Raw genomic sequence first — 71114 nt, 5'->3', positions numbered from 1 at the left:
GATCCCAGGATGAGCAGCTCCAGCACAAAGCATCCTTCTAGATCTTCTGGGGCCTAATTTTAAGAAGGCTTTGTGATATTTTTAGCAAAGTTCCCAGTGGACTTTCCCCACAGGGTGAACAATTCCCCCAAGTTTCATGGAATTGAAATTGAAGTTGAACCCTTGTGGGGTTCTCTCCTCAATTTCTTGCCTCAGCAGTGACTTCTCTGTGACATGAGTTGCATGGATGTGAGTCATGGCGTGGAGATCTGGCCAGTCTAAATAAACCAGTCTATTCCCTGCTCCCAGCAGCCTTGCTGGGGCCTGCCCTTGGATAATGAGCTGGGGAGGACTTGGGATATGTCTTGTTGAAACAAAACATCTGTTTATGTGGAGCTGCTAGTGGAAGGATAAAATGTGGCAGAATAATTTAAAATAGCCACAAATGCCCTGGGCAAGTGGCTCTTGGTGCAGCAAATATGCTGTATCTCACTCAACATCTCCCTCATTTGCTAAGAAAACAGCATTTTGTGTCTCAGAAAATGGCATTGTCCTGGCAGTACCATGATGGATGAGCACACAGAGTCAGCTTTGCTGAGGAAATGTATTTTGGGTGAAACTTGGCTATCAGAGAGGGCTCCCACCGAGTCCTTCCACTTTAATTAGGCTCTGAATTGAGACTGCAGGGTGTAATTTGTCTGGGGAGGAGAGAAGCCACTTTCTCTTTCCCAATACCATGTTGTGTAATAGCTGCATTTTTTACTCCTGACTCGGGGCTGTGAGTGGTGCCAAGCAGAGGAGGAATTTTGATGCTCTGATAAGATGTTTACATCAGCCTAAACATCGCTGGCGCTTTTGACATATTAAGTAATCCCTGGTCATCACCAGGCAGGAGATGCTGCTGGGCAAAGTCTTGGCTGTCAAAGTGTTGTAGTCCCAGTTTGTTGCTGGGTTCAAACCCTGTGAGCAGCACAGGCAGAAGTTTTACTGGGTTGTTTTGCTGAGCAAGGTGTGTGTGAGTTGGTTCCTGCCCTGGGGCAGCGAGGGCAGGGTTAATGCTTTGGGAATATGCAGAGAACCTTCCAGAATGAGGTTTTCCCTGAGGAATTTCTTCCAGAGGGATTTCTAGGTGCAAAGAGTTCATGGGAGAGGAGATGCAGAGTAAGGAGGAGGGGATGCAGGGCTTGTCCACCAGCACAAGGTGTAAAGCATCACATACAGGCAAGGCAGCACTGAGTCCATCAGCCCCTTCATAAATGAGGCTGATTCTTTCTTTTCAAACAAAACCAATTGCCCTGTAGCAGAGTTTTTACCCAGGCTCTGCCTGCCCATCTCTTCCCCCACAGAACCACATCCTGACCCTGATGTCCATGGCAGCTCGCATCTACAAGCATCCCAGCCTGAGGAACTCCATCAGCCTGGTGGTGGTGAAGGTGCTGGTGGTGGAGGAGGCAGCAGCAGGGCCCGAGGTGTCTGACAATGGGGGGCTCACCCTGCGCAACTTCTGCAGCTGGCAGCAAAGGTTCAACCCCCCGAGCGACCGGCACCCCGAGCACTACGACACCGCCATCCTCCTCACCAGACAGGTCAGCAGCCCAGGGCAGAAGGGAGAGGGCTCAGGGCATCCCTGGAGGGGGAGAAGGGGGTTGATTGTGGAGGTGGGTGCCCCACTGTGCAAAGAATGCAGCAAAGCAGTTTGGGGGGTGTCATTTGGGTTGCAGCCCTGTGGCAGGACAAGCTGACTGGTACTGAACATTAATCCAGTTATAAATAAGGAATCCAGCCCAGGGACATAAACCAGGCTCTGGGCTGACTGACAGAGGTCTCAATCAATAACAACTCTCCTAAAATACAAGCATTTGACTGGTTCAGAGTCTAGGGGGGTGTAGAGATTAGACCAATGGATGTTTAGAGCCAGGAGCTTTGAATTGCCTGTAAGAGCAAGCCCAAACAATGGCCAATGAACAACCAAAGTCTGTCATGTGTTGCACCTCAGACATGTGAACATCACATCATATCACAGACCTGTGACAGTGTTCACAGGGATCTGAGGATGAGGGAAGAGATGAGGATCTGACTCCATGTTTCAGAAGGTTTGATTTATTATTTTATGATATATATTATATTAAAATATACTAAAAGAATAGAAGAAAGGATTTCATCAGAAGGCTAGCTAAGAATAAAAAAAGAAAGAATGATAACAAAGGCTTGTGGCTCGGCTCTCTGTCTGAGCCAGCTGACTGTGATTGGCCATTAATTAGAAACAACCACATGAGACCAATCACAGATGCACCTGTTGCATTCCACAGCAGCAGATAACCATTGTTTACATTTTGTTCCTGAGGCCTGCCAGCTTCTCAGGAGGCAAAATCCTAAGGAAAGGATTTTTCATAAAAGATGTCTGTGACACAGACCAGCAGTGGGTTGCTCACAGAGATGTTGAATGTGGGGCTCCCCTCCCCCTGCTGACCTCTCCCCCTGCCTGGCACTCACAGGATTTCTGTGGCCACCAAAGCTGTGACACGCTGGGCGTGGCGGACATCGGCACCATGTGCGACCGCAACAAGAGCTGCTCCGTGATTGAGGACGAGGGCCTGCAGGCAGCCTACACCCTGGCTCATGAACTGGGTAACACTGCCTCCCTTCCCAGGGGGAGGTCTGCTTCTTCCACTCCTGCTGCTGGGAGGGGTCGTGGCACTGCCCAGCACCAGCATCTCCTGGCTGGGGATCGCCCACCGAGCCTTGGGGAGCTTCTGACACTGATAAAAGCTGTGTTGCACCAGGAGAAACACTAAGTGCCCAAATTGGTGTCAATTGGTGCATCTCTTCACTGGAAGGGTTGTTGAGCATTGGAAGGGGCTGCCCAGGGAGGTGGTGGAGTCCCCATCCCTGGAGTTGTTCAAGAAATGCCTGGAGCTGGCACTCAGTGCTCTGGGCTTGGTGAAAAGGTGGGGATCAGTCACAGGTTTGACTCGAGGGTCCTGGAGGTCTTTTCCAACCCCAGTGATTCTATGATTTCGCTGTTGTGATGAGCTCAGGCATGGGATCAAGCACGTCTCTGCCTTGGTTTGCCATTTCTGCACTGAGTAATTTTTGCCCAGAGAAGCTGAGGCTGCCCCATCCCTGGGAACATTCAAGGTCAGGTTGGACAGGGCATGGAGAAACCTGGTCTAGTGGAAGGTGTCCCTGTCCATGACAGGGACTGGAGCCTTAATTCCCTCCCATCCCAAACCATTCTGAGTTTATAAAAATTTGGGCTGCTTTGCCCTGCACACCTGTACCACCAAGACAGACCAAGCAGGTTTTTATTCCTTCTGATTTATGGAAGCAAGTAGCTTTGGCAGACACAGGAGCTGCTTGATACTTACAGATGGTGCCCCACACCATCTGCTGAGGAGCAGGGACTGGGCTGGGGAGCTCAGCTGTGCCATCCCTGTGCTCCCCAGGCCACGTGCTCAGCATGCCCCACGACGACTCCAAGAACTGCGAGCGGCTCTTCGGGCCCCTGGGCGAGCACCACGTGATGGCCCCGCTCTTCATCCACCTCAACAAGAGCCAGCCCTGGTCCCCCTGCAGTGCCATGTACCTCACTGAGTTCCTGGATGGAGGCCATGGTAAGGCTCCAGTCTGTTGTATTTGTGGGGTTCCCAGGTGAAGGGAGGAATGATGAATCTGACTCCATGTTCTTAGAAGGCTAATCTATTATTTTATGATACTAGATAATATTAAAGAATAAATATTAAAGAACTTCTACACCATACAGGGGTAGCTTCTGGCACTATACTATACTTTTACACTATACTAAAGAATACAGAAAGGATACTTACAGAAGGCCAAAAGATAATAATGAAAATACAATAATGAAATAATATTATTATTATTAATAATAATAATACAGGGGTAGCTTCTAGCACTATACTATACTTTTACATTATACTAAAGAATACAGAAAGGATACTTACAGAAGGCTGAAAGATAATGAAAACTTGTGGCTCCTTCCAGAGCTTTGACACAGCTTGGCCATAATTGGTCAATGAGTGAAAACAACTCACACCAGAATCCAATGAAACAATCTCCAAACACATTCCAAAGCAGCAAAACACAGGAGAAGCAAATGAGATAATATTGTTTTCCTTTTTCTCTAAGGCTTCTCAGCTTCCCAGGAGAAGAATCCTGGGCAAAGAGATTTTTCCAGAAAATATGACAGTGACACCAGTCAGCTGCAGTGTCTCTCCAAACAGCCTTTTCTTAGCTCAGGCTCTTTCAATAACAACTCTCCTAAAATACAAGTCTGTGACTAGTTCAGAGTCTAGGGGGTGTAGAGATTAGACCAAAGGCTGTTTAGAGCTGGGAGCTTTGAATTGCCTGTAAGAGCAAGCCCCAAATAATAAACCCGGCTGTTTGGCTGATGAACAGCCAAGGTCTGTCCTATGTTATGTCTCAGACACGTGAACATCACAGAGCTGGGGGGGTGTGGGGTGAAGGGAGAGTCAAACCAGGCCATGGGGAGAGGTGTGGGGTGCCCAGTCAGTGGCACCAAGGCCTGGGAGCTCCATCTCCAGCCTAACTGTGAGCCTTGCCCAGGTGACTGCCTGCTGGATGCCCCGGCCGAGCCCGTGTCCCTGCCTGCCGAGCTGCCCGGCCAGAGAGCCCTGTACAGCCTGGACCAGCAATGCCAGCAGATCTTCGGCAAGGACTTCCAGCACTGCCCCAACACCACGGAGGAGGACATTTGTGCCCAGCTGTGGTGCAGGACGGGCAGTGGGGAGCCCCTCTGCCACACCAAGAATGGCAGCTTGCCGTGGGCTGATGGAACGCCCTGCAAAGCCGAGGGGCTGTGCTGGGACGGGCGCTGTGTGCAGCAGGATGCCCTGAAACCCCAGGTAAGGGCACACAGGGAATGGTGGTGTCCAGCAGCAGGATGCCCTGAAACCCCAGGTAAGGTGCACCAAGAAATGGTGGTGTCCAGCAGCAGGATGCCCTGAAACCCCAGGTAAGGAGACACCAGGGAATGGTGGTGTCCAGCAGCAGGATGCCCTGAAACCCCAGGTAAGGGCACACAGGGAATGGTGGTGTCCAGCAGCAGGAATGCCCTGAAACCCCAGGTAAGGGCACACAGGGAATGGTGGTGTCCAGCAGCAGGATGCCCTGAAACCCCAGGTAAGGAGACACCAGGGAATGGTGGTGTCCAGCAGCAGGATGCCCTGAAACCCCAGGTAAGGGCACACAGGGAATGGTGGTGTCCAGCAGCAGGATGCCCTGAAACCCCAGGTAAGGTGCACCAAGGAATGGTGGTGTCCAGGTCCACTCCTGGCACCCACCAAATCCTCCCTCTCACTCCCCTCCACAGCTGGGCAGGGAAGGTTCATGAGTTGAGGTAAATTACTCAGCAATCACCATCACAGGCAAAACAGGCTCAAGTTAGAGATGTTAATTGAATTTATTAGTAGCAAAATCATCACAATGACCTTAAAAGCACTTTTCCCCCACACCTCCCTCCTTCCCAGTTCTCCCTTCTGTCTCCAGTGGTGCAGGGAGGCAAGGAATGGGGTTTGTGGTCAGCTCATCATGGGTTGTTCTTGCTGCTGCTCAGGGAGAGGAGTCAGAGTCCTTCCCCTGCTCCAGTGTGGGGTCCCTCCCATGGGAGACAATTCTCCTTTAATTTCTCCATGAGTCCTTCCCATGGGCACGTTCTCCACAAACTGCTGCAATATGGGTCACTCTTCCACAGGGTCAATCCTCCAGGACAGGCTGCTCCACTGTGGGTCTTCCATGGGCTCCCAAGTCCTTCCAGCATGGGTTCCTCTCTCCACAGGTCCTGCACCAGCTCAGGTTTCCCACAGGGTCACAGCCTCTTTCAGGCCTCCCCGTGCTCTGGCCTGGGTTCCTCCATGGGCTGCAGGGGGATCTCTGCACCCCCATGCCCTCCATGGGCTGCAGGGGCAAAGCTGCCTTACCATGGTCTTCCCCACAGAATTTTGGGGAAATCTGAGCTCCAGTACCTGGAGGAATCCTTGCCTTTCCTCCTGCACTGCCCTGGGTGTCTGCAGAGCTGTTCCTCTTACATTCTCACTCCTCTCTTCTCTGCCTAATAACATTTTTTTCTTCTTCTTAAATACATTATCCCCAAGGTCAAGACCACATCTGCTGGGCTCAGCATTGGCCAGTGGTGGGTCCATCCTGGAGCTGGTGTTGGCTCTGCTGGACACAGCAGGAGCTTCTGGCAGCTGCTCACAGAAGCCACCCCTGGATCCCCCTCCACAAAGCCAGTACAGCTGGGCTGGGGCTTGACCCTTTGGGATTTCCAAATCTCTGACCCCACCCCTGCTGTCTCTTTGGTTTTGGATTGGGCTGATTTATTTCTGAATGTTTCTCCTTTGTTAATATTTATTACTGGCAAGTCCAGCTCATAGACAAAAGTCTGCTACTGAGCCGTGGGCTGGTCTGAACCAAAACAAGCAGTGTGGATCTGCAATTAAATCATGACTTTTTGCCCTGCTGGGGAAATTAGCAGCAGTTTCAGAGTCAGTCAGCAAAGAACTCAAAGCCCAGCTAAACTTGAAGCATGTGAACAGACTGGTGGAAGTCAGTACTAACTTTGTGTGAATGCCAAAGTGCTTTTCTGGATCAGGGCTGGGGGAGATTGCAGCATTACTCCAGCCCTGAGCTCACCCTGGGAGGGAGCAGCTGGGCATGGGCAGGCTCAGGGCTGGGCTCAGCAGCTTCTTCTGTATTGGAATAATACCAATATAGCCAGATAGGACATGCCTGGGCTTTTCTGGCCCTTGCTGCTTGACCAAGAGGTGGCAACTGTGGTGATTTCACCTCAGAGACACCTTTGGCCGGCTGGGTGTGTGGTGTTTCACCCCACAGACACTTTTAGCTATCTGGATGTTGCAGCTGGGCACATGGAGACAAGTCCAGGCCTGCAGGAGCTCAGGTTTGCCTTGGCAGAGAAGCTTTAAGGTGATGGTGAAGGAAAACGAGTCAGTTCTGAAGGAGGGTGTGACCATTTTCACAGGGGTCTGAGGATGAGGGAGGAGACGAGGATCTGACTCCATGTTTCAGAATGCTTGATTTGTTATTTTATGATATATATTATATTAAAATATACTAAAAGAATAGAAGAAAGGATTTTATCAGAAGGCTAGCTAAGAATAAAAGAAGAATGGAATGATAACAAAGGATTGTGTCTTGGACAGAGAGTCTGAGCCAGCTCACTGTGATTGGCCATTAATTACAAACAACCACATGAGACCAAACCCAGATGCACCCGTTGCATTCCACAGCAGCAGATAACCATTGTTTACATTTTGTTCCTGAGGCCTGCCAGCTTCTCAGGAGGAAAAATCTTAAAGGATTTTTCATAAAATGTGTCTGTGACAGATGGTTTCGATCCAGAGCTTTATTCTGGCCCACAGGCCTCTGAATCCAGCAGCTCCTCCAACAGAACTCCCTGAGCCCGTGGTTGCTGTTCCTTTGAACCCTGGGGAGAGGGGCAGGGAAGGGGTAGGGAGCCACCAACCAGGTACATGGGAGGAAGTCTCAAGGGACAAATGGACCTGGATGGCCCAATATCCTTCAGGGTAGAGGGCATCTTTTGAATTCTGCCAATCACTTGACGCCCTTCTGACAGACAGTGCTGGGAGGAGTCAGGGTGGGGAAAGGAGAGGTGACTGACACACCTGGGAGGGAATCTGCAGGGAGGAAACTGAGGTACCTGAGGCAAACCCTGCCATCTCACCCCAACCCCGGTGCCCCTTGCAGGCGGCGCTGGACGGCGGCTGGGGCCCCTGGAGCGCGTGGGGCGCGTGCTCGCGGAGCTGCGGCGGGGGGATCCAGTTCTCGCACCGCCACTGCGACAGCCCCCGGCCCCGGCACGGCGGCAGCTACTGCCAGGGCCAGAGAGCCAAGTACCAGTCCTGCCACACCCAGGAGTGCCCGCCCGATGGTAAGGATGGCAGTGCCTCAGTGCCCGCTCAGCTCCCACCTCTGCTGCTCCAGAGCGCGCTACAGGGATTGCTCTGCTCGCCCTTGGATATTCATTTCTGGGGGAGCAACAGCTTCCTGCTGGGGGCTGTGACCTGCTGTGAATGATGGAAGGAGTGTGGGATCCCTTCTTCATGACATTCCTCCTTCATGACATTCCTCCTCACTGCATGCTCTCCCTGTCCTTAGCTCACTCCCACATCTCTGTGATGGCCAGGACAGGAGTTCCTGCCAGCTTCCCATGGATTTTGGGCCGTGTTTCACCTTTCCTTTCAGGGAAAAGCTTTCGGGAGCAGCAGTGCGAGAAGTACAACAGCTACAACTTCACTGACCTGGAAGGGAATCACTTGGAGTGGGTTCCCAAGTACGCCGGAGTGTCCCCCCGAGACAGATGCAAACTCTTCTGCCGAGCCCGAGGGAGGAGCGAATTCAAAGTCTTTGAGGCCAAAGTAAGATTCCTGGAGATGGGAATGTCCAAAGTAAGATTCCTGGTGATGGGAATCACCAAAGTAGAATTCCTGGAGATGGGAATATGTACAGATTCCTGGTGATGGGAATCACCAAAGATTCCTGGAGATGGGAATCACCAAAGTAAGGTTCTTGGAGATGGGAATCTCTGTAGTAAGATTCCTTTAGATGGGAATCTCCGTAGTAAGATTCCTGGAGATGGAAGTCTCCAAAGATAGGTTCATGGTGATGGGAATCACCAAAGATTCCTTGAGATGGGAACCTCCAAAGATTCCTTTAGACGGGAATCACCAAAGTGAGATTCCTGGAGATGGGAATCACCAAAGATAGATTCCTGGTGATGAGAATCACCCAAGTAAGATTGCTGGAGATGGGAATTTCCAAAGTAAGACTTCTTGTGATGGGAATCTCCAGAGATCGATTCCTGGTGATGTAATCACCAAAGTTAAGATTCCGGGTGATGGGAATCTCCAAAGTGAGATTCCTGGAGATGGGAGTCTCCAAAGAAAGATTCCTGGAGATGGAATCACCAAAGTAAGATTCCTGTAGATGGGAATCACTCCTGTTCCCCATGTCAGAGCTCATGCCTGGTTCCTCCTGTGCATCCCCTTTCCCAGGTGATAGATGGCACGCTGTGTGGCCCAGAGACCCTCTCCATCTGTGTGCATGGGCAGTGCATCAAGGCTGGCTGTGACCACGTCATTGGCTCCTCCAAGAAGCTGGACAAGTGCGGGGTGTGCGGTGGCAATGGCTCCACGTGCAGGAAAATATCTGGCTCGCTCAACAGATCCAGGTGAGGCACCAGGGAGAGGGTTTTGCAGGGATGGGCTGGAACACCAGCATCCTCTCTCATCCCCCTTTTACTATCACCAAAGTTGTAGGCTTGGAATATATTAGGATTCAAGCCAGCATCCTCAGCTGGCTGGCATTGCAAGAGCCTGGGCTCCTCCCCAGACTCCTGGACTTAAACTCAGTTTATTTTGGGGCAGAATTATGCAAGCCAAGTAGAGCTTATTTCCTAAAATAATAACTGATGTGACAGGCTTGGTGCACCACTGCAAATAAATCTGCCCCAACGAGTTTACAAAACACATTTCACACCAGAGCACTGAGCTGATTGTGATATAAATGTTCAATAACCTTTTCCTGGGCTTGGGGGTGACTTTGAATGCTTGGACAAAGGCACTGGGGCAGTCACTTCCCTCACCCAACAGATTTGGGAATTCTGCTTTGCCAGAGAGCAGAATTTAAGGCTTTTGTTGGAAAACCATAACAAAAGCCCAACCATCCAGTTCCATGCAGTGAGGTGACTCACACAGTCAAATTAGATTTCCTAAATGGTTTCCTTCCAGGGAACAGCTGAAACGGGGCTTCCACTCTCCTATGAGTTGTTTGTGGTTGACTAAATGGAGATGAGCACAGGAGCTACAGCCAAGAAGAGATCCCATTAAGATCAGGGTGAGGGAGGCCAGGGTGACGGAGAGCAGAGTTTGACTCAAAGGCTTTTTTCCAAAATACTCTGAACCTAATTACTGACTGCAGCATCCACCATGGGGATCCGTGGAAAATGATCCTGTGCTGGCCCCACAGTGTGAGTCACAGTGCTGAGGGTTCAATGAAACCTTCCACGTGCTGTCCTGGGAGCCCTGGTGCTCCAGGGATGGGCTTTGGCTGGCTCTGCAGGAAAATATTTCCCTGGCATGGGAATGTCCTCTGTATCCTGCAATGGGATTACTTCTGCATTGTAGTGGTGACTGCAAAACCCTTCAAAAAGTGAACTGAGAGTGCAGAGACTCCCTCCTCTTCTGTTGTTCTACATCTATAGCTGTATCTGTACCTACATCTATATTAACTCTATATTATCTCTGTCAATAGGTGATGTCATCCTTCAGCATAACCAGTGACAGGCTTTCAACCCCAAACACTTCACCATTTCCAAATATAGGGAGCAAGGGGAATTTCCTACCTAGGCTGGTAATCACAGAGCTGTTCATTTGATTGCATCACTCATTTTCATACGAAACTCAGAGAAACCTTCCAGCTCAGCTCACATCTAGAACATCTGCAATATTTCTAACTCTTGAGTGCTCAGGGTTACACAGGGATGGCTTCAGAGCCAGGATCCCGAGTGTTGGGGAAGATGAAACAGGAAAGCCTTACAAATATGATTGTCTGGCAAAAGATTTTGAGAATATAGAAACTATAAGTGAGATTGAAATGAAAGCAAGCTTTGAGATCCCTCAGTTACTGAACAACTGGAAAACAATGGTGTGGCTGGCTGAAGGTAATCCCCTTTTGATGGAACAACACCCTCTGCTTGCAGACAGGCCCAAGGGTCAGAGCAGACCCTACAGCTTGGCAGAAGGGGCCCAAAGAGGAGTTTTTAGGGTTTAAAATGTGACACAGGGTGGTAATGTAATGATTCTTATAGGCTGTATGTAAATGCTGTAGGATTTGTATCTTGTACTAGATTGGTGGGTGAGAATTAGAATATTCAACACAGAAGATTTATGGTATTGTAACAGGAACCTCGCTCTCTTACGCTCTTGCTCTCTTGCCCTTTTACTCTCTCACCCTCTCTCCCCCTCTCTTCTCTCAGCCTGCTCTGAGCTGTGGCTGCAGCTCCCAGCAGGGCCCTGCACCCAGGCCCTTTGCAATAAACCACAAGTTCCCAGCCCTGGCTTCAGAGATCTCTCATCTCCGTTCATCCCGACCATCCTACCCCCCTGATGCTCCTACACCTGAGTGCTGCTCCTTACATGAGTGCGTTTTTAGTAAATCTTGCAGGATAACCGTGTCCCTTTGCCCCGTGCAGGTACGGCTACAATGACATTGTCACCATCCCCGCCGGAGCCACCAACATCGACATCAAACAGCGCAGCCACCGGGGGCTCCGGCACGACGGGAATTACCTGGCCCTGAAGACCCTTGAGGGCAAGTACCTGCTCAATGGAGACTTTGCCATCTCAGCCATGGAGCAGGACATCCTCATTAAGGGCACCATCCTCAAGTACAGCGGCTCCATGACCACTCTGGAGAGGCTGCAGAGCTTCCGACAGCTCCCCGAGCCCCTGACCGTGCAGCTGCTGACCATTGCCAGCGAGGTCTTCCCACCCAAAGTCAAGTACACCTTCTTCATCCCCAAGGACGTCCCTTTCAGCAAGCAGAAGGGCAAAGAGAAGAAGTCAGTCAATGTCATCCGGCCGATGCTGACCTCCCAGTGGGTGCTGGGGGACTGGTCCGAGTGCTCCAAGACGTGTGGCTCCGGCTGGCAGCGGCGCACGGTGGACTGCCGGGACGTGGAGGGTCAAACCTCCTCTGCCTGCAACAGATCGCTCAAGCCTGAGGACATCAAGCCCTGTGGAGACGTGCCCTGCCCTCTGTGGCGCCTGGGTCCCTGGTCCCCCTGCTCCCAGACGTGCGGCGAGGGCGTGCGGACGCGCAGCGCCTCCTGCATTGACTACGCGGGGAAAATCACCGCCCCCGAGAAATGCAGCTCGCCGGGACCGCCCCCGGCCACCAGCGCCTGCCTGCTGCGGCAGTGCTGAGCCACGGCGGGCTGCAGGAGCCCAGGGTGCCGCACAGCACTGGGGCAGCACAGCCAGGGTGCCATGGACTGGGGCAGGACAGCCAGGGTGCCACCATACTGGGGCAGGACAGCCAGGGTGCCACACAGCACTGGGGCAGGACAGCCAGGGTGCCACCACACCAGGGCAGGACAGCCAGGGTGCCATGGGCAAACACAGCACTGGGACAGGACAGCCAGAGTGCCACGGGCTCCTCCACACTGGGGTAGGACAGCCAGGGTGCCACGGGCTCCACCAAACCAGGGTAGCACAGCCAGGGTGCCATGGGCTCACTCTCCAGTGTTTCATCCCCACCACATTGATGTCTACCTCAGAGGGGAGAATAACGGCAGCAAAACAGGGAGGAATCACTTCTTTTCCTTTTTTTCTTCCTTTCTGGCTGGCTGCTCGCAGGGAAGTTGTAACTTAAAGGGAAAAATAAGCAGATCTGTAGGGTGTTTCCAAAGAGCTGATGTGGTTGCAGGTTGCTTTTGTAAAGTTTGCTGGGGTTTGGCACTGGAGAAAATGGGGAGCCTGGTTTTGCTGTCACCCCATCCCAGCTGCAGGTCAGGGAGGTCCAGGGTGGATGTCTTTGCTGATAAAACTGGGATCTCTTCACAAAAGGCATGGAATGGGTCGCCTTCCCCTCCCTGCAGCAGTGTGAGTGTCCTTGAGCATGAGGAGTGTTTTATCAGCTGTGGGTTTCACTTGGGAGATAAATAGCTTTTGTGAATGGGAGAAGGAGTAAGCTGAGAGCCAGATCCTGGCGTGAATCAGGCAGGAGGACAGGTGAGAGGTGGTTTCTGCTGGATTTATAATCTACAAGGTGACAAACCTCTTTCTCCAAACACTCCCAGCATCTGTGGTGATTCCTAGAGCTGTTACCCCACACCTCTGTTTCCCCAGCTGTAAAACCAAGGCTTAATTACACCTGATCTGTCTTACAGGGTCACTGTGAGGATTAATTAATTCCTAATTCTGCAGGGCTCTGACTCTGAGATGCCTGTTGTGATGCCCTCTGGAGCAGGCACTCTGGTGTGCCAGCATTTCCTTTCCCATCCTTGTCCTTCAGTCCCCTGTGGGCCCATTTTTTCAGCTCTGCTGTAATTTTGGAGATAATTCACCAGCCTGGTGTGCAGCAGGGATGAGCCCAGGATCTGCAGATGGTGCCAGAGGTGACCGGTGCTGCTCTTCACCTCTGCTTTCCTGGGATATTTGAGAATGCTCAGATCTGGTGCCAGCTCCAGCCTTGAGCAGTTCTCGGTGCAGGACCAAGCCTGGCAAGGCTGGAGCTGCTCTTTCCCAGTGGGGAGCAGCCCCAGCCCTCTCCCCAGCCCAGCTGCTGCCTGGCCCCAGCACAGATGGCTGTTCAGACCCTGAACTTTGCCCTTTCCAAAGCAATCCCTGGCCATGTGCTGGCAGCAGCCTCTGCCTGGGGAGCAGGGATGGAATTTGGAAAGATTTTGCTGTTGCTGGATGAGCAATTCAGTATCTCCAGGCTCCTCTCATACCCTTCCTTGGCTTCCTTTTTGGCAGCAAAATGTTGAATTTCCAGTGGGATCTGCCTTTTTCTCATAGGAAGGGGAGGAGGGCTGGAATTCTTGATGTTTCAGATTCCCCATTCACATTTATGGAGCAAATCCTTTTCCTTGTCCCTTTTGCCTGAGCGAGCCAAGCTCGTGTGAGACCCTGTCTGGCTGTCCAGACAGGTTTGGAATGGGATGGTGGGATCAGCTGCTCCTCTGCTGACAGAAACCTCAATATTCATCTGAAAACATGAAATATTCCTGTTTTATCTGCCATACATGATTTCTATCAAAACCACTACAGCCCAGGATTGAGGGTATTGAGTGCTTGGTTCCTTTGTTTCTATTAGGAAAGGAAAAAAAAACCTGAAGGCCAGCTGCAGCTGTTTGTGCTGTGGTACAGACCTACCTTTGGGCAATGTTCTACATCTGCTAATTAATCTCCAGGAATTTAAGTTCTAACAAATAGCTGGATGCTAAAGTCATGTAGCCTTGCAGGGTTATTTTCTTTTTTCCCCTCTGAGTCTGCAAGGGATTTAAACTCAAAGCCAGCATGTGTTTCCTCTCCAGTGTCAGCACCAGCTTTTAGGATGGGTCAGGAACATCAGTCTGAGGCAGTGCCAAGGAAAATGTCTGTATTTATCACCCAGGATAATGTGTGCATGACAAGGGGTTTTTCCAGGCTTTTATAATCACTGTGTGGCTGCTTTGCTGGATGTAAAAACTCCTTTTTTAGGGCAAATCCTGCTGCTTTTCCAGCAAGAGGGAAGGTGGGGATCCCCCAGGAGGGGGGACCAGAGGCAGTGATGCTCTGTTGAGGTGTGGGTGATGCTAAGTGGAATTCCTGCCCCAGATTTCTGTAAAAACAAGTAGCCTTTACTCTGATTTAAGTCAAAGAGGTTTTATATATTAGGCTATATATATATGTATATATATATATGTTTCCCTTCAGTGAAGGATTGTAGCAATGTACTGAGCCTCTTGTGTTAGGTATTTATTACAAATTTCTGTTTGGTTTTGTACAGTAGCTGGAAAGGAGAAAAAAAAAGAAAGAAAAAAGAGATTTAAAAGACTGTGTTTTAACATGCTGCTCCCACATCCCCTCTCTGGAAGCTGCAGGGAGCTCAGAGAAGGGATGTCTGCTCATTGTTTATCCACTCTGGTATCTGACTGGTGTTTCCCTCCTCCCTGGTGTACCCACCAAGCTGTGTAAGCATAACAAAACCCAACCAAAATTAAGCTTTGGAATTCATCTTAAGGAGAGGGGGGAAAATACAATTTTCTGATTTTTAGCCTATTGTTTGTATTTGTTTTTAATTTTGGAAACAGTCTGTTTGTGGCTCTGCCTTTACCCCTCAATAAAGGACTTCCTGCCTTTTATCTCTTTGCATTTGTCTTTATTTCCACTTTTCTCAGGACTGTTATTATCTCCATCCCAGAGAGATTTCAAATCTCTCTTTTCCGTATCTTATTGATAATAAATGGTTCATTCAGTTTTAAGATGCTGAACCAAAATATGAGAGAATAGACAAAACCCATGGAGCCAGAATTATTCTGCAGAAATTTGGAAGCAATTCCATTGTGCAGATGCCTTATGAGCATCTACCTCTTTTCTATACATACACAGTATATCCTTCTGTATATATTATATACTTACATTATTATAGATAATATATTATAATATTATATATTATATATTATAGTATATAATATATAATATATTATACTATATTATAGACAGTATACTATATTATACTATAGTATATAATATATATTATAGATATAATAATAATAATAATAATAATAATAATAATAATAATAATAATAATAATAATAATAATGTAGAGCCATAACATATGAACCATAAATCATATCTATAATATACATAAACCATTATAGAACCATATAATATATTGTGTATATGATGTATATATACATCATATATATTATGTAGGCGTAATATATATTATACACAGAACTCTAACTGTATTATATATATCTATATATACATAATCTACTAGATATACACATGTATATAAATACATAGAATTCTGTGATATATATATTAATATATTCTATATATATTTTCTACTCAGAATCTTATTAATCCATTATAATATATTTATTATATATATATAATGTTACATTATACATTATATTATATATATTATATATAATATATACACATATATACATAAAATATACATATATACTGTCATCAAATTTTATAACTATATTACAGTATGTAATAGATAATTATAATTAATTATATTCTAGGATATATATATATATATATATATATATATATATATACACATGATGGGTATATATTATACATAAGAAATATATATTGTATACACACAGTATAGACATAATACATTCACATTATATAGATAGATAGATAGATACAGAATATAAATCTGTTCATACATATAGATAATTCTGCTCTCTACTAGGACAGACAGCCTAAACAGGACTTAACCAGAGGGGAAATATTGATATAGATATAGATTAGATATAGATTAGATATAGATAGATAGATAGATAGATATAGATATAGATATATAGATATAGATATAGATATAGATATAGATATAGATATAGATATAGATATAGATATAGATAGATATAGATTTCTGCTCTTTACTAGGACAGACAGCCTGAACAGGACTTAACCAGAGGGGATTCTGACTCCTTCACTTTACTGTGGGATAACCAGAGGCAGTGGAATTTGCTGCTCTCTGGATGTGTAGCTCTCCAAAACACTGGAGGGCTACATTTAGTTTATGCCAATGGGAATTTTGGAGCCACCTCGTTAGAATATACCTGGGTTCATTGCAGGGGAATCTTGGATATCTGCCAGATGTGCTGGGTGAAGGCCCACCCTGATATCTGCTTTATTTTCTATATATTTATTATTATATTATATTATATTATATTATATTATATTATATTATATTACATTACATTACATTACATTACATTACGTTACATTACGTTACACTATTATAATATAGTATATTATAGTATTGTAGTTTTGTAGTATAGTATATTTATATCATATCATATTATATTGTATATTATATTTATATTATATTCACAGTTACTATTATTTCTATTATAACCATTACATTATGCCATTATTATAATATGCAATACATATACATTATACATTATTACAATATATTATACATTAGATAATATATATTATGCATATATACAATATATAATATATAATATATAATATATAATATATAATATATTATATATTATATATTATATATTATATATTATACATAATTTTACATTATTAAAATATACAATATATATACTGAATTTTACATATATATGTGTGTATATATATCTATATATTACATATAGATATGTGTGACTTCCATTCCAGGTGACTTCCCTGGCACAGGGACAGGCCCTGCCTTGCAGCTCATTAAGGTGACAGCCTGCCCTGGCTTTTCCCCACCTTTTTACTTCCTTGTTTTGTAGCCATCGCTGGGTTTGAGTTGAATAATTTAAACAATGCAAAGGCTTTGGGATATTGGATAATATCCCAAGGCTTTGTGATATTACCAGTAGGGGAAAAGTCCTTAATTAAGGATATCAGTGTTACCATCATAATTTAGCTTTAAAAAAATTAGTGGGATAAGGAAATGAACTGTGGGGTAAGAAGTAAACCTCGGGGAACATTTCTTACACTGCATCCATGATGGTACCATACAGACAATGGGAACCACCAGGCACAGATGGGTCTCTGCAGTCCCACCAGGGGAAATCTTTGGGGTCAACCCTTGGCTGAACCTCCCCAGCCTGTGCTGCCCATAATGCTGCTCCTCCATCAGGGTAATTATGTTTTATGGGCATATTTCCTCTTGAAATGCACTTGTAGAGGCTGTAGGATGGCACAGGCTTCCCCCAGGCATGAACATTTCCAGCTCTGTGTTGAAATGGTGCTTTGCTCCTTGATCCCAAGAGCTTCTCCATCCAAGGACTGGGCTCTCCTGATCTCCAGCCCCAGCCATTGCTGGAGAGCTGCTCCCCCTTATCCTTGTGCTAAAACTTCTTTATTTCAATGATTTTCCTCTCTCCTGGGTCCATCCCTCCCTCCCCATGTGTCTGTGGACAGCAGTCAGACCCATTCCAGCCTTGCTTTGCTAAACTCTGCAAGGCTCACCTCATAAAACACCCTCCTCAGCCCTGGGCTGAATTTATCATCCCTGGACAGAAGGATCACAGTGTCCCAGCAAGGTCACACCAGCACCTGCTGCTCCAGCCACAAATCCATCCTTATTCCTGATGGAATCATCCTTCCTGCCCTGTCCTAGAGCCATAACATCCATTTTCTGCCCCTATCCTCTGCTCAACTCATCCATCTTGGTCCTACAACCCCTCTGCTCTGTTAGATCCCTCTTTCCCCACACAAACACCTGATAAATCCATTCTCAGGTGCCCAAGAACTCTGTGGTTCCTTGGCAATGGCATTTCTGAGGGGCTGTTGCAATTCAGAGCTTTTTAGAAAGGTTTCCCTCCTAAATTCCTGCTTCAGCCTCCTCTCCTGACAATTAGGATGCTTTAACCCTCAGCACCACACTCACTGAGGGAAAGAAAAAGCAACTCCAGGTCTGGGGAGGACATAGACTCTCAAGCAACTCTGTGGTTCCTTGGCAATGACATTTCTGAGGGGCTGTTGCAATTCAGAGCTTTTTAGAAAGGTTTCCCTCCTAAATTCTTGCTTCAGCCTCCTCTCCAGCCAATTAGGATGCTTTAACCCTCAGCACTACATTCACTGAGGAAAAGGAAAAGCAATTCCAGGTCTGGGGAGGGCATAAACCCCAAATCCTCCCCATATCAGGAGAAAATTGGGAGTTTCCAAAGAGAGAAGTCAGCAGGGTGGAGTTAAAGCAGATTAACAGCCCTGGAGACCACAACAGGCAGGAGGATGGAGAGGAAACAGCTCCTGCACCCTGATGGTAAATTCAGGAGCAGGCAACAAGTCCCTGAGTGTGGGAGCAAAGCTGTTTTCCCTCAGGAGCTGCTGGGTCAGGGAGATGAGAGCAAGGCTGTGCAGGGAAGGTGGCACTTGCTGTGGTTGTTAATGAGGAATCCTGCCAGGAGCAGGCTGCTGGCGCTGCAGAGTCTGCTCCAAGAGCTGCTGAAGCACAGGAAAACACATCCCACAGGCTGCAAAACCAGGGTGAAGCAGCTTCCAGCCAGAAATGGCACCTTCTGGGTGCTTGGATGAGGTAAGCAAGGGAGAGATTCAAGGATTAAAGAAAGGGGCAGATCCCAGGGATGGATGGGAGGTACACCTGGGTGTTTACTGAACGTATGGGAAAACAGAAATTCTGTTTAGATGGATAAAGGAGGCTTTAAGGGCATGGCACAACCTCCAGGCACTCTCCTCATGCTGCAGACAGGAATTTTATTGAAAGCTGTTTTACACCCATCAAATTCCAGGAGGTTCAGCCCAGGAACTCCTGAGATCCCTCTATGTCCCTATAAGAGAGCAGAAGATGCACAGAGCAGTTTTATCATAATTTCACTCAGGGTTTATGTTGGTGTTGCTCCATCTACATCCACAATTCAATCCCAGAATATTGTAAAATGCATGCAAGAGCAAATCCCATCACTGGGCAAATACCAGGAATCAGGATTTGGCATTTCTCAGCCTCTCACTGGGAAGCTGCAACTCAATGGAAAAGGCAGTGTTGGGACACCAGGACATCCCTCTGGCTGCCCTGGATGGCTCCAGCCCCTACCAGGGGGCTCAGAGACCTTGGCACAGAGCCCAAGCCCCCTGTGCCTTTGATTTTGACCCATGGAAAAAATTACCAACCTTATATGAGGATCTGCAAGCCATGAAAGTTTAAGTAGAATGATAGTTAGTTTGTCACAAGGTGAAAAGTGGAATTTTGGGGTTTTTAGAATGAGGGCTTGAGGTGCCAAGATGGAGGAATTTGGGCATGCCTTGTCTTTCTTCTTTCTTCTTCTTAGCCTCCATCTTCTGCTGAGATGACATTTTTAGATTGGTTTAGAGTAGAAGTTCACTGTCTAACATAGGTGATAGGTATTGGGAAATTATTGTAAATAAAGTACATGTAGTTTTTAGTATAAAAAGATAACACCAGTGTGCCTCAGACTGACTTGCTGAACGGACCTCAGCAGGCCAGGGAAAGAATGTTAAAAATAACAGAAAATAAACAACCTTGAAAACCAGAACAGAAGAATCCTGACTCCTTCTTTGCTTGCTGGGCTGGGAAAAGAGATTCTCTGCCACATCTTGGGGTCAGCCATGACCACAGAGACCCCTGAGAACTCATATTAATAAAGGACAACCCGGTCACTGAGGAAATTAATCAACACAGCTCCTCCTCTGGTTTTTCTCCTCCCTGGTCCTGGGAATCACTGGAGGACCTCTGCAGGTATCCAGGGCTGATAAAATGTTGTTAATAAGGGAGAAGAAGCTGAGGGTTGAGGCAGGCTGGTTTTTCAACCAAGTCAGTTCATCTTGCATACACAGCACTAGAAACTGAAAGCAAACAAATTTCATAGTGCTTTTATAAAAGCTATCAATAAAAGGATTGAAACAGTTCTCTTCCTACCTATGTCACTTTTACCAGATTTTAACACGGAAAAAAAGGAGAGAAACTTTTATAAATATGGTGTTCTGAAACCTGGTACTGTCTCTGAAAAATTATTTGGTTTATTTTCCAGTAGGATCCTCAGATCCCCAACTTTATGTGCAACATGTAGGAAAGGTTTCATTAATAAAACTTACCAGTTGGATGCTATTAGTGTCTATTCTTAGCTTCCTGCACACAGGAATGACTAGTTAATTACTGAATTAATTCTTTCAAAAGACAGCCAAGGCAGTTCTTTATTTTAGAATTTTATGGCTTATTTCCAGGTCACATGGAGCAGGTTTAAAGACTGTTGGTTTTGACAGTGAGGACACAGACCATGCCTTATTTTACCTTTACTTATTTTTAATTTTGCTTAATTTTACTAAATTTTACTTCAATTTTACTTAATTTTAATTAACAAATTTGTGCAGTTTAGACCCATTTTCCCTCCTGTGCAAAGCCCATCACCTGCTCAGAGCAAGTTTCAAGCTGGATAAAGCACGTGTGACAACCCACAGCACTGAGAGGCTCTGCTGGGCTCACCTGACTCTTTATTCATGAAATTGTTACAAATCGGCATTTTAAGGCAATTTTAAAGTTGCAACAACACATCTAGGGAAGTCAGCAAGAAAAGATAGATCAGATTCTGCATCTGCAGGAACCAGCACTGGCTCTCAGTTGACTAAAATCACTCATTCTGCAATTTCACCATCAAAAAGCCCCTGATGGAGAATTTTCAGAGCTTTTTGAAGCTAAGGGATGGCAGCCTGAGGTTTTTTCCATAATCCTCTGTGATTCAGGAGTTACCACGGGTAGCCAGCAGCAGATTTCCTTGAAAGTTATGTCTCATTAAAGTGCAAACAGCACCTGCAGACACGTAATGAGCTGAAATTGGTGAATTTTACTCCTGCTTTACACAGGGGTAGATTGCAAGGGGAGGCTGCATGTGTCAGGGTTGCAAGAGATCCCTGGGAACACAAAACTAGTAAGGGGAAGTGAAATGAGAATTAGCAGAGCCCAAAGCTCTGCTCTGGATCTCCCATCAGCTGTGTAAGGAAGCATCTAAAAGGATCTGAAAGGATCCCTGAGTTTTCACAACAGCACAAGGGGAGTTTGGCCCCTTTTCTTTTTGCTGATGGAGCTGCGTGGCTTTTCCAGGCACAGGTTTTAAATTTTTTACTGCTGATTAACACTTTTGGACTGTGGCCTTCAATCTGTTTCCTGCTTCAGTTTACTGAGAGCTCATCACCAAAAACAAATCCAAAGCAACAAAAAACCATGCCATAAAACAATCCACAGAGGAAGGGGTTGTGTCCATCCTGTTTTAAAGCTGTGTTTACTCGAATTAGTGCAGATTTGGACCAAATTATGTGTGGATTAATTAGAGACTCATTAAAGGTGATTGGCTGCAAACTGGTGGGATGTTTGTGAGGTTTTGGGAGCTGGGTACCTCATGTTTGGGGAGGGCAGAATGCCCTGACATTCCATAGATGGAGGATGCAGGAGCAGAGCATCTCAGTGCCTGGGGGAGGCACAGCTGGAGCATCCCAGTGCCCTGGTGTTGGGGAAGATGAAACAGGAAAGCCATATCAATATGATTGTCTGGCAAAAGATTTTGAGAATATGGAAACTATAAGCAAGATTGAAATGAAAGCAAGCTTTGAGATCCCTCAGTTACTGAACAACTGGAAAACAATGGTGTGGCTGGCTGAAGGTAATCCCCTTTTGATGGAACAACACCCTCTGCTTGCAGACAGGCCCAAGGGTCAGAGCAGACCCTACAGCTTGGCAGAAGGGGCCCAAAGAGGAGTTTATAGGGTTTAAAATGTAACACAGTGTGGTAATGTAATGATTCTTATAGGCTGTATGTAAATGCTGTGGGATTTGTATCTTGTACTAGATTGGTTAGTGAGAATCAGAATATTCAACACAGAAGAAGATTTATGGTATTGTAATGGGAACCTCGCTCTCTTACCCTTTTATGCTCTTACCTTTTTACTCTCTCACTCTCTCCCCCTCTCTTCTCCCAGCCCTGCTCAGAGCTGTGGCTGCAGCTCCCAGCAGGGCCCTGCACCCAGGCCCTTTGCAATAAACCCCAAGTTCCAGCCCTGGCTGCAGAGATCTCTCATGTCTGTTCTACACCCCGGGGGATTCACAGCCGGATCATCCCAGTGCCCCGGGGCAGCCCGTGCTGGGGGATGGTGTGAAAACCACGTTTACTCTCTTGCGAAAGTGTAAAATGTTTAATAAAGGATATCAGCAGACAAGGACTATAGTGTAAAGGTTATTACAGCCGAGTGCATCTTGGCACTCACCTAACACTGCACTATCATTTTCGGGGGTATTCTTTAAATATTTTTTTCTTTACATCAGCCTGTTGCATATTCATAGATTCTTATGCATAGTAAACTTTTTTTTCTCAAGCTATTTTACATATTCTAAGAACTGTTTAGCATAGCTCCTCCTTGGGTTCGCCTTTTTAGGACATGTGTATTCCTTGGCTGTGGTTTTAGTCCTTTTTTTATTACTTCTAGTTTTGGGTCTTGGTCCACACTGCATTCAGACGGAGAGTGTTGGTAGATCTGTAGTAGGTGTTTTATCTTATGTTCATTGAGTGTGATCCCATCCCAGCAGGCATTTTAACACAAGCAGCTATTTCACTACTGTCTAAGCTTAATTAACAACAGAAATAAAAATGCTATCTTTACAACAAAGTTAATTTAACACCACACACATACAGAATCCATTTTAATCTTTGTGAAAAGCCAATACTATACTGTGTATCTGTAACAGGGGGATGTGCAGCCAGGGGCATACACTCCCTAGTGCCTGCTGGCTGCATGTCCTGTGCCCCTCATTCTCCCCGTGCCCCAGTGCCCTGATGGCACAAGGGGGGATCACTGGAGCCCCGTTCTCTGCCCGGCTCCTGACACACCAGCACTCCATCCTCTCTCTGCTGGGGCACTCCAGGCCCTGTTCAGCCTCTGCACTCACACCTTGTTACCCCATCGGGAGGCACTGGGGCCCCGTTCTTCCTGTGCTGGGGGACACCAGAACCCAATTGGGGCACAGCAGGGCCCTGATGGGTGCAGTAGGACCCCACGGGGCTTCACTAGAACCCCATTTCTCCCTGTTGTGGTATAGCAGAATGCCATTTCCCCTGTTGGGATACAGCAGGATCCCATTTGTCCCCGTTGGGGTTCACTAGAACCCCATTTCCCCGTGCTGGGTGCAGCAGGATCCTGTTTTCCCCCGCTGGGGTTCACTAGTTTCCTGTTTCTCCCCGTTGCAGTGCACCAGAACCATGTTTCCCCCCACTGGCATACAGCAGGATCACAATGGGGTTCACCAGGACCCCATTTCTTCTCGCTGGGATACAGCAGGACTCCATTTGTCCCCACTGGGAACCCCATTTCCTCAAGCTGGGTGCATCAGCACCCCATTTCCTCCTGCTGGGATGGAGCAAGACCCCACTGGCATTCACTAACATCTGTTTCCACTCATTGGGATGCAGCAGGACCCCGCTGGGGTTCACAACGGCCCCATTTCCCCACGTTGGGGTTCACTAGGACCCTGTTTCTCCCCACTGCAGTGCAGCAGAACCCCGTTTCCTCCCGCTGGGTGCAGCGGGACCCTGCTGGGGCTCACTAGGCCCCCGTTTCCCCGCGATGGGTGCACCAGGACCCCATTTCTCCCCGCTGGGATGCAGGAAAACCCCATTTCCCTGCTCTGGGGTTCACAAGGACCCCATTTCCCCCCGTTGGATGCAGCAGGACCCCGCCGGGGTTCACCAGGACCCCGTTTCTCCACGTTGCGGTGCAGCAAACACCCCGCTTCTCCTGGAGCCGGGGTCCCCCAGAGCCCCGATTCCCGGGGCTGGGGTTCCCCGTTTCCCCTTTTCCCGGTGCTCTCTCTCCTCACTGGAGTTCCCTGTTCCCCATTACCCGTTTCCCGTTCCTCTCTCTCTCCCCGCTGTTTCCCCGCTTCCCATTCCCCGTTCCCTGTTCCCGTTCTCTCTCTCCTTTCTGGGTTTCCCCGTTCCCGTTTCTCTCTCTCTCCGTTTCCCCGTTCCCCCGCTGTTTCCCCCTCTCTCCCCGTTTCCCGTTCTCTCTCTCTCCGGGCGGGGTGCCGGGTTCCCCCTTTCCGTGTCTCTCTCTCCCCGTTCCCTGTTGTTTCCCCGTTCCCCGTTTCTCTCTCTCTCTCTCCCCGCTGCTTCGCCGCTCCCCGTTTCTAGTTCCCGTTCTCTCTCCCCGCGGGGTGCCGGGTTCCCATATTCCCGCAGTTTCCCCGTTATTTCCCCGTCATTTCCCCGTTTCTCTCTCTCTCTCCCCGGGGGTGCCGGGTTCCCGTTTTCCCGCAGTTTCCCCGTCATTTCCCCGTTTCTCTCTCTCTCTCCGGGCGGGGTGCCGGGTTCCCATATTCCCGCCGTTTCCCCGTTATTTCCCCGTTATTTCCCCGTTTCTCTCTCTCTCCCCGCGGGGTGCCGGCTCTGCCGTTGCCGCCGCCGGGCTCTCAGTGCGCAGGCGCGGTGCCCCGCCCCCGCCGCCGCTCGCGGTGCATTGTGGGACACAAACAAAGTGCCCGGGCGGCGCGCGCGGGAGCTCGGACGGAGGCGCGCGCGCTGCCCCCTCCCCCCCGCGCCCCCCCCTTCCCCCGCGTGCACGCGCAGCGCGCGCGCCCCTCACGCCCCCTCGCGCGGGGGGGTCGCGCGCCCCCCGCTCTTTCCCCCCCCCCCAGCCCCCCCCCCCTCCCCCGGGTTTCCCGCGCGCCGCCTGAGGGGGAGGCGGCGGCCTCCGCCCCCCCCCACCCCCCCGACACCATCCCGGTCATCCCGCTCGTCCCGCCGCCTCCCGGCCCCGCCGTCATGGCCCCCAGATAGCGGCCCGGCCTCACCGACCGCCCGCAGGTAACCGGGGAGCGCGGCCGGGCCTGGAGCGGGAGGGGGCCGGTCGGTGGCGCGGCGGCCGCTGGTGCCCCTGGGGGGCGGGGGGCGGGAGGGATCCGGCTCCGGCCCCTCTCCCTCCCTTTCGGACCCGGCCCGGCCCGTCCCTTCCCCCGTGTTTGCCGTGCGTGCCCCGGGGCTGCGCTCGCCCCCCGGGGGATCCCATTGCGCGGTGCACCGCCGCGGTGTCCCCCTCCCGCGGGGCCGTGTCAGCCCCGCGCCTCGCCGAGGGTTCCCGGCCGGGGGTGTCTCCTGAGGGTGTCACCTTTCTCCGGGGGTGTCCCTGTCCCTTGTGCCGGTGCTTGGGGGTGCCACCTCCCCCTGGGGTGCCCCGCGTTCCGTTGTTCGGGGTGTCCTGTGCCTCGTGTCCCGGGGTTCGGGGTTCTCTCCCCTCCAGGGGTGTCCCTGGCCCCGGAGCTGCGGGTGCGCACGGGAGCCTGCACTTCCGAGGGCTGTGGGGGGAACTTGTGTTGTTTCCTGCATCCCAACGGGATACCTGCTGCCTCCAGTGCCGGCTCGTGGGAGGAAATAGAGGGATTCCCACTAGCCGTGAGAAAGAGCTGCTGTCCCTCTGTTGTTGTTTGTTTTTTCCCTACAACAGCCCCTTCTGCACATTCCTCAGGGTCCATCTGCCAGGGTCTGCTCTGCTGCCTGTGTGTCCCCGCACCGTGAGGGTGGCACAGTGCTCATCTGCCAGGAACTGCTTCGTGTTTTTCTGCTCTCCTTCCATCTCTCCAGAGTCATTTTCCTATATAAACACAATCAGCAGATTCTGGGAGGGTATCATGTGTTTCTTGCTTGCCAAAAGCCTGTTGTCTCCTGTAACACACCCAGGGTGCCTCCCAAACTCTGCTGTACCTGTTTCCATGGGGTCCAGCACAGCCTGGTAAATCCCACACCTCAGGGGGCTGCAGAAGCTGCTGAGGTTTTCCCCACCCACAAACACACATCCTCCTCCAGAGCCCGAGGGATGAGTCCTGCAGCCCATCTCGTGCTGTGCAGCCTGCTGTGCCCACTGCAGGGCTGTGTGTCCCCTCCTCCACACTCACCACTGATTTCCTGCCAAGGGCCTGCATCCTGTCCTGGCTGTGTGTGCACCCCCAGGGCAGGTGCAGGGTTTGCTGCAGGATTCCTCATGCATGTGGAGGTTTCCACCCTGAGTCCTTTCACACCTTGGGTGTTCCCACAGATTCCTGTGCTTGCTCCCATCACCTCCTGCACATGGCATAGAGGTCAGCCCTGTTCCCATCTCTGCTCTCTTCTTGGCTGCCTGTTACATCTTCCATGGCTGAAACTTCTCCCTTTTCCTTCCTGGGCCCTGCTGATCCTGCAGTGGGAGACTCAGCTTAAGCCTACCTTGGTTTTTGCTTTGACTTTGGGGTTTCCTTTGCTGAGCAAAATCAAGTAGTGTGTGTTCTTCCGAGGTATCAGCACATCCCATCACTCTAAAATACCATCACTTTCTCTTTTTCTGGTCACATAAATAATTTTATATATTCCAGTGGCTGAAGAGTTTCCATGTAAGCAGGAAAGTGACTTTTGACAAGGCCATGGAGTGACAGGATAAGGGGGAATGGCTTCAAATGACAGAGGGTGGGATGGATGTGATATTGGGAGGGTGAAGGAGGTGAGGCCCTGGCACAGGGTGCCCAGAGCAGCTGTGGCTGCCCCATCCCTGGGACCATTCTGGGCCAGGTTGGGCGGGGCTTGGAGCAGCCTGGGACACTGGAAGGTGTCCCCTGTGCTAGTGGAAGGTGTCCCTGCCCATGGCAGGGGAGTTGGATGTGCTCTTTAAGGTCCCTTCCAACCCAAACCATTTTGTGATGTTTCTAGAATCATTGCTGTCCTCTGGGTTTGCCATACCCCTGTGGGGAGTTTCTCAGTCACACCTTTGCCCCTGCTTTATTTCTGTGCTTCTGCCTCATAGGAAGCTTTTCCTTTCCCTTTTTAAAATGTTTATTTCATTTATTCTTGGGGTGTACCCACCAGGTATCCTCATGGCAGCTCTTCCTGAGGTAGAGGTCACTCAGTTGAGCTGGTCCCTGGCTCTGAGCTGGACGTTTCCACAGATGAGGCGGTGGTTGTTTGTCACATGTGGCACTGCTCTGTGGGCCCGGCAGGGTGCTGCTGAGTGGGAATGAGTCCTGTGCAGGCAGGGCACGGAGCAGCACCCAGGAGTCTCAGGGATTGGGATTTCAATGGGTTTTCTCCTGCCCTGGAGTCTCCTGCTGCAGCCTGATGTGTGCACGTGGTGCAGATGCCAGGTGTGATCAGCCTGGAGACCTTGCCTGGCTCTCAGTGCAGCTCTTTGAGGAGGTGTGGCTGAGCCTGGCAGCTCCCACAGCTCTCCAGTGTAAATGCCTCCATTGATGTCCAGCTGTTTACTCCAGGAGCCAGTTACAATGCTCTAAGTGCCTCTCCCTTGGGACTACTCCTATTCAAACAGCTGCTTTTAATCCAGAGCTGGAATTGGTGCTGACACTCCAGACAGTCTCTTTGCATGGGAAGGGAATTTCCAGCCCCACTTCAGTCTCCCAGGTGGATGGTGCGTGGATGCTGAGGGAGGAAAACCTCCTGCTTGGGAGCTTTTGTTTACAGGGTGAGGGAATTCCTGCCCCTCTGACTGTGAGGTTTGAGGGGAAACACTGTCCTTACATATTCCTTCTACAGTATCTAAGAGTAGTCAGAGGGTGAAACTGAATCCTTGCCATGTTTGTTGCAACAGGAGGTTAATCATAAACTCTGGCACTTTCCAAAGGGGTGCTTTCATTGTGAGGTGTTGGTGGAGAGTTGTGCTGCTCAGAGGATCTACAGCAAAACGGCTTCCCCTGGCTGAGTCTGAGCAACCCCCCAGATGTTGGGTTTGGTTGGGTTTGGTTGTACCCCACGACCTGCTGGAAGGAGATTTTGTGTCTTTGTGGCCTTTCTGTGCATGGATGTGTGGTGCTTGTGTGGCCAGCAGCAAGCCTTGGCTCCTTCACACCTGTGTGGGGTATTTCACATCAGTGTTTCACTGGCCTCACCCATTCCATCTGCTAAACTTGAGCTTTGAGAACATCTGAGTGTGTTCCTAGGAGAACATCTGGTGATATATGTAGCTTCACTCCTTTTAGGGGTTGTTTAAAGAAAAAGAAAAGAAAATCAACCTGTGAGAAAGCAAATCAAGCTGTGAGAAAGCAGTGGTGCTTTTGCTGGCATGTGACGAGGAAGGAGATGTCCCCTGACGTAGAAGGGATTGTCTGTTGACATTCTTCTCCCTCTCCCAGTTAGAAGTAGGTTATCCCTGCTCAAATTATGCAACTGTGCAGACAGCCAGACTTCAGGAATTCCAAATACTTCAATGTGTCAAGTGCTGACTTGGAAATGAAATGCCACGGTTGCAGAGCGTGTTCACAGTCTGGCGCTTGCAATCCGACATCGAGCTTGGAACCGCGTGTGGCTGAGAAGGGGCAGCAACTTAATTGCTTGTTTCTTCCAAAAGTGTCGTGGGAGCCAAACTGGGTGGGAGAGCTGCCTCTACCTGTGACACTGTTTCCATATGGAAGCAGAAAAAAACCTCCTGAAAACATTGATTTATGTAACAAATTGAAATGCTTCGTTCTCTGGCCGTGGTGTTGCAGTTTTCAGCATCCAGATCTAATTAAAGAGTTGTGTGCTTATTGCTAAGTAAACACAGGAGTCCATCACTGTCCTTGCCTTGCAGGGCAAATTGATTCTCCTAATGGTTTCACTGGATGAAAGCAGGTGTCTGGGACTGCTTTGTGCAAGGTGCTGAAATGAAATGGTGGTGGTAGGAAATGAGCTGCAAGCCTGATGAAATGGGGTGACAGGAAATGGAAACGCTCAGCATTTCATTCAATTCTTACATTCCATTTAATCAAGTGAAGGAAGTGACTTAAACTGTGCTTTATTTGTAAATAACGTGTTCTTAATGCCTTCCACTTCAGAGCTGGGGAAATCATCATTTCACAGGAGCACATTGAGCAGAGCGTGTGAACAATGGGATAATAAGTGCTGCAGAAAGTGTGTTGGGCTCAGCATGTGGTCTGTGACAGTGGCCAGCAGGAAATCATTAGGGGAGAGTGGAGCAGCAGCCCCAGGCAGCTCAGGCATCAGCCCCAGCTCGGGTTTGAGGTGGTCTGAGCCTGCTGGACCTGTCCTGGAGGGCATTGCTGAAACATTTCCAACAGTTTGTACCTGCAGCTTCCACAGAATACCCTGTGATGAATCCCTCAACCTGTACAAAAATAATACCTGGCTTCTGGGGAGTTTTCTTGCTTCTTTTTAAACTAATCTCATTGAATCCCTCATACTTTTTGTATTTTTTTTTGCATCAGCACCTCATTTGTAATTTTACAAGTCTCAGTTTTCTCTCTTTGGGTTCTTTTCCTTTCCCAAGCTGCATTGTCCCATTCTGTTTAGTACAGAGGCAGCTCTTCATCACTTGGGGTTTTTCCCTTTGAGCTCTGCTGTTGTTTTGAGGTGATTTGGCCACAATTTGTTTGCTTGCTTTACCCAAGAAGCCTGAATAAAGAGAGATGTGCTGTCTAATAAAGGGATACTTTGTAGCTCCTCTGTGATAATATTATAAACATTTACTATGTGTAATGTTTTACATTCCAAGTGCAAATGAGCACAGTAATCAGAGTGAGAGATATTGTAGTGGAAATACAGATACTGAGGAAGATCTGAGTTTATAAATACAGTACAGATGGCCCTTGATAAGGCATTTTGTATTTGGATATTACCAAGAGAGCAGTATGGAAAAAACTACACTTGTGGTGGATTCTTGCCAGAGTTGAGTTGGAAGGCACTGGAAGCATGAAGATGCCATGTCCTGTGGAGAACTAAGTCTCAGAAATGACTTTTGGGATATCTGGTGGGCTAAGGGACACATTGCTCCTTTATTAGGGACAGATATTGACAGTGTTGAAGCTCTGTGGTTCCTGCAGTTTTCTTTCAATGTCTTGTTTTGGTTTTTTTTTAAGTAGATAAATACCCCTGGTTTGAAATGCCTACTGTGAGAAGTTTCTGTAAAATGTTGTGAAGATGCTGGAGGTTTAACAAAAACCCCACAAAACCCTCCTTATGCCCAGCACAAACTGGGGATATGGTTCTGCCAGGCCAGCTTTGGCCATACAGGGGCAGACTGCTCCAGCCTGTGGAGTTGCTGCTCACCTGATAAGGTGCTTTGTGGATAAATACAAGCACTTGTAGCTTTTGGAGCCAAGAAGAACTCCTTTGAGGCATTTATCTGCATAAATGAGTCATTAGGAAAATAAAGGTACAGGTAGTGCTGAAAGGGTGATGACACAACCACATTCCTGCCTTGCTTGAACTTGTTGAGGATTCTTTTGTAGCTGCTTCCCTTGGAAGGTGCTGCTGTTGTTGATGTGTCTGTGACACCCTGGCTGCTGGCACTGTCCCTGCTGGCTGGGTCAGCAGTGCCTGTTCCCTCCTTGGATCTCTCAGCATCTGAGATTTTGCCTTGATCTCTCCCCTCTGCTCTTTGTTGAGCTCTTTCCTCAGTGTTGCTTCCAGCACTGGGGGTGTTTATGGGGCTGCTGTGCTTCAGGGAGAGTTCAGCTATGCATTGCCTTTCAGAAAAAATATCATTTATTAGAGTTAATGTGGATTTCATGAGGGTGTAATGCTTCCTGCAATAAAAGTGAGAGAGAAAAGCTGTCATTTTGTGTAATAAACCTGAATATTTCAAACAACCAGTCAGCTGACAGGTAAGCTTTGTGCTCAACTAGTAAAAACTAGCACTTAGCCAAATTTGGTTGTGACAAAGCTTCTGTTTGTGCTGTGCCCTCCAAGTCTCTTATTTCTGTCAAATAAGAAATAAGAAAGAGAAATAAGGGAGTGATTTCCAGGGATAGGGGGGAGCACGTGGTTTGGGGGATAGTTGAAAGGAGGCACTCTGCACTTTGGCTGCTTTTCTCATTTTGCCTTGGAGGAAAAGAAAAAAATAATATGTGGGGACCAACAGATGGGAGAGTTTTGTTATTTTTGGGTTTTTTGTCTTTTTGACTCTTTCAGGGAGTAGTGCTACCAAAACAATCTTGAGCCATGCTGCTTTGCTGTGCCATTTTTCCTGAGATTTCTTCCACATGCCATCAGCAGGAAGGGCTTGGAAATTCTTGTTTTTGTGACTAATTTGAGAGGTTTTTGTGACTAATTTGAGTAGTTTTCTTCATGGATGTTTTTCCTGACTTCTTGTTGATATGCTTGCAGAGCTTCTGAAAGTGAAGGCTCAAATGCTGTGGGTAGCCATGGTAAAAGAAAAAATAGATTTCTGGAATTAGTTTAAATTAGCAGGTTGCTGCAGTTGCTGCCACGTGCAAATGAAAGTAATATATGGACATTTTTTGGCAATTTGCAGTGCTTAGAAAATTTAATATTCAGTTGGGGGTTTTTGCACTGTTGTTAAAGAGCAAGGACTATAAAACTGCAGCTTTGCTTTTTATTGCACAGAGTGGGAAATGGTCATCTTACAGCTTCTCTACACTAAGAAATTTGGGGAAAACTTCACCTGAATTGGCATGGAGCAAAAGGATAAAAAAGTTCCTGAGATCCCATAAAAATTATGCATGAGCAGTGCCACGGAAGCGTGGTTAAATGTGAATGTGTGCCTTAGGGCTGTAACACATCAGCCCATTCACTGGGAGCTGAGTTCATTCTGAGGCACTTCCCTGCATAAGGACATGATGAGAACTCAGTTCACTTGTTGCTTTTATTCTACCAAAAAAAACCCCAAAAAACAAAAAAATGGAGATTTGTTTCACATGTTGATAGCACATTTAGTAGTTTGATCATGTGTTTTTTGGGGAATTGGTGAAAACCAAAAGTATGGGGTGGTGAATCTGCTGTGAGATATCCCAGAACACTCTGTGTAGTGAAGTTCACACATTAATTTTTATTATGAGAATGAAGGTAATTCAGTGTGGAACAAGACTTTTCACAGCTCCTGCTCATATTGTTAAACAAGCCTCAGTTTTAAGGGCTGTCAGAAAATTGCTTTTATTTTACACACACAGAAAAGTGCTGTAAGGAATGCTAACGTGAGATTCCTTCAGTGCAGAGCTGAAGCACCAGAGGCTGGGGAAGGTGGCATTTATCTGGTTTGCTTGTTCAACCATGTGAAAGCTATATTAGGCACATCAACTTTGTGCACTACACTGCAGCTTCAAAAAAGCAACAAGTTAAATCTGGGCCCTTTGAAGTAGTGAATAGTAACATTCTGTTCTCCAGAAGTGATGACTTCAAATGATCACGCCAAAACTCCAAAAGCTGTCATGGCTGAGGAAAACAAGACAATTCTCCCCAGATAAATCTTATTTCAGTGTATCACTGTTGCATGAGAACTGGGTTTTGTTGGAGCCAGCAAACTTCAGTTATGCAGAAAGGCAGAGAGGCTTAAAAAAGGACAAAGATCTTCTTTCTCTATCTGGAAATGATCTCAGAAAACATCTTAGTGTTGCAGAAAAATGTGTCTGTGGCATCAGATCAGTTCCAGCAGCAGGCACTACTGTCCTGCCCTGATTATTGTAATCTGTGCTTTTAATTAGATGCTGAGATTAGGAGCTGTTGTGCTGCTCAGTGCCCTCAATGTGTTCCCTGTCACTTCTGCCCCAGTGTCCTGGTGGAGGAAGATGCTCTTAAGATCTAAGCACACTTTACTTTGTAGACACATTAAGGGACAGCTGCACAAAGAAAAATACACCAAAACTCCTTCTTGAGACTCTTTCAGGAGGTTAAAATAGATATTGGCAAATAGCTGGCAAGAAATCAGGCACTGCAGCAGTTCTGTGTGCCTTTTACTGAGCTGTTCATTTCATGGAACAGTATGGAGATCTTACTCCAAAGTCACTTTTAACTCATTAGCTTCCAGTTCACAGCTCCCTAATGTATCATGCCAAAAATTAAATTAGTTCTGTTGGATTTCCCATGAATTTCATTCTGTTCCTGGGATTCCAGTTCTCAATCTTTTGGTTTTGTGTGTTGTGCTGATGATACACCTTAACCTTTTGATCAGCATTTCCTGAGCCAGTGTCTTGGGGATCTGTGCTGAAATGAGTTTTTGGGGCACTCCATAGGTGAATTCTTCGGTCTGTTCTCCAAGTACATGAATTATACATACATAGGGGTTGATTAGGGACAAGAATAAATCCAGAAGTGTCACTTTCATGAGGAAATGACAAGCCAGAGCTGCATGAGAATCTGCTGCAAGTATGTAGCTCTTTACCTTCAGTTTGTCTGTTCATCTGTGTGTTTGCACTAACAGTTCTGTTTGTCATGTTAGTCAAACATTTAATGAAGTTCTCATCATAGCTGGTGTTTCCTCTTTCTCTGAAAAATACATTTTCAATTCAGCTTGAGACACTTTAACTTCAGTAAACACAGGTGGTATCCCAATTTCTGTTTGTTTTCTTGTTCTTCATTCTTTTTTTCTTCAGTTTGTTTTCATTTGGCTGGATTTGTTCACTTGTATACAAACACCTGCAATCGTGTATCTTTGAGAGATGAAAACATCTCTATATTTTTTTAATAATCAGCCCTTGTACACTAAATATTTGAGAGATGAAATTAGCATAGTGCTAATGTTGCCAAGCTTATTTGCAGGTGTGCACCACAAAATGAGACATTTTTTGAAGAGTCCTGCCTCTCCTGCTGCCCTGACACCTTTTCCCTGGGAATTAAAGTGTCACTATTTAATCACAGCACTGGCTGATGGAAACACTTTTAGACTGGCTTCTAATGAAAGGAGTGGTAACATGTTTTGCACACCTACAACATGACATTTCATCTGCAGGTTTTATCTGTGCCAGCAGTTGTAGCTATGCTTTAATCTTGCAGCATTAATCCAGCACACTCAGTGCCTGATTCCAGAGCCCCAGGTCGGCTCTCAGGGATTCCCAAGCGTTTGCATGACAAACTCTTGCCAGCTCCCAGCTTTTCCCATCACTCAGGGGGCTCTGTGCTCAGCCATGGCCATTTTCAGAGCTGGGCAGATAAATTTCCATTGCCCTGAAGCCAACAGGAGCATTTAGCAGTTGAAACTTCACTGTGGACAACTTAACTTGCAGCCCTGTGACATTTCTGTGACAGTTCCTAATGTCCCCATTTATCTGTGTATTGGTTTGCACTCAGGACTCATGGCAGCTCTAAGTCCATCAGCTGCAGAGACACAACTCTCATTTGCTGAGACATAACTGATGTGCAATTCCTGCCATAAAAATTAAAAAGAGAGAATTGAAGTGGAATTGAACTCTCCTGCCAGAGAGACAGCAGAAAATCTTGCAGGCCCCGTGCTGTAGGCCATACATAAGGGTTGATTAGGGACAAGAATAAATCCAGAAGTGTCACTTTCATGAGGAAATGACAAGCCAGAGCTGCATGAGAATCTGCTGCAAGTGTGTGGCTGCTGGTGGAGTTAATGAATGTGGCCTTGGAATCTGTAATTATTACAGTCAGGCAGATGAGTGCTTATTTCTGCCAGATGGGAGAGCTCCACTCTGAGTTGCAGGACAAGCCTGGGGGTTTCAAACAGATTCACTCTGCAGAAACACTCTGGGAGCTGCATCAGCCCAGATAGGTAAGTTCTGTTCTTGTTCTGTTCCATCACTGGGAAGTTTCTGGAGGTTTGTGGATCACTCTGACCAGCAGCTTTGGCTTGGTTTGGATTCTCACATCCCCATCCTGAGCTGTGTGCTGGGCTCTGCTCTGCAGGTTGCAATTCTGCTCCTATCAGCCCACACAGGCTCTCTGTAATTTCTCCTCTCACACTGTCAGAGCACAACTGCTGAATTTTTACAGCCAACTGCTTCATTCCCATGCAAATGACTGGTCAGGAAAACAAACAAAAATCCCTGAGACACCTTGTGCTTCACCTTCAATGTAGAAACAGCAACTCCTGAAAAATAGTGATGCTTTAACTAATGCTTTTCAGCTTTTTCTTTGCTGTGACCTCACAGTACAGGAACAGCTCTGTGATATGTTTGTGTTGGTTTTAATATTCTAAAATAAAAGTAGCAGACACATATCTCTTTTCATCACAGTAGATGTTTTGGGTTTTTTTTTAATTTTTACTCAGGCAGTCTGGTGACATGAGGAAGACTTTGGCCATCTCACTTTGGAAGCTATAAACCTTTTCTTGGAGTTTTATAGTTTTGAGTGAGGACAGCTGGGATATTTGGAATTAAGCAAATATTTCTGATTTGCTCTTGGTCCATATTGCTTTAACAGCAGCCACTGTGCTTAATATCCATGGTGTAAAAATAAAAAAAATCTGCAAAATCACAGAGGAACAGGAAGTGCACACAGAGGAACAGGAAGTGCACCTTACACAAGGTGTTGGTTGTCCATCTTTTGGCAAGGGAAGTTAAAATCAAGTGCCAGGAGGGTGTAGAAGTGGATTGCAAGGATGGTGCAGTGTCTGACCATACCTCACCCCTTGCTGCTGGTAAGAATTAAAACAGAATGTCAAAGTAGGAGGATTGTTTGCTGTCTCTTTTATAGGAGTATGCAAGAAGTTAATTAGATCAACTTTTTTCAAGAAGCTAGCAGTGATTAAGGCATTGTTGCCAAAAGCAGAGGCTGGTTCTGAGTGATAAATTGCAGGGGTGAGAAGTGCCTGGGAGCCTTGGCACCTCCAGCAGGAGGGGTGTCAGCTCCTGGACCCAACACTCAGCTAAAGTTCCACTCATACAAACCAGCCTAAGATAATCTGTGCTCTTCTGCTTGGGGAGAGTCTGTTGGTGCTGTTCCCTTAAAATGTGTATGTAAATGTTTTCTAATTTTATCCTTTCAGAAGTGTGCTGTTTGCAGCTGACATCCCATCTCCACTTTACAATAAAACCATTTTGTAGAGCAAATTGATGGGTTTGGCACCCCACTACTTGTCTCAATGCCTTCACCAGCCCTGAGAATTAAAATGCACCTACTAGATTTGCATCATGCAAATGCATTTTTCCATGATCTGAGTCAGTTTTTTCCTATCCCCATGAAAGATTAATGTTTTTGATAGCAGTGACGGTGTGAGTCAGAGCTGGAGCTGTGAGCTGGGGCTCTGCCATGACTGCACACATCTGCTTTCTCCTTGTGCCATGGTACAGTCTAAGCTTTTGTTTTCTGTTATTGCAGGGTTTAATTTGGGGGAAACTGCAGAGATCTGTTAGGAGTACGAAAAACATGTATTTTATGGACACCCTGCCTTTTTCCTGAGTAATTATTTTGGAAGAGGAGCCGTTGGATTCTTTTCAGCTGTTTGCAGATAAACACTGTTCCTGGTCTGTTGGATGACTTAGAATAAAGAAATATTCTGTGCTTTTTGCCCTGAAGAGGTTTACCTTGGTTGCTACCAAAAATGGTGGTGGGCCCTGTCACAGCTCAGCATTTCCAGATGTGCAAATCTTCTCAGCAATTCTTTGTGAAGAGCTGCAACCTTGCTGTGTTGACTTTGTAAACCTCAGCTCTTGGAGCACTCAGGAGAAACTTACCTAAATGTTTACAAATCCATTTAAAATTGGGGAATGAGAGTAGCTTATGGAAGAGATAAACATTCAGAGCCTCTGATAATTGTGTAGGTGATTTACATTGACCTGGATCAGTTTGAACCATGGCTGCTTCCTCACAATGTTTTAGTCTCCTTCCATGGAGCTGGTTCTGGAGTGCTGCCTGCCACTCTTCAGCAGCAGCTTCTGCTGGGCTGTACCTAAAATGTAGGAAGATCTAAATTCTAGAATTTGGAAAGTCTCATTGCAAGTTTTCCAGAGGAAGAGGTGACTGCTTATGAACCAATTTACCACCCTTGGAAATTAAAAAAAAAAAAAAAAGAAAAATTAAGTGTCAAACAAAGGAAGAGGCTGGGGGTGAGTACAGAGCACCCAACAAATGCTCTCTGTGAGCAGCACTAATGGTCATGAAGTCAGTGGCCTCAACAGCTCTGGCACATGAACTTGGCAATAGTGGTTTGCCAAATCCCCAATCTTTACAGAATGTGTGGTCTTGTGAAGTGCAGTGGTTTTGGAGTACATTGGGAAAGCACAACACACTCTTGAGATGCCTTCTGCTGTGAAGGGGAGTATTAGCTGCTCACAATAAATAAGGGTTGTAGTATTTCAGCTTTTAGGTGAAATTGCTCTTCCATTCCAGCTCCCAAGTGGAGCTCTCTGAGTTCCTTACCTGTCATCAGCCACTCTTGGTGGGCAGACAGATCCTCCCAGGGAGGTGAGTGTTCAGTGTGCAGCTGGAGCCCTGGCCAAGAACAAAACACCCCGAAACTCCTTAAAACAGAAAGTGCCTGAGCATTGTCCAAAACTGGGAGGAGAGGGACACAGGGGCAGTGTCCTGGGATATTTCAGTGACATAGGGACAGTCAGAGTCTGAGAGAGCAAGGACTGAGCCAGGCCCAGCACTGAGTGCTCCCTGAGTTGTTTGCAGGCTGTGCCATCACCTCACCCAGCACAGGCTGGAGCTTGGCATCTCTCAGGTTGAGCACAAGGGGTTTATGCAGCAGCTCCTGAACACTGGCTCCTTTGTGCACTCACAGTTAGCAGTCTGCTGTCCTGGAGGAAATTGAACTTCTCAAGCCCAGAATACTTCCCAGAATGGGTCATTTCCCTGGTCCACTCATCCACTGCAGCCAAAGGTTACAGGTTTGCATTCCAGGGATTCCAGAGCTCCAGAGTGAAGGCTCCACACTGATGTCATTTTGAGCACAGAAATCTCTGTTTGCCTCTTTTACATGAATTCTCTCAGGTTTGGCAGTGCTGGCTTGAGGTCAAACTAGGTTCACTAACCTGAGTTAAAATATAATTTAAAATAAAGTTTAAAAAGTGCTGTTGATTGATTTGAAACTAGGATGGTGTGGGAGCTCTGGCCTGCAGTTTTGTGAAGTGAACCAGGACAAGATTTATAATGGAGATAGCACCTTTTATTAGGCCAGCTGCTGTTGGGGAAACAGATGTGGGTTTGGATGGAGATAGAAACAGAAATAGCAGACTTGTAGTTCATTCTAATTGAAGCAGTTGTTCTGACTCAATTATGAACTTAATTATACTTAATTATACTAACCAGTTAATTTGAGGGAGTGAGGGGTGCTGGTACCTGTGTACTGCAGTGAGATGACAGAGATAAAATGCTCCAGGTCTCATGTTTATCCCTGTGGAAGATTTGTCTGTGTCTGGACTGCTGCTGATGGAATGCTGCTCTAACCACTGCCCAAGGAGTGATCAGTATTAAAAATAAATAATGTAAAAAAACAACCAAAGATCTGATTTACACCATGGGCTCACATCACAGTTTGATGAATGTATCTGAGGGCTTGGTGAGCACCAGGGTGGGAATTTCTGATTTGTTTTGAGGAGCTAATTGCTATAAAGTGATATAAAGTGTGTTGGTTTCAGTGTTCAGAAAAAGCTGCTGTTTTCATGCTGTGAATTGCCACGGATCAGGATAGGGAGGTTAAAGGTAGGGTGGTGGTTTTGTGGTGCTAAAAATTACTTTTGCTTTGAAATGATGTGACTAAGTGAGAAACTGAATGCAGACAGCTCCCTGAGTTTGCTTCACTGACTTCTAAAATATTTTTGTCAATACCATGTTTCAAACCCAATGACATTAGGCAGCAGGTGAATAAGGAGCTAAATTTTGTGCACATGGAAGTAAATAGGTCACATAAACAATATTTTTGAATTCCAATATAGTTTCTTTTTCATTCAGAGTTTCATTACATTATAACATTACACTAACAGTGTACAGTTTCATCTTTGCTGTTTCTAAGCTCGGAAATTTGACACCTGCTGAATCCCAGAGCAGTGGATGTGCTGTGGTAGCTGTTGCTAAAACTTGCATTTCAGTAGCCTTGAAAAGTGAGAATGAGCTGAGTTACTCCAAACTACTTAAAGGTCAGGTCTTCATTTGTGCCCCTAGGTGTTAAAAAAAAAAACCCAACTAATTTTCAAATGAATTGTACAAATCCTTTGGTACAGTAGCACTTCCCTTCAGACTGCTTTTGGCTAACAGTGGATAAAATTGTCCTTGCTCTGGGAGCCCTGAAGTGCTCACATTTGAATTCTCACCTTGTTCGGGGATGAATGCTGTGATGGTGATTCCTCACATGTTTCCAGGGCAGAAATGCATGCTGGAAAAACCATTCTCTCCAACTGTAAATGTCTGTGTCAAAGTTAAATATGGACTGAAGTGTCCCACTGTGAATATTTTTAAAACCTGTGAAAGTGCCTTGAATTTCTCTGTGTTTCTGTGGAGGCTGGAAATGTGTTGTGGGCCAGGGTGTGAGTGTGTGCCTGGGGAATGGGAGGAGGAGCCCCACTCTCTGTGATACCATCCCTGCTCCCTGCCTGGAGAATGGTTTGTGGCTCCAAAATTAACAGCTTTTCCAGCTCCAGCCCACTGAGCACTTAGCTGAGGTGTGCACCTTGCTGTCCCCACCCCAGCACTCCCAAGGGCGTGGGTATATTTAGTTCTTGGATGTGGCACCCAAGAGCTGCTGTCAGGGACTCACACTGGCAAATCAGACCTGCCAAAGTGCTATTTTCAAATGGTGATAATACACAGATGATGGACTTGGGCTGAAGCTGTGATGTTGCAGCCCTTTACCCTCTCAGGTCACTGGGAATTGAGTGCAGCTATAAAAGTGCCTTGTGCCACTGAAAGACTGGAAAACCTGGATAAAAAACATTGGGTGACCTGGCTGTGCTTTAGCACGCTCATCTTTTCATGTGGAAAATGCTTTCATACTGTTTAAATTACCTTCTAAAAATATTTGATGTTTTTACTACATCATTAACTGTAAGGAACTGATATTTTTTCCCCCTCCTCAGCCTGGCCCTTTGGATTTTTCTGAAAATAGCATTTGTGCATGCTCCTTGTTCACACTGAGGCCTGGGTGGGAGCCACTTGTTTGAGTGGAGGTGTCAGAGCAGTGAGGGTGAAAGTCATTTTCCAGAAATGATTTAACAGAGCAATATCCCACAGTCGCGGCAGGAACACTGCTCCTGTAATAAATTTAAATCAATTTATTGCACATCACTGACTTCCGCTATTTTATTTTCAATTCTGTAACCAGATCAAGGTCAAGGAAGCAAAAAGATGAAAGGAGAAGGTGAAAGGAAGCCAGGAGAGGGGAGAAGGCAGCAGGACAGGAATGGTTTAGAGCAGGGCAGCAGAACTGAGCTCTCACTTTGGGGCTGGAGGGCTGAGCATTCCCTGTTTAGAAGCACAGAGAGGAAAATGGCTTTGTCTTTTGGGCCTGTAGGAGCTGGGAGGGTTGCTCTGAGATCTTTCTCCTTGTTTATAACAATATATTGGTACTATTTCTAAATACCAAATTATTCCATGGCTAGTCCTTGTGAATGTGTTGTTCTTGTACTTCTGAACAGAAGTACATGTGAACTTGTGATGTGCCAAGGAACAGCTGCAGCAAGCAGCATTTCAGAAGGAAGGGGATCCAAAGGCCATTTCTAAATATGCTGTTACAAGATTTTGCTGTAGTGTGTTGGTCTGAGATCAATGAAATATGTTTTTCATTTGATTCATGCTGGAGAACAAAGAGTCTGGATATTCAGATGCCTCTTGAGGTCGATCTGTTTTCTTTCAGTGAAGGGAATGTTTTGCTTGTGCTTAACTTGTTCCTCTGCACCAGTGTGAAATTTCATTTTAAACCCAAATGGCCCTTAGAGTTTCCACCAGACTTTATATATATTATCAGGTGTTAGTTAATCTGTTCTCTTGAACAGTTAGGGTTCCTCTGTCTGCAAGAGTTTGAGTATCAAAAGTGAAAACCCAGGAACAAGAAGCAGCCAAATGCCAATGTCTGTAGAACCAGGTGGGCTGTGACAGCTGCTGTTTCCATGTGTCACATTTGGGGTAAGTTGTTCCACACTTGCAGTTGCTCTGTGCAGCTCCACGTGAGCCATTTGCAAGCATGGAATGTTTTTTTTGTGTGGAAGGGAAAGAAGGATGATGTGCAGAAGCTGGCTGACTCCAGGAATGAATCAAGCACAATAATGCTGTTGATGTTTAACCAGTGAGATAATTCTGTCTCATGTTAATTGTATCAGCCATGTGCAGCACAGAAAAGCTTCCATGGAGGCTTGGAAGGGGCTTAAGCAGGTGAAAAACTGTGGTTTATGTTCCCTTCACAGTGAAATGTTCCTGAAATTCTTGGGGAAATCCAGGGGTCAAACATTCTCATCCAGACATTGCACTAAACACATGCATTTGCTCCCACATGGAGAGATCTGGTCCCAAGAAGGCAGGTTTGTGTTTTTCAAGAGAAAGAAGTTGCCCTCCTTGTTTTATTTATCACATACATAAAATCAGTTTATGTCTATTTGATGTAAACTTAAACTTTCCTTTGAGGTTTATATTGCATTGTGTTTATGAAGGAATTTTCAATAACCTCTGAGCCTAGTTTAAAGCTATTAAAAGCAGCTTTAGGTAATCAATACCTGCACTACAGCAGGAAATCAGAGCTATTGGCAACTGTTGTTTTATGTTTATTTGTTTGAACTCTGGCCTCTGAAAATTCATGCTGTAGTTTCTCTCAAGCTTTTCTGGTATTAAATACCTTCACTGGGAGATTTGCTTACTCCTGCACCCTTGTTGTTAACTCAGCCTGACTTTTCTGTTTAAAAGAAACCTTCAATAGTCTGTCAGTTTAACAACTATGAACAGTGGTTTTCTGGGCCCAGAAAATAAAAATACAGGTTTCTACACAGTTTTTAAAATGCTTTGGTTTTGGTATTACACAAACATTTTTTTGAACTGTGTTGGGAATTTGGGTTTGAGTGGGCATAACAGGGGTGTGGAGAGAGAGGGAGAGGGAGAGATACCCCTATAGGCATAGGGAGATATAGATACATAGATGTATGGAAGATGGTAGGGATAGATTGCAAATAATTTAATCTGTGATTATGAAAATTACAAGTAATTGCATTTCTGTGGCGTTAGTCCCTTGCACAGTCTGGATCCTAGAGGATTCAGATGAATTTTCTTCGTACAAAGTCTTACAATCATGAATGCACTTGGCTTTTGCTTTCAGAGATGGAAATGACAGTTTTCCTCTTTATTTCAGGATACCTTTGATCTGTCATATGTGGGAAGAACGCTAAGAGAGCCATCTAAAAATGGGTGTTAAAACATTCACTCATAACTCCCCTGCTCACAGTCAGGAGATGCTGGGGAAGCTCAACATGCTCCGCAACGACGGCCACTTCTGCGACATCACCATCCGCGTGCAGGACAAGATCTTCAGGGCACACAAGGTGGTTCTGGCAGCCTGCAGCGACTTCTTCCGCTCCAAACTCGTTGGCCAAGCGGAGGACGAGGGCAAGAGCGTGTTGGACCTGCACCACGTGACGGTGACGGGCTTCATCCCCCTGCTGGAGTACGCGTACACGGCCACGCTGTCCATCAACACCGAGAACATCATCGACGTGCTGGCCGCCGCCAGCTACATGCAGATGTTCAGCGTGGCCAGCACCTGCTCGGAGTTCATGAAATCCAGCATTTTGTGGAACACACCCAACAGCCAGCAGGAGAAGGTGCTGGATGCAGGACAGGAGAGCGGTGCTAACTGCAATTTCACCTCCCGGGACGGCAGCCTGTCGCCGGTGTCCTCCGAGTGCAGCGTGGTGGAAAGAACCATCCCCGTGTGCCGGGAGTCGCGGAGGAAGCGCAAAAGCTACATCGTCATGTCTCCTGAGAGCCCCCTCAAGTGCAACACACAAACCAGCTCCCCCCAAGTGCTCAATCCTTCCACTTCCTACCCAGAGTCCAGAAATCAGCCCGTGGACTCGTCCCTAGCCTTTCCCTGGACTTTTCCTTTTGGAATTGATCGAAGGCTTCAGTCAGAAAAGGTGAAGCAGGCGGAGAACTCTAGGACTTTGGAAATGCCTGGGCCCTCCGAGTCCAGCAGGAGGATGGCAGATTATGTGACTTGTGAGAGCACCAAGGGCAGCTCTCCCCTGGTGATCGAGGAGGACGTGCGAGTCAAGGTGGAAAGGCTCAGTGACGAGGAGGTTCACGAGGAGGTGTCACAGCCTGTGAGCGCATCCCAGAGCTCCCTGAGCGACCAGCAGACGGTCCCAGGGAGTGAGCAAGTGCAGGAGGATCTCCTGATCAGCCCTCAGTCTTCATCTATAGGTATGGCCATTTCTGCAGTTACACATCCCAACTGGCACCTGAGCACTGGGGATTTCATTGGAGAAAATCCGCCTTGTGGGTTTTCATGCTTTACTTTTGTGAAACTCCCCTTTTTCCCCCTGATTTTTTAAATATTGCACGTAAACTTGGAGTTCTTAAAATAACTCTGCAGGAGGCAGCCCTCAGTCTTCACCTATAGGTATGGCCATTTGTGCAGTTCCATATCCCGCCTGGCACACGAGCACTGGAGATTTCATTGGAGGAAATCTACCTCATGGGTGTTCATGCTTTACTTTGGTGAAACTCCCCTTTTTCCCCCTGATTTTTGAAATATTACACCTAATCTTGGAGTTTTTAAATAACTTTGCAGGAGGCAGCCCTCAGTCTTCACCTATAGGCATGACCATTTCTGCAGTTACATATCCCACCTATGTAGGATTTCTGCAGTTACATACCCCACTTGGCATCTGAGCACTGGGGATTTCATTGGAGGAAATCTGCCTTGTGGGTTTTCATGCTTTACTCTTGTGAAAGTCCCTTTTTTCCCCTCCTGATTTTTGAAATATTGCACATAAACTTGGAGTTCTTTAAATAACTTTGCAGCAGGCAGCCCTCAGTCTTCACCTATAGATATAGCCATTTCTGCAGTTACATATCCTACCTGAGCATGGGGATTTCATTGGAGGAAATCTGCCTTGTGGATTTTCATGCTTTGGTGAAACTCCCTTTTTTCCCCTTGATTTTTGAAATGTTACACATAAACTTGAAGTTCTTTGCAGCAGGCAGCCCTCAGTCTTCACCTATAGGCATGACCATTTCTGCAGTTACATATCCCACCTATGTAGGATTTCTGCAGTTACATATCCCACCTGGATATTTCATTGGAGGAAATCTGCCCTTGTGGGTGTTCATGCTACTCCCTTTTTTCCTCCTGATTTCTGAAATATTACACATAAACTTAGAGTTCTTTAAATAATTTTGCAGAAGGCAGCCCTTAGTCTTCATCTACAGGTATGGCCATTTCTGCAGTTACATATCCCACCTATGCAGGATTTCTGCAGTTCCATATCCCACCTGGCATCTGAGCACTGGGGATTTCATTGGAGGAAATCTACCTTGTGGGTGTTCATGCTACTCCCTTTTTTCCTCCTGATTTCTGAAATATTACACATAAACTTGGAGTTCTTTAAATAATTTTGCAGAAGGCTGCCCTTAGTCTTCATCTACAGGTATGGCCATTTCTGCAGTTCCATATCCCACCTGGCATCTGAGCACTGGGGATTTCATTGGAGGAAATCTACCTTGTGGGTGTTCATACTACTCCCTTTTTTCCCCCTAATTTTTGAATTATTACACATAAACTTGGAGTTTTTAAATAACTTTGCAGCAGGCAGCCCTCAGTCTTCACCTATAGATATAGCCATTTCTGCAGTTACATATCCTACCTGAGCATGGGGATTTCATTGGAGGAAATCTGCCTTGTGGATTTTCATGCTTTGGTGAAACTCCCTTTTTTCCCCTTGATTTTTGAAACATTACACATAAACTTGGAGTTCTTTAACTGACTTTGCAGAAGGCAGCTGAGAATGGTGAGCCTGTGGTAGCCCTTTTTATTCAGCAGAGGTTGATAACTCCTTTTTACCTCTAGTTGCCTGACTGGGGAAACTTAATTCTGCTTTCCTTAGTGCCAAAAGGCACAATCTCAGCTGAGCTGCAGCATCAGATTTGCAAAGCTTCTGCCTGCAGCCACAAAGGGTTAGAATAGTGCTTTGCATCAGACATCAAATCTCATATAATCGTGACAGAGAGCCTTTGTAAGAGGATTTGCAAAATAAGTGGTGAAACACTGTCATCTTAATGCCCCAGACAAAAATAAAACCACACAGTCATAATATTGAGAATCTTTCCATTTCTGTGGGATTTGATTCTCAAGTTGCTTCTTCAAATGCTGCTTGGTTGCTGAGAGAAATCTTTTTTTCCATGAAAGACAATTTGAAACCAGTTTTGGGATCTTATAGCAGGCTGTTCTTTATTAAGAGCTAATACTTAAAGGTTACTGGTACAATCCCTTTTTTCCTCTGCACAGAATGCATTGAATGGCTTTTAGTAAATCAGAAGCTAGAGCTTTTGCAATATTTCTAATTTAATTATCAAAATTTTGCCCAAGTCAGCTCTTTCACTCTCAAGTGGCTTGAGCTGTGCTCAGCAGAGTTTGTTTACTGAAAGATTTTTAATAACTCCTGTTCTGTTTGAAGGCTGGAAGAATGGCAAATGCACTGCTCTGCTTCATTCAAATAATGTGTATGTGAAAGGCTGCCCCCATTAAGGAATTAAATAAACTACAGCACAGTAAAGATTTGTAGCCTTGTAATCTGCATTATTTGTTTGCTTTGGTCAGTGCAACACTGTGACATCCCTGGAGAAAGTGAGATCAGGCTGACCCTGCAGAACTGCAACACACACTCAATGCCAAACTATTCATAAAAAGAAATGAAAATATTTCCCATCTATGCCATCCTGTGCCGTTGGATTGTTCTCCACTTGTTGATATTTTAGATTGTAATGCTTTTTCCAAATGAAAATGTTTTCTTTGTTGGAGACAAGGATGTTTGCCTTTGCTGAGGAACAGACTTAATGTCTTCTAGTTTAACTCTCATCCTTTAAATGTAGTTTGCCAAAATATTGCACAAATTAAAAACTAAAAGAAACTATTTGTTTGCTGGGGAGTGACCAGAAATAGAGGTCCTTGTTCAAAAGCAGGTTTTGTTTGATTCAGTTTTAACTCATTGCAGTCAGAACTGAAAGACTTTGCCAGGGCCTTGTGATAAGAGATGCAAATTATTTCATCAAAGTAATTATATCATCACAGACAAATAGAACAAGAAACAGTAATGATTAGGGAATGTTAAAAATAGCATATCAAGTGTATATATCATAAATATATAAATGAAAATCACACCAAGGCAGCTTAAAGAACAAACTGGGTGTAAACTCCAGGCCCCAGATGAGCAGTTTTGTGTGCATGGGGTAGAAAATCTCAGGCTTTAGTGATTATAATTTTTAAACTTAATAAATATCTGTCATTGCTGTTAGTACAGCATGTCCTGCCTTAAAACAGCTGCAGAGAGAAGAAAAATGTGCCAGGGCAAAATCTTTAAAGTACAAATCTGCTCTTTGTCTTTTAATGTGTTTGAATTAATATTTAGTGGTTTTGGCATAATAACCATTCTCAGAAGGGTTTTTATTCATGTTTTGCTATAAAGGGAAACAGTTTTCTTGCTTTTTAGCCCAGTTGTGATACAGCACACTTTGTAGCTAGAAAGCAGTTTTTACCTCCCAAAAATGCATTACTTTATGCAGTAATGTAAGAATAGTAAATGGAGGCAGCAAGATATGTTAAAGTACAGCTTTTTCTCCCCTGAATGTATTTTCCACATATAATTGCATATATTTATCTCAGTGTTTTATAGTGCATTTACAAAAGCATTCTTGCCTCTCTCTGATATTGCAAAAAGCTCTTATTCACTCTTTGGGAAATTTAAGAATTGTTCATTTGCAATTTATTATATTTGGAAGGAGACATGGAGCAGGGACTTGGTAAATAAATCATTATGGTTACAAAACAGCTGTGTCTGAGAAGACACTCTCATAACTCATTAGCACTTTTGGCATTTGAGAGGTGGAGGCATGAAATTCAACCTAAGAGCAGTTGGGCTTATTTTTAGTGGACTGTCACTTAAGTATTTCATGAGAAAGAAGGATAAATCAAACTGGGATTAACTTTTGTACTTTATAGATGGCTTAGCTGATGAATTTCCCAAGTATAGTTTGTCACTTCTTAACAAAATCAAATAATTTTATTTTACTAATTGGGAAGCTGCCAGGGATGCAATTTTCCTCTTGTCACTGGCCCCATAACATGGCATCACATTAAGACAAGAATCTCTCACTTCAGGAAAGATCTCTCATTCTTTTTGACAGAATTGCACATTTTCTGGTTCACCTTCCCCATCTTTGTTCCTTCTCTTTGGTTTTCCATTTTCTCTGACACTTGCCAGCGTACACCTAATTCTATTGATTTTCCTGGTGAGCTTTAGTATCCCCAAATTCAGGTTGCTCCTCTCTTAGAAAGCAGAATTATTTCACCCCAGCAGCCAGAGCAGAATTTGGCACTGTCCTGCACTTTGCTTGTCCTTGAGATGGAGATGTAGGGGGAGAAATCTCCTTCCTTCCTCATGTCCCATGGATTTAGTGGGGACATCCAGGGGCTGCTTGACCAAACTCTGGAGCTGATAAGAGATGAGCAGCAGCACCATCAGTGAATGAAGGTGTGGATTTGCTCTAGTGCTGCATTTCTCTGACATTTGCCAGTGTACACCTAATTCTATTGATTTTCCTGGCGAGCTTTAGGGTCCCCAAATTCAGGTTGCTCCTCTTTTAGAAAGCAGAATTATTTCACCCCAGCAGCATGAGCAGCTTTTGGCACTGTCCTGCATTTGCTTGTCCTCAGGGTGGAGATGAAGGGAGAGAAATCTCCTTCCCTTCCTCATGTCCCATGGATTTAGTGGGGACATCCAGGGGCTGCTTGACCAAACTCAGGAGCTGATGAGAGATGAGCAGCAGCGCCATCAGTGAATGAAGTTGTGGATTTGCACTTTTAGTGCTGCATTTCTCTGACATTTGCCAGTGTACACCTAATTCTACTTGATTTTTCTGGTGCCCTTTAGGGTCCCCAAATTCAGGTTTTTCCTGTAGCCCTCTCTTAGAATTATTTCACCCCAGCAGCCAGAGGAGCTCGTAGCACTGTCCTGCACTCTGCTTGTCCTCAAGGTTTAGGGAGAGAAATCTCCTTCCCCATCTCGTGTCCCATGAATTTAGTGGGGACATCCAGGGGCTGCTTGACCAAACTCTGGAGCTGATGACAGATGAGCCATCACTGAATGAAGGTGTGGGTTTGTTTTAGTGCTCTGTTTCCTTGGATTCTGTTCCCCAAGCCCCTTGAGCCACATTTGCCCCAGAGCTCTGGAGTGGTTTTGTTTGTACATTTCTCTAACAAACAGCTGTTTTGTCTTTTTTGTGTTGCATTTCTGATTTCCCAGAGGGCTCTTCCTGTCTCAGCTGCTTATCAATAAATGAAGACATTATCAGTTAATATATTTATGGATGATTTGGACCACAAAAGCCATTTAGTGTGGCAGGTTTGAACTCTTTATTGCTCAGGAAGTCTTGAAAAATTGACAAAATCGTCCCTTTAGGTGAATGTAACATTTCTGCTTTTCAGTGCTGGTACTGGATATGTTTTGAAAACTGGCTGTATTTAACATTTCCATTTTCTAGGTGTACCAAATATGTGCCCTTATTGAATTGTCAATTTACTGGGTAATCTGTGCAGAGAGCAGCTGATTTGGAACAAGTTGCTTCTGGGTGTTGTAAATGACTTTCCCAAGGCACTTTTATTATCTTATCACCCAGCTATCAGTGTCTATCAGAGATTTGAGAAAGCAACCTTGATGTGTATTTACCTGCCCCCCAACCCTTTCTGAGCAGTTATTTCCATTAAATTGCCCTTTTTTCTTTGCCTAGGCTCCATAGATGAGGGGGTTACAGAGGGACTGCCCACACTCCAGAGCACCTCTGGCACCAACGCTCACGCAGACGACGATGATCGGTATGTACCAACCTGGTGTGCAAAGTGTTCTGCACCAAGTGGGTGCTGTAATGAACCTCCCCAGCCTTAATCCCACAATGTTTAGTTGTTCCTACATTGAGTTCTGCGTGTTGATCAAAGTACAATCAGTGCCTGGAGGGGCAGATGCTTTAGGAGAATGTAGGTGATGAAAGTCACAATCTGCTTACTCGGTGCTTTTTGGTTCCTGTTTATTTCCAGGCAGCACTGGTGAAGAAAGATAGTCCTGTTCTTGCTGTTTCTTCACCATTGCTCTGTGTTAATAAATTTTAATTAAACCTCTACGTGAAACAACTGAAAACAAGGCCTGACTTCAACAGACCTCACTACTGCAAGCCACAGGAGAGGCAGAGCAGCCTTAAATCTCTTCCCCCAAACTTTCTGCCTGTAGTTCTTACCAAGATGCTGTGTGGCACTTGCTGTAAATATTTAGCAGGCTTTTGCTGTGCTGAGCTGAGTGATTTATTAAGGGAATCCCTTATAAGGGAAGGTTGGCAGAGAAACCCAAACTGAACTGGGTCTGTTTGGTCAAAGAGACATCATGGTTCTGTTAGAGCCAAGTGAGGTACCCAGCATGGCACACAGGGCTGCTCTCAGCTCCTCTGACTTCCAGTGCTGAGCTCTCCCCTCTCTCAGCACATTTTTCCAAACTGGGGTTTGTAAGACAAGTAAATCTGAGGAAGAAGTGTGAACCTTTGGAAGCTGTTGCAGAAATTGTGTCAAGAGAAGCTCCCTATAGGGATAATAACCAAAAGCTGCATTTTCATAGCTCATAAAATATTTCCTGTCATTTCCATCTCAAATCTGTCCCACTTCTCTTAAAAAGGGAAAATAACTGCTTAGATAAGACTTTTTGGATGACATGGAAGATTTTATCTATCTGCTAACAAACCTGAGTATAAAAATAACACCCAGCACTTAAGGGTTGAATTAATAGTAGGAGCACATGTTGCACTTGAACTAATCCAGGCTTTGAAACCTGTAATTCTGATGTCAAGTGGCACACATATTTTCAGCAGTGGATTATTTCAGAAATTTCCTATAAAACTGCAGAGCTTCAGCACAAATTGCATAGAAAACTCAAAAGATAAAAAATTCTTTAAACACACTGAAAATTCCCACTAAAATATCTCCTACATGCAGAGAAGGAAAGAATATTTACCTTAGTTTATGCTCCAGTTTGAGAATAATTAGTCTCAGAGTGACAGAAGTATCAGGAAAATTAAGTAGAATTTGCTTTGTTTCAATAGCTACAAGTGAACTGAGAGTCAAGGGGATTTCAGACTCCAGAACTAAAATTTTCTACCAAGTGATTTATCTTATAAATTCAAATGAAAGTGTCAAGAATGTTCTGATTGCAAGAACCAGCTAAAAGTTTAAAATGGTGCTTCCAAGACCTGAGCAGTTTCCTTTCAGGGGTTTGTATTTGTCTTGTCAGTGCTTTCAAATACACTGGGACAGCCCTTCAAGCATGACTTAAATTCCCATTTCAAGCATGGGATGGACACGGCAGCCAATAAATATGGATTGTTGTCCACTGTGCAGCAATTTGGGTACACAGTTTTGGGTGCATAAAAATTCTGAATAAAGTAAAACATGTTTCTCTAGCTGAATCAGAAAAAAGCCAATCAATACATTGTACAGATAGAGAAAATTTCCTTCCCAAACTGAATGTTTCCTGCACCTTTAACTCCAGGTTGTACATTTCTTTACCACTGGAAATTCTCAAAATGTCAAAATCAGTTGTGTGTGCCCAGTGCAAACTAATATTGAAAAATGTATGTTGTAATAAGCATTTATTATATTAATAAATGTAATATATTACATTTCTATTTCTAAAACAAAGCAAAAGCCCAGTCCCTCTAAAAGCCTCTCAATATTTCATCCATGTCACTGTGGAAGAATCATAAACATTTCAAAAACTAAGATGTCTTATCTCTTGAGTTTCTGTCTTAAATAATTAACATCATTAATTTGGCCTCCTGCATAATCAGTGTTTCATAAACAGTAGGTCACATGTAATTGTTGTCAGCTTAATAGGCACACAGGAGTCTGTTAAGGATTAAAATTATTGTTCAGTGAAGTCTCATCTATTCCTTCTCTGGTATTTCACATTTGGATTGTTACACACTTTTCTAATCTTGGTGTCTGTATCAGTTTGTGGCTGCACTTCAAAAGGAATTGCTCATTTATTAAAGTTATAAAAAGTCTCTCTGATCCAATAGAATGAGAACCTCCACTTCTCTAAAATAACAGTTATTTGCAAATAATGAACATTACCAAAATGCCAGTGAACCTGGAATTCATGTTTGTCAGAGTTCAGTTCTGCATAGTTAAATATGTAAATAATCTCAGGGTGAAAAGAAGAAAAAGTGCAAGTAGGATATTTCAGTGACAACATTTGAAACCTCTCTCTCTCTATGTGCAGAAGTTCTTGGAGATGTCAGGCAAATCTCAGCTGTTAAATGCCATATTGATCACAAATTGCAAAAAAATTAAGTAAATGTGGGGGAAAAAGAAGCAGGGGAGAGAAAATCTAATAATGTTTCAAATAGAATATTTTCATGGTGCTAAGTTATGTCACTTTTCTAATCTTGCCTGCTTTAACAGTTGGTCTCTATATCAGTTTGTGGCTGCACTTCAAAAGGAATTGTTCATTTATTAAAGTTATAAAAAGTATCTCTGATCCAATAGAACGAGAATCTCCACTGCTCTAAAATAACAGTTATTTGCAAATAATGGGCATTACCAAAATGCCAGTGAACCTGGAATTCATGTTTGTCAGAGTTTAGCTCTGCGTAGTTAAATATGTAAATAATCTCAGGAGAAAAAGTGCAAGTAGGATATTTCAGTGACAACATTTGAAACCTCTCTCTCTATGTGCAGAAGTTCTTGGAGATGTCAGGCAAATCTCAGCTGTTAAATGCCATATTGATCACAAATTGCAAGTCGTGAAAAATTAAGTAAATGTGAAGGGAAAAAGAAGCAGGGGAGAGAAAATCTAATAATGTTTCAAATCGAATCTCTTCATGGTGCTAAGTTATGTCACCAAATAGGTATTTCACCCTGCTGGCAGTGTGAGCATGGGAAAAGACAAGCCAGGCACTGATAGCTGGGGAGCCTCTGATTCCCACTGCATCTGCTTTAATCAGCCCTCCTCACCATGAAAGATGGATGAATTAAAAAACCAGGCTTTAATTTCAATTTCTTCTGTGGAGCTGTGCCCATAACACTTCTCCAGGGGATGAGGTGGCACCAGCACAGGCGTGGAGGGTGAGTGAGCCCAAGAGAGCTGGAAACAAAAGGAGAGCTCAGCTCTGGCTCCTGAGCTGGAAACAAAAGGAGAGCTCTGCTGCCCTACTTTGGGCGTCTCCTGAGAAAGCTCCAGCAGCACAAGGTGCCTGTGCCTCCTCCTCACAGTCCCCTACCACAGCACTGAGGGAGGCAGCACCTAAGGAACTTGTCAGAAGATGAAATTCTTTGTTGTCACAAAACCCAAATGTTATTCTTATTTGAGCACACTGCATGTATAAAAAAGGAAGCAGAGTGCCAGGCTTGGTCAGGAATTTGGTTAGAAAAATCAGAACCTGTGTTTAAAATGCTCTCATTTATTTCAAAAAGCTTCAGTTGATGTTTTTTAGACCCCAAAATGGCAGAGAACTCCATTCTGCCAGGCCAGGACAGGAGCTAGTGACTTTGCTCTTGCAAATATTCCCTTTATCACAGATCACCAATCCGTCACATCTCTGTTTTCCACAGCTCTGGGACCCTACTGTGTATAAAAAGTCAAGGACAAGAAAATGTCTTCTTTAGTGCAAATCTTCCTCCAGTGCCATGTGAGGTCAGAAATCCTTAGGGTTTTACAGACTGAGTGATACTAAACTCTACAGGAAACCCTTTAATCCTGTGTGTATCAAGAGATACCTGGTGCTCTCTCTCCAGATAAATTTTATAACTGGAACTTTGGCTGCTGAGAATTCTGCACTCAGAATTCAGATCCCCCCTGTCCTCGCAGTTGTAGTTCCATCCTTTTCCACAGTAAAGACAGTTTAAGTGTTGATTTTAAAGAGATGATCCTGGTTCTTCCCCTCCTGTGCTGAGCTGTTTTGTGAATTTTTGTATGATGCCTAGGAAAATGTCTTTGTGCAAAGTGCATGTTTCATTTTGTGTGAGTGTAAAAACCCCCCAAATCCAGCATTACCCTGATCCCAGCCCTCTAGGCCTGAGGGGGAGGCAGAGCAGCAGAAGGATTTCCTCAGTTAGGAAAACTTTCTGATTGTGAGGAGGCACCATTGCATCTTTTGTCAGGGCATTTCAGACATTTCACTTTAGTAAAGCTCAGGTTGCAATGTGTTGTGAACAACCAGGGTCAGAGCAGTTCCCTGCTGCCACTGATGGCTGATCTTTCAGCAGGCTGGGAGCAGCTGAAATGGCAATTTCACCAAAAATACAGATTTTAATGCTCAGGGAAGGGAAACCCCAGGTAATGCAAACCCTGTTTGTACCAGCAGATCTGTTCCTATTTCACTGTGCCCTTTAGCAAGCTCCTTGCCAGAGGACTTGGATTAGAGCACTATAGTTCCCTTAAACAGTTTGCAGCTGGAGGCTATGGAGGAGCAAGTAGTCAGTTTTAAATAAATTACTTTGAAAGTTAAATTGTTCCTCATTGCAGTTCATGTGCTGTTCTTTAAACACAGCACTGGAGCTCTTTGAATCAGACAAGGAGCAAGTATTGCTTCATTAGATTAATATTTTAAACTAAGAAATATGCAATTGTAGATGCTAGTATTTGTTGATGGAGCTTGGATTGAGATGAAAAATTAATTGGCTTTAATTTCATTTGTAAATATCACTGAAGCTGCAAAATACTCCTTTGCTTTTCATTTGCTCAGCTCTATAAACTCTTCCTCAGGGACTGTTTAGTGATTGCAAGTCATCGATGTGCTGGAGAAAATGCCCATGCCTGGAAAATAACATTCAGTTCAGCTTGCAGTTGTGCTCAGGCCCAGAGAAACAGAATTCTGAGCTTATTCCCTGGGTGTGCTCAGATGTGCAGAGTCAGTGACTGTAAGATTTCAGGTGCAGATCAGACACATTGCTACAGACCCAGAGATTTCCAGAATAAATGAGATTTCAGCAGAAATGTGACGTGCCAATCTCTTCCTTCTCCCACAAAAGCCCTCAAGGTTCCGATTTTTGCAGAGGAGGCTTCTTGGCTGGTTTTATAAATGAATGCCTTTTTTCTTTGTAGTCTGGAGAACGTTCAGTACCCCTACCAACTCTACATTGCTCCTTCCACCAGCAGCACAGAGAGGCCCAGCCCCAACGGTCCCGACAGACCCTTCCAGTGTCCCACGTGCGGGGTGCGCTTCACCCGCATCCAGAACCTGAAACAACACATGCTCATCCACTCAGGTGAGAAACAGCCCTGCTCCCCCAATTCCTGACTCACAGCCTTGTAATAATGCAGCTTTTTCACTCACCTGCCAAGTGCTTGAGAGTTGATTTCAGAAAGATTGGGTAGAGGCTGTCGTTGAATGGTTGTTTTGATCCCTGGAGTCTGACTGATAGTTGTGCTCGTGGATAATCAGCATTTGTGTGGACTGAAAAAAACCTGATTGCCTGCAACTCATCAGGATAAGTAATTTTCCTGAAAAAGATCTGAGATGAAATAAAATATACTTGGCCCTTGTATTGCACTAAAGAAATAGATTGAAATTCTTCCTCTGCCATGTTGCAATTCCCTGCTGTGTTTCAGAGCAGACTTGCAGAGTCTCCTTTCTGCATAAGAAAATATTATCTATCTGTGTCCTTGCATTTTAGGAGGTTGTATGCCTTTGGATCTCAGACTTTTTGGAAGGATTGTAGGACAACTGAATTGGTTTGATTATCAATTTAGCTCCTGCAGGTAGCACAGGCAGCCAAAGGTTTATGGGAATGCCTCCTCTGGACCTGGGTCCCCAAATTAATTTTGATTTCTAACCAAGCATGAACTCCCCAATGTCTTTGCTATTGGTGTTTTCAAGACTTGTCAGCATTATGTGGCAATAACATTGACATTTGAGGGAATAAAGGGAATATTGAAGGGTTTTTGCATTTGGCCACTAAGTCTCATGGTTTAGCATCTCCTGGTTTGAGTCTGACTCTTACTGCACACAGAGGCTGAACCATTCTGGGACAGGGCAGACACAACTGACAAAGTGTAATTTTTCCCCTGTCAATAATTATTTGTCAAATCCTTTCAAGCAAAATAGCCAGATATGTGTTTAATATTTGAAAAAGGAAATTCTGTGGGCATATCAGGTGCAAAATGATCCCAAGCCTGTTGTTAAAATCTGACAGCAAAGCATCTCTGGTCCACCTGACAACCCCTGGGTAAAGCTGGGAGAGCTTTGAATAGCTGGTTTAGAATAATTAACATGCAAAAGAACTCTCAAAGCTTGTAAATGTTGAAAGTGTTTTCACATGAGTAAAATGGCTAAAGAGATTTCCCTCAAGCTACCAGAGGAAATAGGTGCCCTTGGACACTAGGAAAGCATGAAAAGTTTGAGCTCCACCAGACCATATTCCAGTTTATTAACTTGTTTTCACATGCTTAACAGGGCATTGCAGTGTAACCTTAACTACAGCTCTCTCTGTCTAAAAGCCCTCAATTAAAAGTTCACCTCCTGCTTTGAAAGTAAGGAAAGCAGAGTGAAAGACTGGGGGAATTAACAGCCAGGGCTGATGCACATTCAGCCTTTTGAGAAAATCTTTTTTATTCCTTGACAGCCCTATTATGAATAGAGCTCCATATTCCAGATTCTTAACCTCATGTTTGGATTTTCCCACTTTCTGCAGTTCACACTTTTTATTAAATCCTAAGGTTTTGGTGACTCAGACTTTTATGTTGTAATAGTACTGTTTGTGTGATTAAACACTCAGCCACTCCAACATGTTGCAGAGCTCACATGTTTTAGGGTAAGAAATGAAAAATTAATTAGGAATTGAATTTCTAGAATTAATACAAGAAAAGAAATTCTAAATTAATACAAGGAAAAAATGAGAGGCATGAAGCTCTGCTATCTTAGAGAGCTGTCTGTCATGCAAAGTTGCCGAAAATCCTTGTGCAGCAAGGTTCCCACGCAATATAAAGGCTCCTACTGCCCCTTTTATCACCATTCCTGCTGCATTACAGGGGCGTCTCTGTGCACAGTCCCCTTGCCAGAACACTTCTCTGAGGCCAAAGGCAGCCAGAAAAAAAACATTGCAATTAAGGGTAGGCTGATAATTGCATTGTTGGGAACCAGTCTGGCACAAGAATCTGCCGAGATCAAAGGAGTTCAAAGGCACAGGAGATGGCTGCAGCATCAGGGCCTTGTGGCTGTGCCTGGGTGTTGCTGGTTGGAGGCTCTGTACAAATCACAAATGGGACAGGACTGAGGAGGAACGTGCTCTGAGCTGGTTTATTTTTTAGTATCAGTTTCATTACAGGGTTATGGCAATGGGAAGATGCTATCAGCTCTAATCTCAGTTCTGCTGTCTCTGAAGCCTGCCTTTTGCAGCTTTCCCAAAACCCTTGATTTTATAAATTCCCACACCTGGGGATCTTTAATCCACAGGGGCTTGAGCTCATTTAAACTGTGGGGAAAGAGCTCAGGACAGGACACAGCCATGAGTGATGGGAAGGATGAAAGTTTGACAAGAAAGTCTCACAGATATGTGTGCTTGACAGAAAGATTTTAAAATTAAGGAATAGAGATGGAAGCAAGTTTTGATATAGAAGAAAAGAATTGCTGAGCCAGTCTTACTGGATAACCAAGGAGCCAAAGGGTGTGTTGGTTAGAAGGGGTTTTTATGGCTTAGAGCAAAGGATAAACCCACCCCAAACAAGAAGATGTTTTTACCAAGCAGGAAGAGAGCACAGGCAAACAAGTCAGCAAAGTTACAAGTAGAAAAAAGGTCTCAGAATTTTCCACTGCAAGAAAACTGAAAAACAACTTCTAGCTTAAACTGTAATGTACTAACTTTTAGTGATTGGAGAACAGTAACATGAATATGGTAATTACAGTAGTTATGATAGGCTATAGATAAAAGTTAAGATATAGATTGGTTCTGCTGTATTAAGGTGCTCAGCAAAGAAAATGATATAATGCAATGTAACCAAAAGAAAAGTATATAATGCAATGTAACCAAAACCAAAGGGTCTCCAGGCCTGCCTGCAGCTGGAGCTGACAGCTGTAGGCACAGCTCTGTCACCCACCACCCTGGACTGCTGTAACTCTTGGATGTAATAAACTGGATTTTGTATACAATAAACTGCATTTTGGATACAATAATTTGCATTTTGGATACAATAAACTGCATTTTGGAGAGCCCCTGGAGTCCCACATCCCCCATTTCGGCTCTTACAGTGGCGCCCAACGTGGGGCACCATTAGTAAGAGCCTGAATGAGGGATGCAGGTTTCTAGGCCTGCCTGCAGCTGGAGCTGACAGCTGTAGGCACAGCTCTGTCACCCACCACCCTGGACTGCTGTAACGTTTTGGATGGAATAAACTGGATTTTGTATACAATAAACTGCATTTTGGATACAATAAACTGCATTTTGGAGAGCTGCCTGGAGTCCCACATCCCCCATTTCGGCTCTTACACCTGAGATTTCCTGGAGATGGTTTCTGAGGGAGTACAGCTCTGCTCTAATTGTTAACAGAGAATCTCTTCCTCAAGCAGGGCTTTGCTGTGAGCACCTAGAGCTGCTGTCTGGGGAGGATTGTGCCCTGGCTCCCCAGGTGAACGTGTTTGTGCTCTCTCCCGCAGGCATTAAACCCTTTCAGTGTGACCGCTGTGGGAAAAAGTTCACCCGCGCTTACTCGCTCAAGATGCATCGCCTGAAGCACGAAGGTAAACGCTGTTTCCGGTGCCAGATATGTAGTGCCACTTTCACTTCCTTCGGGGAATATAAACACCACATGCGGGTTTCCCGGCACATTATCCGCAAGCCTCGGATTTACGAGTGCAAAACATGCGGCGCCATGTTCACCAACTCTGGAAATTTAATCGTTCACCTGAGGAGCTTGAACCATGAAGCGTCAGAGCTAGCAAACTACTTCCAGAGCAGGTGAGGTGCACAGCAAAAACCTAACAGGGAAACTTGCTTTTTTCTTTTTTTTCTTTTTTTTTTTCCTTTTTTTTTTTTTTTTCCTTAGATCATCATTTCCTGCTTTCAGGGCAGCCTGCTGTGCCTCTCATCAGGCTGCCAGCTAATTCCAGTCAGATTGATTCCTGCTCCACTCTTCTGTTGTATCTGATCTGTCTTACAGCATGGGAGCTATATAGGAGGCTACTGAAGAATCCAGTGATATGCAGAGGCTGGTTCTGGGTTATTTAATTTCTCTTTTCACTAGTACCTATGGCCAGGCCAATGGTGTGAAGCCACAGTGTTCTGTCCTACAGTATTGGTGATTTTATATTGATTTGCTTTTCAAAATCTTGTATGTAGCCTGTTCACTTTCATAGGGCACAGACTTCCAACTTCTGTGGAAAGATTGCATGACTCCAGACCTTCTCCTTTCTCATTTTCTAGATAACATTACTAAATGGTTAGACTAATGGGTTTGGAAATAGTAAGGGCCACTTGGACATTTTTTATCAGGGCACCAAAGACTTGGCATATCTCACAAATGCACTGCTAAAGACTATTAAAAGAGTTCTGAGGTATCAGACAAGCACTGTGTTCTCTCATTGATATAAATATAATTGTTGGAATTTGAGATAGAAAATACAAAAGTTGGATGAGAGAAATTGAAGACAGGAAGATCTTCCAGCTCATAAATCCATAGAGAGAGTGCAGCTTGCTGTGTGTAAGTCATCTGCCTTCAGCAATGCAAAAAATGCAATGTTCTGAATGTTACAGCATCACAATCCCACCCCTCCTGATTTCCAGACATTATTCTTCTTCCCATAAAAACATTTGAGTATTTTGTTCTATTTGATTAACTCAGAAGTGATGTAGGATGAAAAAGATTGAAAAACAAAGCAGGAAAGCCAGTGGCTGTTCTTTCAGCAGAATATTGTTTAAAAGTACAAGTGCGTCATATCTGAGGGCTTACACAGTTCTTGTTCTTGGCTCTTGTGCCAAAACTCGAGCAAACACTCTGAGGGTGATGCCCTGATTGTGGTAAGCACTGCATTGTTGTCAGCAAATTAAAGTCACACTAAAGGGTGTGATTTAAGTTGCCTGTAGCCCTTCCTTCAGTCTGATTTGACAATCATGAGGTTTAGCAGAGTTGGGGTTGGAGCAGTGAATGCTTCTGTCCTTTAAGGATTTCTTTTAACTGAGGCATTGCCAGGTGAACCAAAGCATACAAATGTGCATATATGTAATACATGTATATACTTGTCTCAAGACAAACTTCATGTGTGGTGCTGAAAACTTGCAAAGAAATTTATTTCCATTATGTCCTCATGCTCTGAAAGTACAACTGGAGCATTTGGTAGGTTTTCTTTGGATCCACTCAGCCCTCAGCTGTTAAGAGCGCATAGCACAAGAGTTGTCCAGGAAGGATTAAAAAGGGAAGGAAGTGCAAGTCCATACTTTTCTCAGGAGTGTGATACATGTCAGGATCACACCCCCAGTGCAGCTGGCAGCTCCCTCTGCCTTCAGCTGCCCCACCTGTGCCCCTGGTTCCAGCCTGCCCACTCACAGGGAAGTCCTGCTGCTGCTCTGGGGGATGTTGTACCTCAGACATGGAAAGGGCCACATTTTGCCAGTGCTGAACTCATTTTTGTTTCTATTTTTAAAGCCTGAGTGCTCCCTTTTTTTTCAATGAGGTTTGCAGTGCCAAATGTGTTCCAGACATTAACTTGCCTTCTCATCAAGGTGATACAATCTAATCATAAGAAGTTGCTGTGTAGGAAATACAGATGTGAAATAGATGCCACTGAATAAATTCTGTGTGTGTGGAAATGAGAAGCAGGTGATGGTGCTTAGTGGGGTATGTCAGTGCCATGATCTTGGCCAATGTGAAATGAGTTCCTTTGTTCTCTGTCAATGCTTGTGCGATGGAGCTGCTACCATGGTGTGAGAAATGACATTTGTCTTCTGTCCTTTACCCCTCCTGCAGTGACTTCCTAGTACCGGACTACTTAAACCAGGAACAAGAGGAGACCCTCGGGCAGTATGAGCTAGGGGAGCATGGCTTTGAGAGCAACTCTTCTGTCCAAATGCCTGTCATTTCACAGGTGTCATCTACTCAGAATTGTGAAAGCACTTTCCCCTTGGGGTCTCTGGGTGGGTTGGCAGAGAAGGAAGAAGATGTGCCAGAGCAGCCAAAGACTAACACCACTGCTGAGGCAGCCGCGGGTGACCCTCCCAAACCGGAGCTGTCATCTATTACTATCGAATAATTCATGGTTTGGTTTCATTTTTGTTCTTTGGAAAGTGCCTGTGTTTGGTCCTGTACATTTTAATTTAATTTTTTTAAACGAAAAGTGGGGAGATTTTCCCCTTTTTACTTTGTAAGCTACGCTTTAAACTGAAAACTGCGACAGATGTTACGTTATTTTTCATGACTGAATGATCACTTCTGTGAAAATATTTAAGACTGATTGCACAAAAAAAGATCTTGTCAGAACATCATGGAAGCTGTGATATACTTCTAAAGAAGAACAACTGATTCAGATCACTTTAACTATTCCTTCTTCCACAGTTAGAGCAGCTCATTAAGTTCCTCTTGCTTCTGCAGACCCTCTGGTTAAGGGAAAGACATCAGAGGAAACCTTTTTCAAATGATAAACAAAAGGATGCATTGGAAACCATGACTGAACAGTTTTGACTAGTTTTGAGTGGATGCTTTAATCTTCTGCATAAAGAAGCGACACTTCCTATATGTGCCTGCTGTTTTTCAAAGCCCTTACTGTGCCCTGTGCTTGGAAATGGTGAGCGGTTTTGAAAGGAACAGTCACACACTTCTTCAAAACACACATCCCTGTCCAGCCCAGATGAATGCCAGGTATTCCTACTTCTTCTGTTCCAGTCCTTTTAGAAACTGCTTGATCAAATAGCCTAAACACATCAGCTCTGCTGAGGCTGGGCATGGAAAGTCTAAAGGTGCACCAGGAATTGGGAATGATGGAGAAGTGTTCAGCCATGCAAGCCTGACAAATATCTCCTGACTGTACCTGTCTGTAGATGGGGAACCACAAAGGAAAATGAAGGTTTTCCCAAACTGAAATTCTTAAACCTTGGCCAGATTATTTGCAGTTCTGATCATTTCCCCACACTGTGTTTTTACTAATCTGAGATTTAGCTAGAGGGAGTTTACAGATTGGAAAAAATAAGCTCTTTTGTGCATTATTGCACTTTTTTTTTTGTTTATACATATGTATGTATAGTTTCAGAGATTTTTACTAGCCTGTTTTGGATAAAACAAGCAATTTATTCTCTCTAAGGACAACTTTCTAACCAACAGGGGGCTGTTTACAAAAAGCCTATAGAGCAATGATGAATTGTTCCTGTTTCAAAACACTTTAAATCCTTGCCAACTCGGTTTATTAAAGGCCATTACTCCAGCTACACACACAGCTCAAGCAAGCAATAAACTGAAATATTTGCAATTTCATTTTTCCATATTTAGAAAAAGCTACAAATGGAGGGTGTGGGATTTTCAGAGCAGTGAGTCTTGTTTGGTCGAGCCTGTTTGGGCTCAAGTACTGCTTTGAAACCTAAATTAGGAAGTACATTAGGAGATTTGTGATTTTTCTTACAGCTTCTGAAGTTAACTCAGTGTTTGATGCCAAATGCCCACGGCCTACAGATGATGTGCTGAGTGAGTAGGTATTCCTTGATCTCAGTATTCCAAAGGCATGATTTACTCCCTTAGTTTTGAGTCTTGTTTGTGTAAATTGCTATTTTCTGTTATTTTCCGGATTTGTTTTATGCAAACATGAGGAGGAAATGAAACCAATAGAGAAAGGTTGCTCCTGAAGAAACAGAAGACACAAAAGTCGTATTATATTGCACATCAATTTGTATTCAGTCAGCCTAGGCAGCTCTGATACTCTCTGAGACTGAGTTCTTTCTATTAATAGCCAGCTTTTGTAAGGAAAAAAGTTTATTGACCTTTGGAAAGTGTTTAAAGGGTTTCAGTGACTTCAGCAATTTTTCTCTTTTTAGGTTAAACCCACATATTTTAGTTAAATAGAGTGAAAACAGTTGGGATTTAAGTACTTTCCAGGTTGCTGGAATGAGGTTTCTCCACCAGATCCAAAGGGTATTTTAGAAACATGCTGCAAAGAACTTCTGTGCTGCAATTCAGTCTTGATTATATCTACCTTTGTGAGGCTTCTTAAAAGGGCTTGAAGGAGAAATGCTTTTTCTGGGCTGTGAAATAGCCCAGTGCCTGCTGATGAGCTGGATTTAGAGACCATTTCCCTTCCACTTGTGATTTCTCTGAGAAGCCAGTGAGACAAGACAAAGCCTTTTGCTGAGCTTTGTTCTGACCTAGAGGGCTGCAACACTGAGCTCAAACCCAGCGTTTTCTCTTTTTCCTGACATGTTCCACTGGTAAATGAGAATCCTTTGTGAGTCATGTTCTGAACAGTGCTTCACCCAAACCACATTTCCTGACTGCAGAGATGTAATAATCAAAGGTGGTCAGGGATGAGGTGGAAGACATAATCTGATCATTAAAATCTGATCATTTCCCTCCCTGGAGTATTTTACTAAAGAGTTCATTGGTGAGAAGGTACAAATACACCACAGACATACCTGGATATTGGATTTTAAGACTTAAAATTTTGAGTCAGAAGGCAAATTGCTTTCAGAATACCAAAGAGAAAGGGGAAAGTTAAAGACTTTACAACTCTGATCTGTTCTTCCTTGAAAAGAAATAAGGATCATTAACACCGAGGTACAAGGCAAGGCCTGGGGTTCATTGTTCATTGCACTGTGTGTTACACATTATCTTTTCAGCTTCCTAATTTCTGGGTAACATCTTAATTTAGTTCTCACTTTTCCATCTGGTTCAACTGGAGGAAGAACAGAGTTCTTGCAGGATTTTGTTTGGTTGCTTTAGGGTTGAGTTTACTTGTTAATTTTCCTGTCTGTAATTGTTTCTTGTTAATATCTCTTTTCTCCATAGAAATGAATACGGTTTAAATGCAAACACCTTTTTATTCCTCCTCTCTAAAGCTTGTTGGAAGTGTTCAGTTCTTTGAAATGCTGGTGTTCTTCACAAGAGAGATGTAAAAACACAGGACATCTTCAAACAATTTCTGTTGCTCATGTGCTTGGATTCCAAACAGAGCAAGAGAGAGAACTAAAACAGAAAAAACTTGCCTTAAACTACACTTGGGATTAAACCTAAAGTATCCATTTCTTTCAGCACATTATCAGAGGGTTTTGAATTCTGGGATGCATTTTCTTATTTCTTCTTCACTTTTTTTCCCTCCCTCCCAAAAAAAATCCATTATTTAGTATTCATTTCTGTGTCTGCTAGACAAGGGTCAGGGCTGATGTGGTTCAGCCCTCCTGCTGCAAGCAGAGTGAGCCCAAGTGGTGTCCCCACAGCTGGAGTTCAGTTGTCAGGCTCGCAGAGACCACGGCCAAGTCTCTCATACTGAGAGATCAGTAGACTCGGGTATTGGAAATGGTTCTGGCTTCACATGGATTCTGAGTCGAAAAGATGTGAATTTAAACTTTTTAAAAAAGTAATAGCTGCCAATGCAGTCAGATATATTTTATAAGACTATGATCCCTATATGTCCCCTGTGGGATGGAGTTTTATTGTTTTTAAGCTATGGTTTAAGGTTTTATATGAGGGCTTCAGGCACTTCTTGGTCGCTGGTTCCACCCTGCAGCCCTGGGGTGGGAGGGCTGAGGTGAGTGCTGGTCTCTCTCAGAGACAAACCAGGAAGCATTTTATATGCAAATCCAGCAGGAGCTTTGTGCACCCTGCAGGGATGAGAGAATTCAGATGGAGGAGCACCTGCTGCTCCCACATCCATTGCAACTTCCACACCATCAGAAAATGGCAAATAGCTGATTTTCATTCAGGCCGCTCACGTTCCAGTTTTGCTTACAAGGTGAAATCCTGTTTTGGAGGGTTCTCATCTCCAACTGTAGACATAATAAATCCCATAGCATCGTGATGATGGCAGGTAAGAGGGTTCAGGACAGTACTTCACCACACCAGAGGTACCTGGTAAATAGAGTGGGTTCCAAGTATTTGAGGAAATGTACCATAAAAGAAACAAATGTGAATTTTTTTAGTGCAACAGTACTTACTGCTCTGGATTTTTGTTCACTCCGTGTGCTAGCACAGTAACTCCGTGTCCCACAGCTCTCAGCTACAAATCTGGTTGCACTAAAAAAAAATGGAATCTGGTGCTGCCAGCCTGTGTGGCAACTGTACCTACAGTCTTCCTGAGGGTTGCCGAAGTCCCCAGAAGAGTGATTTTGTTTCACCAGTCATTTAGCTGTGCATGCTTTTGATATTCTGACCTGTAACCCTGGCTACACCGAGTCCTTGGACAGCTTCCTTGCTCTGTTCTGCAGTGCCTTCACTCGAGGTGCTGCCCGTGGTGAAACCCCAAAGAGGGAAAAGTGGAAGCTGGAGGGAAAAAAAATGTGAATTAAATTATTGTTGGGCTTCTTTGTGCATTTTAGTAACAGTGAAACCCCCTTAACTGTGCCAGTCTCCAGTCACCAGCCGTATATCAGTCATCATCTCATCCTCAGTACAGCTTCTCTTGTTGATGCTGGCCACAGCTAGATTACTTGGCATGTTTATTGACCTAACAGAATTGGTTTTGGGTTTTGGTTTTGTTTTTTAATGTATACGATGTTTAAATACACTTCACATTTTATATAATACTATCTGGCTATTAGTATTTTTCAGGAACCATAGTTCTTGGTGGCTATATATATTTTTGTGACTTTTTTTGTAAACTAAGTGCCGTTTCAACGTTACAATCATTTTTAGAGTTATTGTAATCAATGTGAATATCATGTTTTTTCAACTCTGTTCTGAGCCTGTAGTGTTTGCTTTGTGATCATATGTGTAATGTATATATTCTGTATAGTTACATTGTATTGAAATACTAGCTTGTTTGATATAAGAAAAGTATGTATTGGGTACCTTTTTGCTAGCCTGGTTGTTTAATCTTTAAAAAAAAAGTTCCAAAATACAAAAAAAAAATCTCCAAACTGGTCCCATGATAGGTCAAAATTAAGGGGGGAGAAAAACTAGTTTTGAGTGTCTTTGGATAGAAATATGAAGCTAAGATTTTTCATTAAAATATTAATGTTTTATGGAGTATATCTTTGCTTTGTGTGGTTATTTAACTCTGGCAGTGTTTGCTGTGCAGTGCAGCAGAGTAACCTGGACCTTCAGTGAGAAGGTGCAACCAACCCTGTCCCTTGAGCCACATTCTCTCAAAGCTTTGCTTTTAACCAGTCCCAAAAGAGCTGATATGGGGAGAACTCACTGGTGCTGAAGCTGTCCCTGGGAGAAAGGTAGATTAAAACAAAATTAACATTAATAGATGGATGGAGAAGTTACATGAGTAAAGAGTATTAAGAATACAGCACACATTTCTGTTTCATTTTCCTTTGTCTGTTAGATTGCCTTCTGTTCACGTTCTCTTTAGACCTCATTCTGCAAAAGTGCTGGGGCCAGCTTTCCTTGGGGTGATGTTGATGGAAAGCCAAGGGGGAGCCTCATCAAATCAGCCAAAGCAGAAGGGGTTTAAAGTACAGTAGGCAGTCACTGCAGTGGCAGCTGTGAGCTTCAGAGGAGCCCTGAAACAGCCCAGAGTGTGGGACTCAAAATCCATCTCTGCTGTTCTACAACCCTGGCATTTAAAATCACTTTCCTCCTGCAGTCCCACCTGTGTGAGTGAGCTGCAATCCTGGATCAACAGGAGAATGGCAGGTTGGGAAGTGCTTGGCTGAGGAGCTCAATACAAGCAGGCTGGGGTGATTGATACACCAGCTGCCAAACTGTGCTCAGTGTCTGACACAGGAGTGAGGCACAAAATGGAAAAGCTCTCTCTGGTGCAGAGCAGCTGGAGCCATGATGAACATAGAGAGTTCATGGGCTGGAGAGTTTCTAAATCCCAAGTTCCCCTTTCACTGAGGAACATGAATTGGGACAGGGGTCTGAACCCGAGCATAATTGGAAGAGGGAGCTCATCTGGTGAGGGCCCTGGACAGGATGCAGTGTGACAGAGGCTTGGGTCTCCCAAGAAAGCAGAAATTTATTTCGTTGAAGCCAGGTCACATTTGGAGTCAGCAGTAAATTCTGGGTGACTGCAGAGGCACACACAGCACCCAGAGCTGGGCAGGACCCAGGACGTCCCTCTGGCTGTCCTGAACAGCCCAGACCCCTACCAGAGACCCTGGCACAGAGCCCAAAATGCCCCTGTGGGTTTGATTATGACCCATGGAGCAAGTTACCAACCTTAGATGAAGATCTGCAAGCCACAAACAAATTAAGTAGAATGACAGTGAAATTATCATGAGGTGAAAAAGTAGATTTGGGAGTTTTTTAGAATGGAGGTTCAGGGGGCAAGATGGAGGGATCTGGGCATGTCCAGCCTTTCTCCTTCTTCTTCTTCTTGGCCTCCATCTTCTGCTGTGATGGTGGCACTTTTAGATTGGTTTCGAGTAGAAGCTCACTGTCTAACATAGGTGATAGGTATTGGGAAGGGATTGTAAACATTGTACATGCAGTTTTTAGTATAAAAAGATAACACTGTCACAGGGGCAAGCAGAATGCCTTGGGCTGTCCTGCTGAGCAGACCTCAGCTGGACAGGAGAAAGAATTTTACAGACATGAGTGGATGGTGGAGCTGTGAATTCACAGCACCCAGAGCTGGACAGGCACCCCTGGATGGATGGCAAGGCCTGGGCTGGTGACTGGAGCAGGATTTTCCAAAGCACAACCATATATTTTGTGTGAAACACCTTTTAGCCACCCTTAACAAAGCAAGTGCACACTATTGAAGCTTTTTGTGTGGCTTCCTTAGAGCATTCAGCATTTTATTCCTGACAGTAATAAAGGATTATTTCTTTTGCTTAGAGGAGAGTGTCTGAGCTAAGACCAAACTCAGCTACTGAGAATGTGGCAGAGCAGGGATGAGAGTTCTCCCAGGGCTCCATTCCTACCCAGTGATATCCCCAGGAAAATGAAGCTGCTGAGAGAAACCTGGCTGGGGTTATGCATGAATACAGTTTCAATGCAAACACCTTTTTATTTCTCCTCTCTAACTTGTTGGAAGTGTTCTTTGAAATGCTGGTGTTCTTCACAAGAGAGATGTAAAAACACAGAACATAAAACAATTTCAGTTGCTCATGTGCATGGATTCCAAACAGAGCAAGAGAGATAACTAAAATAGAAAAAACTTGCCTTAAACTACACTTGGGATTAAACCTAAAATATCCATTTCTTTCAGTATGTTATCAGAGGGTTTTGAATTCTGGGATGCATTTTCTTATTTCTTCTTAGCTTTCCTCAAGCTGCATCTCCAGAGGAGTGAGGTAACATCACCCCTGTGAGAGCTGAGGTTTCTGTGAGACCCTGAGCATGCAGAGCAGGGAGGTGTGCCCGTGGCAGAGCCTTTCTTACAGCCGCGACGTTGGGGTGCACTCCTGTGGGGTTTGGGGTCTGTTGGCAGCTTTTCAGGGCACACCAACATGCTTGAACAGCAGAGTCACTGCCAGGAGCCCTGATTTCCTTAGCTGCCTTTCACAAATCCTTGAGAAATAGGCCACAAACACCCCGAGTGAGATCTGTGTGTTTGAAAACCACTCTGAGGGCTTGAGTTAATTGCCTTTGAGCATGAGCTGCCTTTGTCTCACTCACAAGGTCTCAGGTGAAGATAAGAGAACAACTCACAGGGCATCTATTTGTGTATCTCACTTGAACCTTTACCTCCCTGTTGAAGTTTGATCTCTTCTATCCAAATTATGAAATTAATGAATTAAATGTGACTGAGTGTTGAGTGGCTGTGCCCTGGCTTTGACACACACCCCTCTCATTTCAAACACCACTGGATTCCTGTGGGAGTGTCTTCAGGAATGCATGCACTGCAGCTGGCTAAACTGCATTCCCGGGCTCCCCATGCCTCCCTAGGTGCTCCAAATCTGTGGTTTGCAAAGCTCCAGCACTCAGAAGGTGACAGTTTTTCTTCACAGAGTGCTGCCTGCTCCCCTGAAGGTGCACACACAATCCAGAAGGAATTTTGAACAATGACCATGTGAAAACAGCAGTTGACCAACTCCTTCCTTGCTGCTTCCCTCAGGAGCAGCTGGTACTGCTGGCTCCTGGGAAATGATGAAATAAATAAATGGGTTAAAAGCCCAGACCTCTAACAAGAGCCTTGCTTTGCTCTGGTTTAGCCCTTACAAGCTTCTCTTGATTTTGGAGAGGGAATGAGAGATGTGTTTTCCTGCCATCCCATGCCCATCTCTAAACAAGCTTCTCCTCCCCAGGGAGGCAGGACTTACAGACAAGATACTGTAAGAAGCAGATATATTTTATATTTTCTGGTCTTGAAGGGTTTTCTTTTTTTTTTTTTTTTTTAGGAGGGAGCATTGATACTTCATTATAGTGGTACTTTGGTATTTTTGGTAATTTTCATTTTTTCTCTTTGTAGAATCTGACATTGTCTAGACTATTTTAAAGAAAAAAACAATGTCAGCTCCAAACAGATTGCTTTTAAGTATGAAGGAACATAAGTGGAGTAAGTACTGGGTACAATTCACTGATGTCAAAATGAAGTCCTTCATTATTTGGTGGCTTGAAGCATTTCTGTCTGCAGTGCTGAATGCCTTTCAGAACACCTTGGGCCTAGGGGATCTGTGAGCATGGCCCTGGCATTTGTGCCTCCAGCAGGACAGAAAATGAGAGGTAAAATGGATCATTTAAATTCTCTGGGGGCAGGAGAAGCCTCCCTGCCAGGTGAGCACAGCCCTGGTCAAAGGGGATGATCAGGAGTGCTCAGGAGGGGCAAGGACACCATGAGGAGTTTGGAGGAGCTGACTCTGAATTCCAGGAGCAATTTTTTGTGTTTGGGTGAAGAGACACAAGGAGAAAGGATCCCATGGGGTCTGATACTCCATCATGGCATGGAAACAGCCCACTAGTTCTGGAAGAACAAGGTAAATTACAATTCCAGCCACTGGAGCATTTAAATAGTCTGCCTTGCCAGAAATTGAAATTGCTCCTTAAGAGCAAACCCATTTTGTGAACTTTGCTTTTGCCAGTAGCTTCTCTGACTCAGCAGAGTTTATTTTATAGCCTGTGTATTAGTGGGGTGCCCAGAACTTTTTGGAGAGTTTCTGTGCATAAACAGACCCTGTGTAAAACAAAACTGGAGAGAAAAGACACAAGACTAATAGACAACAGAGCTTAGAAAACCAAAACATCTCTCCAGGGTAGGACTTCATCTTCCCACAATTTAAACGAGAAAAATAACAAAAATCCTAACAAAACCTTTTATATAACTTCAGTGTTGCAGTGATCAGTTGCAGGGTTGACGTGACAGCAATTACAAACAAGAGTTATGCAACTGCCTTGTTGATGGAATTGGAATTAATACAGAGCCAGACAAAAAGAAATGGCTTTGGGTTGGATTGTTGTGCTTGAAAGAAATAAAAAAATGTTCAGGTCAGCCTCTTTTGAAAAAGTGAGCATAAGCTCAGGCAAAAAAAGCTCCTTGAAGAACACACAGCGTGAATTGCTCTTAAAAATTCTCTTTGTGTGTGTTAGAGGCAAAATTGTGTTTCTCTTCTAAGGTTTACAGCTCATGGGTTTTTAATCTGACTAGTTCAGTATTTTAATTTTGCTCATGTTCCTTTAAGTGTCCTTTTCTAAAAGCATTGAGCAGAGCATCCCTGGCTGTTGTGATTGTGGCTGATTCACTGGAGGAGAAGCCCACGCTCGCGTGCGCACCCACATCATCCCCTCCACTCTCCATCTGCATCTTGGAGTGGAGCTGGAGGCAGCTCTGGCATCCCAGGCAGGAATGAATCCTGTGGGTGAACACAGTTTGAGAGGGCTTGGATTCATGGAAAGAAAATCTGGAAAAATCCTGAGTCTAACTGGAAAATCCTGAGTCAGAGCCCAGCCTGCATTGAGAGGAGCTGTTCCTGGCTCCTTCCCTGAGATGTCTCTGCTGAGGCAGGGTGCACTTACTGCTCATACAGCAATGGTTTGTGCAGATGTCTTGGTTTCAAAAGCCAGGTGTCTGCTGAGGAAGGCAGGAGCCTCCCCTGAAATGGAAAATGTAAATCCCCCCGCTCCAAATTGTTATAAATACGGGAGCAGGGAAGTAACAGTTCTTTAATAGGGAAGAAAATAAAAAATAAAATAAACAATGCAGTACACTAGAACAACACTGACAGAGTCAGAACACACCCTGACACCCTGTGGGTCAGGGTGTTGGCAGCAGTGCCATTGGAATTGTGGCTCAGCCCTCCTGCAGTGTCAGGGCTGGTTCTGCTGGAGCAGGGATCCTGGAGAAAGGTGCAGTCTCTTCCTCTGAAGATCCAGTGGAAGAAGAGGCAGCTGCTGTTCCTCTGGGGAATCCAGTGGAGAAGCCGTGCTGGTGTTCCAGAATCTCCAGATTATATCCAGGTAGGAATCCTCAGCTCCTCCCTCTGGGCTCACATCTCCCAATGGGATGCTGCAGTTCTTATCAGCCATGCAGGGACATTCAATGGCTGTTATCAGCAGATGTCTCCCCAGCTGTGTAAGAGATAAGGAGAACTGCCCACTGAACAGAAGACAACTGCCATACAGATGGTAATAGAATACAATGTGCTTGGCAATCCAGGACAGCAGACATGAGCCAAACCCCTGGAATTCATTTCCCATTCACAGGCAGGTGTATCAAACCATGCCAGGGTGGGTCTCTTGCTGAAGAAACACTGAGGATTTTCTGTTTCTCCAGAACTGGTCCAGGGCAAGGTATCCTGCCCAGTGCAGAGTGTTGGAACCAGATGATCTCAAAGGTCTCTTCCAACCCAAACACTCTGTGATTCTATGAATTTCTCCTGTTGATTCAGGGAATAAAGCACCAGAGGAGACATGGGGAATAGGAATTAAACCCATTGTTTCTTTGCTCCTCCTCACCTTTTTCACCCTGAGTAGAGGAGGCAGAAGAGTCC

The 71114-nt window shown here is 45.1% G+C and overlaps 2 protein-coding genes across 2 annotated transcripts in view; both read left to right on the top strand.

The window, feature by feature from the left end:
- ADAMTS8 (ADAM metallopeptidase with thrombospondin type 1 motif 8) overlaps window positions 1-14874 on the top strand; it is a 22044-nt gene extending 7170 nt beyond the window's left edge. Inside the window, exons 2-9 of the mRNA XM_058819033.1 lie at window positions 1326-1565; window positions 2475-2607; window positions 3426-3593; window positions 4564-4862; window positions 7747-7930; window positions 8245-8417; window positions 9054-9229; window positions 11252-14874. Coding sequence (XP_058675016.1) covers window positions 1326-1565; window positions 2475-2607; window positions 3426-3593; window positions 4564-4862; window positions 7747-7930; window positions 8245-8417; window positions 9054-9229; window positions 11252-11984 — 2106 coding nt within the window. The 3' untranslated portion in view covers window positions 11985-14874. The remainder of the gene's footprint in view (window positions 1-1325; window positions 1566-2474; window positions 2608-3425; window positions 3594-4563; window positions 4863-7746; window positions 7931-8244; window positions 8418-9053; window positions 9230-11251) is intronic.
- A 10095-nt stretch (window positions 14875-24969) lies between these two features.
- ZBTB44 (zinc finger and BTB domain containing 44) lies at window positions 24970-65247 on the top strand. The gene is made up of 6 exons (XM_058819096.1): window positions 24970-25069; window positions 42204-43273; window positions 48857-48941; window positions 54211-54374; window positions 57758-58058; window positions 60064-65247. Exons 2-6 carry the CDS (start codon window positions 42256-42258, stop codon window positions 60344-60346), a joined length of 1851 nt encoding a protein of 616 aa, XP_058675079.1. The 5' UTR covers window positions 24970-25069; window positions 42204-42255; the 3' UTR covers window positions 60347-65247.
- The last annotated feature ends 5867 nt before the right edge of the window (window positions 65248-71114 follow it).

This window comes from Ammospiza caudacuta, chromosome 23 (assembly GCF_027887145.1).
Source record: "Ammospiza caudacuta isolate bAmmCau1 chromosome 23, bAmmCau1.pri, whole genome shotgun sequence".
Taxonomy (NCBI): Eukaryota; Metazoa; Chordata; class Aves; order Passeriformes; family Passerellidae; genus Ammospiza; species Ammospiza caudacuta.
Note: the sequence above shows the minus strand (reverse complement) of the source record. Positions and strands in the feature narration are given on the sequence as shown.

Bases quoted from the DNA above. Each gene is read 5' to 3' on its own strand.
- ZBTB44 (XM_058819096.1), top strand. From the start codon at position 42,256: ATGGGTGTTAAAACATTCACTCATAACTCCCCTGCTCACAGTCAGGAG. The intron at 43,274-48,856 runs GTATGGCCATTT...TTCTTTGCCTAG, and splicing joins CCCTCAGTCTTCATCTATAG to GCTCCATAGATGAGGGGGTT. The intron at 58,059-60,063 runs GTGAGGTGCACA...CCCCTCCTGCAG, and splicing joins GCAAACTACTTCCAGAGCAG to TGACTTCCTAGTACCGGACT.